Source organism: Rutidosis leptorrhynchoides, chromosome 4 (assembly GCF_046630445.1).
Source record: "Rutidosis leptorrhynchoides isolate AG116_Rl617_1_P2 chromosome 4, CSIRO_AGI_Rlap_v1, whole genome shotgun sequence".
NCBI classification, from domain to species: domain Eukaryota; kingdom Viridiplantae; phylum Streptophyta; class Magnoliopsida; order Asterales; family Asteraceae; genus Rutidosis; species Rutidosis leptorrhynchoides.
In genome coordinates, this window is record NC_092336.1 from 456,787,859 (window position 1) to 456,859,947 (window position 72,089).

The 72,089-nt window shown below is 35.2% G+C and overlaps 3 protein-coding genes across 3 annotated transcripts in view; 1 reads left to right on the forward strand and 2 right to left on the reverse strand.

The window, feature by feature from the left end:
- The window catches only part of LOC139904661 (uncharacterized), a 3,092-nt gene extending 1,374 nt beyond the window's left edge, over positions 1-1,718 (reverse strand). Inside the window, exons 1-2 of the mRNA XM_071886594.1 lie at positions 1,484-1,718; positions 1-1,099 (exon numbers count right to left, since the gene is read on the reverse strand). The exon at positions 1-1,099 is cut by the window's left edge and continues 1,374 nt beyond it. Of these exons, the coding sequence (XP_071742695.1) occupies positions 1-1,071 (1,071 nt within the window). The 5' untranslated portion in view covers positions 1,072-1,099; positions 1,484-1,718. The remainder of the gene's footprint in view (positions 1,100-1,483) is intronic.
- A 20,531-nt stretch (positions 1,719-22,249) lies between these two features.
- On the reverse strand, positions 22,250-22,753 carry LOC139842209 (uncharacterized). Its single transcript, XM_071832378.1, has one exon. It carries the CDS (start codon positions 22,751-22,753, stop codon positions 22,250-22,252), a length of 504 nt encoding a protein of 167 aa, XP_071688479.1.
- Positions 22,754-51,053: 28,300 nt separating this feature from the next.
- Positions 51,054-54,268, forward strand: LOC139842210 (uncharacterized). The gene is made up of 5 exons (XM_071832379.1): positions 51,054-52,614; positions 53,134-53,218; positions 53,396-53,589; positions 53,884-54,151; positions 54,247-54,268. Exons 1-5 carry the CDS (start codon positions 51,054-51,056, stop codon positions 54,266-54,268), a joined length of 2,130 nt encoding a protein of 709 aa, XP_071688480.1.
- Positions 54,269-72,089: the final 17,821 nt, after the last annotated feature.

Genomic DNA, 72,089 nt, shown 5'->3' on the forward strand with positions numbered 1-72,089 from the left:
TAAACATGTCTTAAGGGTTACTGATGTAGTATCGCTAACATGTACAAGATCCAAAAATCGTTCTCTAATCACACCATCATTATCAACAAACCTTAGAACTATAGCCATTTGCTCCTTTTTGGACTCATCTCGTGATTCATCAACCATGACACAAAAGTACGAATCACCCACTTCACTGCGAATATGTTTTCGAACCTTATTTGCAATGATTCCTAAGAGTTCTTTTTGGATCGACGCTGCTATATACTGTGAGTTATATGGGGCGTTCTCCAACACAACATTGGCAAGTTCATCATTATATGACGCTAAAAGTTTTAACAATTCAAGAAAATTACCTCTATTCTTTGAGTTTCTAGTTTCATCGTGTCCTCGAAAAGCACATGCCTGAAAAGTCAACCAACGAACTATGTCAACTGTAGCTTTTAACCGTAAACGATTCTGTAAAACTTTCTCTTTGCTTCGTTTCTCTATGATACTGTCAATGTGTGCTGCTTGGTTTAGTAGATTCTCACTATAAACAATAGCATCTTTATGGTGTGAACTACGAATATGCTTAAGGAACGCACATCTTTTTCCATCATTCACCTTTTTCCAACTATTAAATCCTTTGACTGTAAACGCATCTCCTCCATTATGCACATTCTGTTTGTCTTCGAATAAGTAACATAGAAAGCAATACACGACATCTTTTGTAGGTGAATACTCTAACCAATTAGAAAAAATTTTAAACCATGAATATTGAAACCTACGAGCTTGTTTCTTTGAACCTTTGCTAGGGTATTCTTGCAATTGAATTTGATATGGGCCCATTTTTAAATAATCTCTTCTAATTTTTTCCCTCTCATTTTTTGAATACTCCCACATACGTTTTCTCTTTCCAGGATCTCTTTCTAAAGAATTAAGATCCGTTGTCTCAACATCCGGCTCGTGTGTTTCAGTAACTTGGACCTCTGGTTCGTTTCGATTTTGTTCGATATCACTTGTTGAAGCTTTAGCACGTTTACTATCTTCATTTGTGTTGTTTGTTGTGTCAGGTTTCCTCTTGTAAAACGAAAGAATTTTTTGTTGCATTACAAAAAACCAATAACACTTGACACTCCTGTTTACAGCAAAACCAAAAAGTGTAAATAAAAGTAAGAACTTTTATAATATAATTTAACTACATACAATAAAAAAAACTCTCTTCACCTAAAGTTTAAGTTCTATATATACCTACTGTGAATCATAGCCTAATTGTTTAATAAAAATATTGAAATTAATTATTGTATAAATCTAATTAGTAATTACCTAAAGAATATACATAAGTAGATGACTATTGAGTAACTAGTCATTGATAATCTATACGAGTAAATAATCTAATATACTGTAATACAACTAAGAATCATCAATCAGACAATCAAGATTAAGATTAAAAGTAAAATAGTTAACAAATCTTATTATAACAAACAATAAAAGAAGAGTTTTGAAAAAAAAAAGAACTTACAGAAGGAAATTGATCGGAAATCAATGACGATGAAGAGCGGCTTGTGAGATAAGCAAGTTGGGTTTTTTTATTTGAGGGATTGTTTTTTTTTTTCCCCTTAAATATTTGGAACTTGGACTTGGAAGGGCTACTTTTAATTTTCTGGAAGGGCAAACTTGTAAAATTAATATTATTTAAACCCATATAATATTAAATTTATAGCAATTAGTCAAAAGTTTGGGGGGACATGCACCCTCCCTAGCCTCCCCAATAGTTCGCCTATGTACAAAAGGCTTCTTAACATCCCCGCAGTTAGGTCACTTTTATGAATTTCATCAAATAGAGCGGATGGCAAGCCCTTCGTGAAGATATATACATGCGGTATCGAAATGGAACATAAAGAACAAGAATCTGGCAAGTAGCAACAAGGTCTTGAAAAAGTGGATATTAATCTCAATATGTTCCCTCCGGTTGTGTTGAACTGGGTTGGACGAAAGATAAACAACACTCACGTTATCATAAAAGACAAGAGTGGCTGAGAACAATGGAAAGTGTAGCTCACATATAATGTGAAGGTTGCGTAAACTGGATGGGGTGTGTTGGCGCTTCGAGGACCAAGATAGCTAGTTGTTACCAAGAAAACACAGTAAGTAGAAGTAGATCGGCGAGTGATCAAGCATGGAATAGATCCAACGTGTTCAGTGCATACTTGTCAACAATAGACGGGGATTTAAGGGTCTTTCGAGCTTAACTCTCCGATTCGGAGTACCGTAAATAACCCCTTGCGAGATGATGATCTCGACAGGGGTGGTTGAGCGTCGACCCACCATCGTCGGGATGAATGGTATATGATGGCTCGGAGAAGGGTGTTAAGATTTATGTTCATGAAACGTTACCTGTAACCGTAAGGGTGATCTGATGCAGGCTGTGTATCCGGTATCGCTGGTATAAGAGGGCGCTATGTAATTAGTGCTCTCTATGACTCTCTTCTTTTACTAATTATAGTATAGGTAGAATATGAGTGGATTCCTCTTGATTGTCTGCCTCAATTTTCTACTAAAGTCTCTTACTTATAGTCACATCTTGCTCTACCTTATTGGAGCCACGTGTCTATTTAGAACGTGTCTTTGTCCTTAATCACTTGTATGGGCGTGTCTGTTAAAGCAAAATGGGACAGGGAACGGAACTTGGTACTATCTGTCGCTTGTCTCCACATGAGGTTGGCGGTGGGGACCATGGTACAATTGTACATCTACTTTTCCGTTCATCCTGTCGCGCGCACCTCCTGCTACGAGCGCCAACCGGTTTGCGTTATCTCCTTAAATGTGCTCCTAATTCGTTTGTGGACGCATGTGGCACACGCGCGATGCACATGAGGTGCACGTGTGATGCGTTATGCGTGTGAAATGTTGTCTTTCCCTCGACTTCTTGCGCCATTTATATCTGATGATAGCCCTTATAAGCGTCCAGGAAGCACTTGTATTTAAATCCAGCAAGCGATTCTACCTTACAGTCTATCTCTGGTAAAGGATAGCTATCCTTGGGACATGCTTTGTTAATATCCTTGAAGTCAATACACAAGCGCCATCACCCGTTGGCTTTTGTCACCAAAATCGGGTTTGCCACCCAGGTCTCGTAGTTGACTTTGCGCAGGATGTTAGCTTTAACTAACTTGTTAACTTCCCCGCGCAACCACTCACTCCTTTCCGGGGCCATTGGTCGCTTCTTCTACTTGACGGGGGTCAGGCTGATGCTTGTGTTGAGGTGATGTTGCGCTATTTCACGCGGCACCCCAGTCATGTCGGCGTCTCACCAACAAAATACGTCCGAGTTGGATATGAGAATGTTTCGTACTTTTTCCTTTGTTTCTTGCATTAGGCTTCCCTCTATCTTTATCTTTTGATCCGGATAAGAAGGGTTAACCACCACAAGCCATTCTTTTTCTCCTTTCTCTTCGGGCGCTACTTCTTTTTTGGTTGTGATCGATGCGCATAGGGCGCCCAGCGGCGTGGACTCCAGACTAGCGATTCCACGCTCTGTTAAAAACTTTACTAGCCCATGAATAGTGGATGGTATAGCACCAAACTTCTGAAGAGAGGTTCTTCCCATTATTGTGTTGTACCTAGAGTGTGACTGTACAACGCAAAACTCTATACTTTCAGTTCGTGTTTTGAGTGTAGCTTCGTTATCTCTTAATTCCAACCTTAGATCTAAGGTTCTGATGGGCCCCGTTGATTCCCAGGAAGATCCATATAGCGTTGTGGTTTGAGGCTTGATGGTCTGCCTAATGGCGTCCGGTAATTGCCGAAAGCAGTGCTCGTACATGAGGTCAACGATGGTGCCGTTACCCATACGGAGGCGCTTTATAATGTAACCGGTCTTGGGTAGGTATCCTTCCACCATGATGGGCGCATTGGAAGTGTTCAATACGCGGACAGCGGGGAAAGAGATCTGTGAGGTTTCCCAATTTTCCTTGACACCTACCTTGCGTTTTACTCCGTGATTTTGTTATGAGCTTGTCATTTTGTCACACCCGTTTCTTCTTAACAATGACCTGTAAGGAAGAGACAAGTGAATAACGGACATAAAGAAGAAAGATCAATCAAAATTCTTTAATTTAATTGTCCCACGGATAGCGCCATTTGATCAAGCATGGAATAGATCCAACGGGTTTGGTCCATACTTGTCAACAATAGAGGGGTATTTAAGGGCCTTTCGAGGTTACCTCTTCAGTCCGGAGTATCGTAAATATCCCCTTGCGAGATGATAATCTCGATAGGGGTGGTTTAGCATCGACCCACCATCGTCGGGATGACCGGTATACGATGTTTCAGAGAAGGGTGTCAGGATTTATGTTCATGGAATGTTACCTGTACTAGAAAGGGTGATGTGGTGCATGATGTGTATCCGGTAGCACATGTATAAGAGTGCACTAAATAATTAGTGTAAGGGTGCAAACCAAAGTCCCACATCGGTCATGGGACAAAACAAATGTATGTATATAGTCTAACGGGAATTCATTCTATCACCAATTGGTTTTAGAATAAGGATGAACTCTTTGCAGGACATTGTGTTTGGGCTATCGATCCTTACAACTGGTATCAGAGGTAGGCTATAGCCCAGATGTGTGGACGGCGCATTGGGTGCACCCCGATCGCACGCAGCGATGTAGCGCACCCTCGGTGTTACCTAACGATGAGTGGACCCAGCTATTGTTCGAGGGGACCCTGGCACGATGAGTTGTGGAAGCCTTGTATCGAAATCTCCCTGCCCTCCCACCAGGTTGAGAGTTCGAGTTGGCGGCGGTAAAGGTTGGATCCGGACTATCGTTGTAAGGGTGCAAACCAAAGTCCCACATCGGTCATGGTACAAAATAAATGTATGTATATAAGTCTAAGGGGAAATCATTTATCACCAATTGGTTTTAGAATAAGGATAGACTCTTGGGCTTGTATTGCAGGACATTGTATTTGAGCTATCGATCCTTACAATTAGCTCTCTATATGACTCTTCCTTTACTAATTATAGTATAGGTAGAATATGAGTGGATTCCTCTTAATTGTCTGACTAGATTTTCTACTCAAGTCGACAGTACTTGGTACTATATGTTGCTTGTCTGCACATGAGGTTGGCAGTGGGGACCATGGTACAATTGTACGTCTGCTTTTCCTTTCATCATGTCCCGCGCACCTCCTGCTACGAGCGCCAACCGGTTTGCGCTATCTCCTTAAATGTGCTCCTAATTCGCGTGTGGACGCGTGAGTCACACGCGCGATGCATGTGAGGTGCACGTATGATGCGCTTTCATATCATTAGCGATTGGTGAGACATCTTATCCAATCAGCATCCGAGTAAACTACAAGAGAAGTAGTAGATGAAGTAAACAGCTGAAGGCAGCCCTAGATCTAAAGTCCCGCAAATGTAGCGTAATATCCATTTGAGTGTCGAAAGATGGGGATCACGCAGATTATTCATAAACAATTTGCTGAACAACATATGAGAAGTTGGAACGTGTGAATGTGAGGTACTAAAGAGCATTTCTACAACTAGTTGGGCGACCTGGATTTGCGTCGGTTCTTCACCCTTAATTAACATTAATTACATAGATAATTATTGAAAAAGTAACTATTTATCATCATTTTTGTTTTATTTTTCGTTTTGTCGAGGAAGGACCAATAATAATAATAGTGAGTAGTTGTTAGATAGTAAAAATTATGTGGGCGATTTATAATGAATGAGAAGTTTTATAGTTAAATTATAAAATGTGAAAAGTTTGTGGTAAGTTTGTGAAAGCTATAAAGTTAACTATTATAATGGTTGTCGTTCAATTATAAAAAATAAGAAAGTTTGGTGTAAGTTTGTGAACCTTAGGAAGTTCACTATTCATTTGTCCTATGTTATTTAGATACTCCCTCCGTCAAATATTAATAGTACACAGACAAAAAACATACAGTTTAAGGAACTGTCATAAAAGTACTGTACTTTCTGTCTACTTTCCAGTTTTACGATTACCTTTTCTTTCTCATTTAATCATATCCACATACATCAAGGGTATAATAGAACTTAAGCTTCTATTCTTTTTTATTTATGAAAGTGGACTATTAATTTGGGACATCTCAAAATGAAATACTGGACTATTAATATGGGACGGATGGAGTATATAGATGAATTCCCTCAATTTTCTAGTGTCTTTCTTGATGCTCATTTTAACAACCCCACTTTCATTAGATGACCGGTTGCTCCTTATTTTGGCCAGTCTTGTTAAAAGTTTTTTACTAGGAAGAATTTTTATCAAGCAACTTTTAGATCACTATGTATGTAATGGTGCAACAAACATGGAATAATATAATTTGTAATTAATATGCTTAAATATATGGAAATTTAGACAGTTCAATTAGTGCATATTATATTATATTGAGCCGAATTATTTATTTATTATTTTTTTTTTGAAAGGCAAGTTGTTGGCATCGAATACTCTCATTTACCACGTATGCACACGCTTTCGGGCAGGAAACCCGAACCGCATTACAGGGATCCGAACCTTATACCATCCCTTACATGTTTTGCACATTGTTATATTTCACAGAATTATTAAAAGAAGTTATAGACAAGGAACATAGGCATACACTTTTAAGTATCTCAAGGGTAGGTGTAATATTTAAAAGATAAGAAGTACTAGTATAATTTTGTTTAAAGCAGAAGGAACATCAATATAATTTACACAAATTACTACGATGAATGCTATATATATATATATATATATATATATATTGGTAGGATCAAGAGGGAAGTAACCATTCGGGGGGAAGCGGGGGGAAGCAAAAACTTTTTTTTTTTTTTTCATTTTTTGAAAAAACTTTGTTCATGAACATTATAGATGAGATGAAAATATGAACATTTAGTAGAGACACTTTGTGATAAATGTTTTTATTTTGGCGGGAAAACGCTCGAAGAAGTAATATATAACAATTGTCGTATTTTTCGAGCGTATTTTGAGGTTTTAGCTATTGGGGTTTAGATATTAGGGTTTATAGGGTTTAGATATTAGGGTTTAAAAATTTAGGGTTTAGGGTTTAGATTTAAGGTTTAGATTTAGGATTTAGATTGAGTTTTTAACACGAGCGGTTTAGAGTTTAAGGTTTAGGGTTTAGGGTTTGGTGTTTTGGGTTTATGGAATAAACCCAAAACACCATACCCTAAACCCTAAACCCTAAACTCTAAATCGGGCTAAATTTTACTTCACAAAACATGAAAAAAAAACGTTCATATTCTTCACGAACAATATTATCTTGAATGTTATTTTTGTCGATCGTTTTTCCGCCTAAATAATAACATTCATCACGAAGTGTCTCTTCTAAATGTTCATATTTTCGTGTAATCTTGATGCCGGAAAAAAAAAATTTCAAAAAAAACGAAAAAAAAAAAAAAATTTGCTTCCCCTCGATTGGTTACTTCCCCATTGATCCTGCCATATATATATATATATATATATATATATATATATATATATATATATATATATATATATATATATATATATATATATGTATGTATATATTATATGTATAAAAGTGGGAAAAAAGATCAAAGGATCTTACGAAATTATCAAATGACACCTGAAAATCCAATGCCTCCTCAAGTTCATGGATAATATTATTCATATCTGGACGATCGATGTACTCGTTCATTCTTGATACAAGAATATGCTGCTTTTGAGAAGCGGCTGAGTGATTTATGGGACAGATGATTCCATAGATCAGGATGGATTATATCTTTCAGTCTTTCATTTTCATAATAATCATAATGAAATCTGACCAACGATGCTAAAAACCTCTTTCTCATCTTCATTTGGAATAAATGCTTTCCTCCCGCATAACACCTCCCACAAAACGATGCCGAATGAGTAGACGTCTGACTTCAGCGTCACACCTCCATTTTTAGTAATTTCTGGGTCCATATACCCTCTTGTGCCGATAGCATTTGAAAGGAGAACCTGCTCCTTTCGGTCTACGACATATTTGACAGAGTATTCAAAACCCGATAACCTAGGGACAAAGTTTCCATCCAATAATATGGTCGAGCTATTTACGTTACAATGTATGACAGAGTACTACGTTCGCCATCATCGTGCATGTAGCTTAATGCACGTGCAACACCAACACATATTCTAAATCTTTGGATCCATGTAAGTCTCTCTTTGTTTATATGCATCAAGAGACTTCCCTTTGCACATCGCTGGTTTATAATGATCTTCTCATTTTGTTCGTCACAAAACCCAATAATAGAGACAATATTCTCATGATTGAGAATCGAAAGCATAGAGATCTCCCTCCAGAACTCAGTGACTCCTTGTTGGTCTTTATGCTTTAATCTCCGAGCAGCAATTTTCACCAACTTGCCAGACCGCAAGAGCTGTCCCCTGTACACTTTCCCGAAATCGCCTTCCCCGATGATATTGCTATTATCAAAGTTGTTGGTGGCCTTACGTATGTCTTCAAGTGGAATTTGTAAGTGAGCCAACTCCCTGATTGTAGTTGCCATACTTCTGTTAATCAAATGAAAGAGTTCTGAGTAGTTACCAATGGACTAAAAATGGAAGTGACAGTGAGGAAAATCGAATATATATATATATATATATATATATATATATATATATATATATATATATATATATATAATATACCACACACATATGTGGAGCTACTTATAGGTCCCCTTGTAACAGGACTTTTTCAATAATCTTAACCGTTAATAGATATTTAGCTGTAAATTCGAATATAATACAGAGTATAATATAATGCCTATCTCAAACCATGTGTTATACATAACTAGATCAATATTACAGAGTCTGAATCTTAATGTAATAAAAAAAATGTATCTTAATCTTTTTATACTGTCAAGCTAATCTTCGGTTCATAGAAAATTAAAAATAAAACTGGTATGGTATGAATGCAATGAGCTGAAATGTAGGACTAAGAATTATAAAATGTTAATTAACATCAAATAATGAATGCAATGAGCTGGAATGATTAGGATGCTTTAACTACAATGTAACAACTACATTTTTTTATTAATAAAGTCTACTATGAAATAATAATAATTAATTTATTTAATTCCTCGAAGTAACCAAGATACTAAAAAACTGAACATGATTAAGATACATGGTATCAATTAGAACATGATTAAGATACATGGTATCGATCATTATTTGATAATTTGATTCTAATCTAATTGATACCAATAAAAAATCATAAATTCTGTTACCATATTGAGGTCCCAGACTCCCAGCCACCATCTTCTTTTTAACAAAATTAACAAACACCAGATGATTTTTCGTGAACCGATACAACTGAATTCGCTCTTAGGCGATGATTCGGCATCAAAATGAACAACATAATGGTTATTCGGATCATACAAACTATCATGTTTTGAACCAGAAATTAAGTATGCACAAAATAATTCACATTTAGAATGAAATTAGGTCATTTGAGTGTGAAAAGAACTGGTGATTGTGAGATTTGGGGGCAATCTAATGACGGATCGTGATTTTAATTGAAGGTATTGACTATTGTGATTTGTGTGTGAGAAATTGAAGTGAAAGTTTGTGAGATTTTTTTTCCTTTTTTTTTAATTTTTTTTTATTTTTGTAATTTGGGGGATTAGTATTTTTCATTAAAAAAAAAAAAAAAAAAAAATTATGCCGTTAGATCCTCAAATGTTTCATGGTTGGTCCCATAGCCTAACAACCGTTACATTTTTCCGTTAAATTTTATCATGTGCCTTACGGGTATTTTCATCATGTTTTGTAATTCTCAAGTAGCCCGAAATTTGTAGAGTCGAATAAATTGTTGGGTGGACAATGATTTTTTAGACTTCAAGTCATGGGAGGAATGGTTCGATTCATGGTCTCGGTGGCGTCCTTCTTTGGATTCGAAAGAAAGAGTTCATGTTATTGTTGTTGCGGCTCTTTGATTTGTTTGGAGACTTTGAAACATTGTCTTGTTTGATGATTTTCCGATGAAGAAACTTGATATAAGTGTACTTATGGCAGTAAATCAAAAACCATGTCAGTTGACTCTTTAATGGTGTATTGATCAAGTTGAATACAAAAAATCCTACTATTCGGCTTGAGGGAAAATGTTAGAAATAAACAAAATATGAAAACAATGGCCATTTACCATAAATAGAAGTATTCAAAAAGTGTAAATTGTTAGCAAAGGGCTTAAGAATATAACTCTTAGGGCATGTTTACATTTCACTTAGTCTGTTTCTATACAGCTCTTAATTCAATAAGTAAAACTAGTATTTCTTCGTCACTTAATCTGCCACATAATCTGAAAATTGATCTGTTTTCTCGATACATGAAATCAGACACCCCTTCAGAATAAAAGGCAAATGGAAATAGAGCTTAATTTGGAAAAAAGAGTAAACATGCCCTTAGAGTCGCCTCTATAGGGTCATACCAAATTTAGAGTAATCAATTCAAAATGTAATCAATTAAAACTATATATCGTTCCTTGATAACACAATTCAGTATTCTTAGTATCAAGTAAATAAAATCAATACAAATCAGTTTATTCAAAACAATACATCATTCCTTGATAAATCAACCGCTCCAAATTCAAACAAATGCATTTTTAGGTCATGACATATTTGACATGATAATAACTTCCTCCATCCACAGTATACTTTTCTGAAGCTTGAATACCAATAGTAAACTAATTGTATCCGATGAAAATATTTGACTTTAACGAGGCCTACTCTTGATATGAAATGGTAGAAACTCAATCACTTTTTGAAATCTGCATATACAAATTGTCATTAATTAATACTTAGCCATGTTCTAGAGAGGATATTTTAATTATCAACTAGATGGCAAAGCCGGTGCGTTGCACGGCTTGACCCGCTGCACGTTTCAATATTTTGGTACCCATTTTTTATACAGATGCATGTCCGGGTTTGCTAAGATAATCGATTAGGTCGAGGATGTTGTTAACAATGTAAAACATATAATCAAATGGTTAAAACCAACTTCATGTATCTACAACTCCATTGTAGTAATAATAAAAAAGATTGATAAATATAACTAAATGAAAAGGCAATAAAAAATACTAATTCATATAAACATAGGTCGATGGCTAACCCAATATAAGGCAATCTAAAACAACCACAAAAATTTATGAACTAAAAATTGAGTCTTGTTTTAATATTTGCGTATTCGTATATTCATATCAAGTTTTGCAGTGCACGGGTCTTGTCCCATATAACGGAAGCTTTGATTGGGAACCATGATCTAGATTGCGTTGATGTTTTTAAGCAATTAAAAAAATATTATCTAAGTTTAAGAATATAATATTGTAAAAACTTATAATAGAGTAATTTTTTTTTAACAACAAACTTATAATAGAGTCTAATCATGAGAGTTGTCAGAAAATGTATAAAATAATAAAATATGATTAATTGGTTCTTGAAATGAATAATGAATTGATACAAATTTGACCACAATATATTTATTTGAGTATCCTTTGTGACATATGAGGTTTCGATGTCAAACTTATCTATTTTTGCATTTTTCAAATGTCTTAAGAAATTTAAGTGTATCATAGTTATAATTTAGATATTTAGTTAAGCATGTAAAAAACATCATATTAAAGTATTGTATTTGGTTAAGAGATCCAAACATTATAAATGTAACAAAATTAAGTTACCAAACATTTTAAAGTAGTAAGAGTTCATTTGAGAAAGTAAAAATCAGTATGAGTATGAACTTGATAGAATAGTGAATGAATGTGATAAATATGAAATGTCACATACACGGACCTGTTAAATATTCCAGGTAATTGAAGCGCTTCAATAGTATATATAGCTTATTCCAAGCAAAAACTGAGATATATCTCATTCCAAGCAAAAAGTGTGCTAAGATATGATGCTCTCTAAGTCTCTATCAAGTATAGGTTCCCCATGTACATATGATACTAATTGAAGTCTTAAGTGTTAACAATTACATACAACTAACAGTACAATTTCAATAGATGAATTTGAAAATATAAAAAGTACCATTCTATTGTACTATGAATATCATATATCATAAACTTATAAACGATAACCTAAAAAGATACATTAACCCAAAATACAAAGTAAATGCACGTAGTTATAATTTCATGACATTAGTCATTTTGTTGTGCTAGGAACTTGAAAATATATATAGTTGGATTTTGAGGTGGTGATAGAAATTCTATGTTATAAATAAGTTTTATTGTAGTAATTCATTTTCTTAAACCACTAACTTTTCACATTTCTTTCATAATTGTTGTAATTATTACTTCGCACATTCTAATTACTTGTAACTCTTTATATTTCTCTCTGATTGAATATGTCATTCATATTCTTAACCACTTAACCATTAACTTTTCACATTTCTTTCATGATTATCACTTATAATTACTACCATAGTTATTATCTAAAAAATTTATGTTTCTTGAATTTATTATTAGGAAGTTAACTTTTATCATTTAGGTTAAGTGAGTAAATGGGTATAAAATAAAAGTAAATTAATTGGTAATATGCATATTTATGACTCATGGAGTCACTTTTTATAGATATATATAGAAGATTGATGTAACTTTAGTAATTTCGACATTTGATAATATAAGAACAAAGCTACTCATGAGCAATTATAAAAACAAAGTAATGATAGAAGTGGTACAAAGATACACATATCAAACTCCTACTGTACTAAGGGCTGGGATTAATAAAAGTTGTAAAAGCATATGTCTCCAAAAGCATTATGAAATAATTTAAATACTTTACCAAAGATAAGTTTTTATTTATATCATGTGAACTGTGTCTTATTATGTTATATACTTGGAGGCAAGTTCACTTATAAGATAATAATTAATTTTATTTGGTAAATATAAATATGCATGCAACTAACGGAATTCTGCCTTTCTAAAAGCCTATGATAACTTACTTGGAATTCCAATGTATTCTTAAGTTGCTTCAGAACTTCTTTAGCTGTTGGTCGATTTTCTCTATCGTCATTTAAGCACCGGTAGGCAATTTTTTGAAAAGCACTCAGCGCCTTTGGCAAAATCTGCTCCTTTATAGCCTCAAAAACCACCTCGTTGTGTCTTCCTTCTTCGAATCTCTGTTTAATGAAACTAGGCAGAAACTGACCTTCATGTTTGACGAACCAAAATGTTGATTTTCCACATAAGATCTCAAATAAAACAACACCGAATGAATAAATATCGGATTCCATGGTTAAGAAGCCAAAAGTGGGTCCACATAGCCCTCTGTGCCGCACGCATTAGCGATGATATATTATGTTTTCTGATTTATTGCACTAATCACTGAAAGGCCAAAATCAGCTAATTTTGCATTCCACTCATCATTCAATAGAATGTTCTCAGTTTTGATGTCTCTATGTATCACCGACGCATGTGTTGCAACTCCTCCGTGAAGGAACACCAATGCGCTTGCAACATCAATGCATATGTTAAGCCGTCTAATCCAAGTAAGACTACTAGAATTATTCAAGTAACTATTAAGGCTTCCTCTCGACGCATACTCATAAACGATGACTTTTTCATCTTTTTCATAACAATAGCCAACAAGACGGATGACATTCTCATGCTTATAATTGAAAAGAATTTGGAGTTCATTCCGAAATTGTTGTTCCCCTTGACCACATGTTTTATCCAATCGCTTTGCAACAATGGTATCGAATACATCACGTTTAGGAAGTTTTCCTGTATAAACGTTCCCAAACCCTCCTTTTCCAATCTAGTTGTCAACATTGAAGTTTCCTGTTGCCTTTGTTATGTCTTCAAGTGAAATTGTGGGGTCGTCATCATTGTTTTCCTGTAAGCCATGATGTAGCAAATAAAATAAATAACTTTATAAGATCATAAATTGAGAAGTGTATATTTACTCGTAATCATTACTCATAAAGTACATATATGTTTTTGCATAAACCTTAAGCAAAAAAACTGTATGAACTTTATATGCCTGACACATATGCCTTATGCATTAAATAAGCACCTTGTATTTTATAAGTATATGAGAAGACTAATTAAAGGATACAATATTCCCATCTGATAAAATGATATGTTAAGAGAAAATAAAAGGTCATGTTTTTGAAGGTTCAACTTACCTGAAATAGTAAGGCTTTCTCAAGCTCCTTGACAACCACTTTCATCGTTGGACGTTGGCCCGGAGTTTCTGCCAAACATTCATATGCAATTTTTATAAATGTTTCCAAAGAATCCTTATTGGCTCCTCTACTTAGAGTAAACTTGTAATCTCCATTTCCATCCTTAATGATAGGATCTATCATTTCCATTAGTGTTTTCTCCTGGTAACGTCGTTGTACCACATATGCTAGCCCCCTGTCACTCTCTTCAATGTAAATTGGGTCATCGGCTAACCTCCCACAAAGAATTTCAAACAAACGTACTCCAAAACTATATACATATGCATTATAGAGGGTGTCCTTAAAGATCAGTAATATCCTCATCTTGATTCTGAGACAGGAGCATCGAGTGCCCAAAATGAATAATCTTCGCACCCCAGTTCTTGTACAACCCAATGCATTTACTCTTAATGGAACCGTTTATTATCATCTTTTGATCTTCCATCTCATGGTGAAGATATTTCAATCCATTTGCAACATCAAGGCATATTTTCAATCGCTTAACCCAAGTAAGATTAATCGGGTTGTCTTTGATGTTCTGAATATGTTCGTCGAGAAATCCATTATGATCATGCTCAACGACAATGCAATTGAAAGAACAATCAGAAAATCTGTTAGAAATAGGAGGTTATGTGTATATTATTTGTGGAAGAGAGGATTGATAATTTAGAAGTTTGATTGATCTTGAAAACTCTTCTTTTATTGCTTATTGAATTGCTTTGATGCTTGATTACAAATGAGAGGTGAAACCATCTATTTATACTACACCATGGACTAGTCTAGAATACTTCATCATCTAATATCTAGATATTTTCTAAGTATTCTCATGATAATTCTAGACTTAGATATTTTACAAGATTATTCTACACACTTTCACTACTACATATTACAAGAAGTTTCTACATAATGGGCTATAATCTTGATCCAAAATATTTGTATACTTGCAAGCCCAAATCCAAAACAAATAGCCCAAAATCAAGTTTATTTTCCAACAGCCCCCCCTTAAACTTGATTTTGTTACTCCGAGCATATTCCGTAATCTCTGAAACGTCTCGTGTTTTAGAGGCTTTGTGAAAATATCTGCAACTTGGTCAAGTGACTTCGCGTACTTTATCTGCACCTCTTTATTTGTAACACACTCCCTGATGTAATGGTATTTCGTATCAATGTGCTTGCTTCTATCATGGAAGACTGGATTCTTCGCTAGAGCAATCGCAGACTTGTTATCCACATATATCTCCGTAGCTTCCTTTTGGAAAAACTTAAGCTCATTTAGTAACTTCCTGAGCCATATTGCATGACAGGTGCACGATGTTGCTGCTACAAACTCGGCTTCACACGTTGACAGAGTCACAATGGGTTGCTTCTTCGAGCTCCATGTGAACGTCGTATCTCCTATATAGAACACGAAACCACTCGTACTCTTACGATCATCTTTGTCTCCAGCCCAATCACTATCACTGTATCCAACTAGCTTGAAGTGCTCAGAAGGCAAATAAAACAGGCCATAGTCAATCGTACCTTTGATGTAGCGAAGTATCCTCTTGGCCGCCTTCAAGTGATTTATTGTAGGTGCTTCCATATATCGACTTACTAGTCCAACTCCGTAGAGAATATCTGGTCTCGTGCAGGTTAGGTACCTCAGACTTCCAACCAAACTCTTGTATTGTGTTGGGTCCACCAAGTGTCCTTCATCATCTTTTGACAATTTGAGATTGCAATCCACCGGTGTGTTCATTGACTTGCAGTCATTCATCTTAAACTTCTTGAGCACCTCATTCGCATAACCTTCTTGGGATATGAATATTCCTTCTTTCTTTTGTTTTACCTCGATCCCAAGATAGTAAGCCATAAGTCCAATGTCGGTCATCTCGAACTCCCGAACCATTGCTTTCTTGAACTCCTCAAACATTTTGGGATTACTACCGGTGAATATCAAGTCATCCACATATAGGCACACAATCATAACATCTCCTTCCTTGCTTACTTTGGTATAGAGAGCATGCTCATGGGGGCATTTCGTAAAGTCATTCTGCTGGAAATACTTGTCTATTCTGCTATTCCATGCCCGAGGCGCTTGCTTCAACCCGTATAATGTCTTTTTCAATTTTAGCACCTTATTCTCTTGGCCTTTCACGATGTATCCCAAAGGTTGTTCTATATAGACTTCTTCTTCTAAATGGCCATTAAGGAACGCGGATTTGACATCCATTTGATAAATCTTCCAATTATGTTGAGCCGCAAGTGAGATTATCAATCTTATAGTTTCTAGACGAGCGACGGGAGCAAATACCTCGTCATAGTCTATGCCGGCTCGTTGACTATATCCCTTCGCCACTAACCTTGCCTTGTATCTTTCAACTTCACCTTTGGAATTCTTCTTGGCCTTGTACACCCACTTTACACCAATAGCCTTATGTCCCTTTGGTAGTGTGGCAAGATCCCACGTATTATTCTTCTCGATTGCTTGAATCTCTTCGTCCATAGCACATTTCCACTTTTGGCTTTTTGCTGCGTCTTCATAACTTATTGGCTCACAATCGGCAAGAAGGCAGAACAATGATAGATCCTCCATAGGCTGGGTTACCTCATACAACTCCTTAATGCTCTTTGTGTGATGTTGTAGCCTACTTGATTCTCCTCCTGATGTTGGTGTCACTTCATTAGGTGTAGTGGTTGGAGTACGTGGAGAGTGCGGAGATGGTGTAATAGAAGGTTCTTGAACTTCTAGATATTCTTCGTTCCTTGTAGTACTCTCGAATGGATAAGGGAGAAAGTCGTAGTTCTCCTCTTCGGGAACATTCCAATCCCATGTTGCTTCTTCATCGAACACCACATCTCGACTTGAGATTACTTTACCAGTCTTGGGATTGTATAACTTGTAACCCTTCGAACTTGAGTCATAGCTCACGAATATGAGTTTCTCGCTTTTATCATCGAGCTTCGTCCTCTTCTGATCTGGCACTTGAGCATATGCCACACTTCCGAACACTCGAAGGTGTGAGATGCCGGGCTTCCTTCCACTCCAAGCTTCAATGGGCGTTTTGTTCTTGACGCTTCTAGTGGGCGAGCGATTTGCTAGATAGATCGCACAGTCCACTGCCTCAGCCCAAAACTCCTTAGGCATCCTTTTACTCTTTAACATACTCCGGGCCATATCAAGAATGGTCCTATTTTTTCTTTCCGCAACACCATTTTGTTGAGGTGAATAAGGAAGAGTTAGAGGACGTCGTAACCCATTGTTGTCGCAAAATTCCTTGAATTCCTTGGATGTGAACTCTCCTCCACGATCAGATCTCAACGCCTTTATGGTGAGACCACTTTGATTCTCCACAAATGCTTTAAACTTCTTGAACATTCCAAAAGCTTCCGACTTCTCTTTTAGAAAATAGACCCATGTCTTTCGACTAAAATCATCAATGAATAGAAGAAAATATCTATTTTTACCAAAAGACGGTGGGCTGATGGGTCCACACACATCCGTGTGAATAAGTTGTAGAGGTTTCTTCGCTCTACTAGAAGCTTCTGTTGGAAAACTATTTCGGAAGTGCTTTCCTAGAAGGCATCCCTCACATATTTGATCCGGATGATTAATTGGAGGTAAACCCTTCACCATTCCTTTACTTGATAATAATTTTAAGCCTCCAAAATTTAAGTGCCCGTATCTCATGTGCCAAAGCCAAGAATTATCTTTGAAACATGCTTTTAAACATCTTGGAATGTCATGTTGAATATTTAGCATGAACATCCTATTCGTTGACATTGGCACCTTAGCAATCAAACCTCCTTTTTGGTCTCTTAAAGAAAGGGTACGATTTATCATGTGAATATCATAGCCTTTCTCCAAGAGTTGTCCAATACTCAGTATATTCGTCTTCATATTGGGCACATAATACACGTTAGAGATAAATTGATGCCTTCCATTTTTCAAGCGGATGAGAATCTTACCTTTGCCTTTAATCGGGACTTTAGAGGAATCTCCGAAGGTGATATTTCCACTAATTACCTCGTCTAATTCCACAAACATGTTTTTGTCACCGCACATATGGTTGCTTGCACCCGTATCGAGATACCACAAATTTGATTCTCCGTTATCTTCACCTTTGCATGCTAGTAACAAAGTGTTTTCCACGGCTTCAGTATCTTCTTGTGCAAAACTTGCTCTTTCTTGCACGTAATTGTTTGACTTCTCGCATTCCGAAGCATAGTGGCCAAATTTATGACAATTATAGCATTTGGTTTGAGAATTGTCATACCTTGGCTTTCTACTTGTGTAGCCTCTCCCGCGACCTTTTGTCGGGTGAAAATCTTGACTTCTTTCTTCATTTTTGTAAGAACTATAACCTCCACGTTTGATATATCCTTGCCCTCGTCCTCGGCCACGTACTTGACCACGACCTCGTTGACTCGTTTGATGAGTCTTTTCACTGTTCTCTTCCATGAAAGAGAGTTTTGCTTGTAAAGCTTGCTCCAAAGGCTCCTTATTTTTCTTATTGAACCTCTCTTCATGGGCTTGTAGTGAACCCATGAGTTCATCGATAGTCATGGATTCTAGATCTTTAGATTCTTCAATGGCTACGACTATATAGTCGAATTTTGAATCTAATGATCTAAGAATTTTCTCAATGACCCTCACATCATTTAAAGTTTCGCCATTCCTCTTTAATTGATTGACAACCGCCAAGACTCTTGTAAAATAATCAAAAATTGATTCTGAGTCTTTCTTATTTAAGGATTCGAACTCACCTCGTAGTGTTTGTAGTCGAACCTTTTTCACCTTATCAACTCCCTTATAAGAATTCTCCAAGATCTCTCATGCTTTCTTGGCGGTGGTTGCACTTGCAATTTTCTCAAAAGCTCCATCATCTACACTTTGTTGGATGATGGAAAGAGCCTTTTGATCGTTCGTCTTCATTAATTTTTTCTCCTTGCCGAGAGGACCTTTTTCTGCAGGTTCCTCATAACCTTCCTCCACAATCTCCCATAAGTCTTGTCCACCTAGGAAGGTCTTCATTTGGATGCTCCATCGATCATAATTATCCTTTGTGAGGCGAGGAAACGTGATGACATTGTTGGCCATCATCTTGTTGAACCAAGCTCTTGATACCAATTTGTTAGAAATAGGAGGTTATGTGTATATTATTTGTGGAAGAGAGGATTGATAATTTAGAAGCTTGATTGATCTTGAAAACTCTTCTTTTATTGCTTATTGAATTGCTTTGATGCTTGATTACAAACGAGAGGTGAATCCATCTATTTATACTACACCATGGACTAGTCTAGAATACTTCATCATCTAATATCTAGATATTTCCTAAGTATTCTCATGATAATTCTAGACTTAGATATTTTACAAGATTATTCTACACACTTTCACTACTACATATTACAAGAAGTTTCTACATAATGGGCTATAATCTTGATCCAAAATATTTGTATACTTGCAAGCCCAAATCTAAAACAAATAGCCAAAAATCAAGTTTATTTTCCAACAAAATCCAAGTAGAGTGACTATGTTCTGATGCTTATAGTGAATAAGCATTTCAACTTCTGTGAACACTTCTTTTTGTAATATTAATGGTTTTATACATATAGTTTTCCATTTCTTGTATTCTTTACCTTTTCCATCTACGCTCTCCACAGAAGAAATACCATCTTCATTAAAACGTTGGAGTTCAACTTCATTAAAACGTTGGAGTTCAACTTCATGTATCCCATAGGGTTCCATGTAACGTGAATTCCATCTTATTTTCGCATATTTTATTTCATCGCCGGGAATCTTCAAATGCTTTAATTTGTTTCGCGGTGTCATTGGTATTACCCTCTTCTTCTGTCCAATTATAAGCGTCAATTATAAGTGTCAAATTTTGAAGATACACAAAGGCTTAGAAAACTCCTTTAACTTAACTCTAGACTAGAAAATATCATCTATCTCCACTAATATGTCTTTTGATTGGTTAATTTAGACATAAATTGAACATTTGATTTAGGATGATCAAAAATAACGTTGTGGGCATTTGTTAAGGGATGAGGTAGTAGGACAAAGTTTGAGTTTATTTATTTATGTTAATTGATAATTCAAGTTGAGTATGCAAGCTTGCTTGTCTTTATACGAAATTATAATGAAACGTTTTTGTGAGCGTAAAATATGACCCAAGTGACTAGAATTTTGTTAAAAAGCTCACACGTTTACGAAAGGAGTTATATGCTTAATTTATTATTTGAGTGTGAGCATTAATCAATCTTATCCATTGTAAATCCATTCTATCTTAGTTTAGTTTAGTGTAGTTATTTGGTGGCCTAAATGCAATTTTGGTGAGTTTTAGTATTTGTTTATTCTTCATTGTTTATGTTGTTGAGAGAGTTGTGATATTGTGACATTGTAATTTTGGTGAACGGACGTATTTACTCCGTTGGTTGAAGCTTACTTTGTGTGTTCTTAATTTCCATTATTTGTATATGGTATCAAAGCTCCATTATAAATAATGTATATTTCTATATGGTGATCTTGTTTAGAAAATGTATATGACTCTTCATGAGAGATCTTTTTTTTTTTTAAATAGTAATTTTATTAAACTCTCTTGCAAAATTGAGATTTCACAAAATTCGTTACGAAAATGGTAAAACTGAAGTTCCAAACTTCGGATTTGGCAAAACCGAAGTTTGGAACTTCGGTTTTGGTTGAGGCGTCAGTAGAAAACGAAAAACGAAGTTTGGAACTTCGGTTTAGGGTTTATGTATTTTTAAACCTTTAATTATCTTAAATAACTTAGATTTGATAGTTTTTTACTACTATTACCTTAAAATCAATAACAACATTACAAACAATATAATATTAATAGTAGTAAGATGCAAAATACAAATTTTTTGAACAACACTTTTATTAATATCAAAATCACGGTTACATTTTTTGAAAATAAAAAAAAAAACATAATTAAAAACAAAAACAACACATACAACACATAGAAATTTAACACATAATTAAATTAGATGCAATGGAAGAGGTTGGTTTTTCACAATTGCTTCGTTTTTGATTAAATTTCATTCATCTTCCTCGCAAAGATGCTCGAATTTTCCTTTACCTTCATTCCAAAACATCACGCCCGAGTGTTCTACCGTAGTGTTTTCTTTCAGTCACTCAACCACCTTTGAAATTGTCCATTGACCATTTTGAAAGTACTTATATTTGTACCCATAGTAAAACTTGAATTGTGGTGAAAACTGGCCATTCCAATACACATTAATCTGAAGGAGAGTTGGTGACATGTTTACAAATTTAAAATTTAGGTTTGGAGAAGAGAGTGATACATCTGTTCCTTCTAATAGATGTCGGTTTAAATAGAGTAGTTTAAAATTGAAAATCGGCATTTCAAAATTCGGTTTCAGTAAAAGCTGCCGAACAGTAAAAGGTAATAGTAAAAGGTAATAGGTAACAGTCTAGTACCTGAGAAACTGAAGTTTCAAACATCGGTTTTGCATGCTTTTTCTTAAAGGTCTGAAACCGGACTTTAAAACTTCAGATTATTTGTAGAGTTAAGATTATAAAAGTGAATTTTGATTGTTTCATAAACACATAACAAAAATGGATCCGAAATACGTATCAATTGATTTGTATCATGATTGTGATTTTGAATGGAATGATGGTAAAACAGAACTCTCTAAAGGGCCTAAAATGACGTTTGATAACGTAGATGTTCGGGGCTTTAATATGAAGAAGTTGAATGAGTTTCTTCGAGAAAAGCTAGCAAAGAATCCACGTTCAATGGACATATACTACTACAAAACAGGAGTTGCTGAACCCGAAGCAATGTGCTATGATGAAGAATGGTATACATTAGTAGGAAAAGCGTGTATACTTTCAGAAAAGATAGAGTTGTATGTTTTATTTGGTGTTTTTGAAGACGCACTTGAGTTCGATACGATGTATGATAGTCATGGTGAATACTATTATGCACCTAGACCTATTATAAATTAAAGTTACTTGTAATAGATTAGTACCTGAATATGATTAGTAATGTGCAATTTCATTATTTCAACAACACTTTTTTATTCATAAAAATACTTAGCGATTACAACAAATTACTACTGAAAACCTATGGCATTCTAGTAGTTGGATAGGTATTCCTGTTGTGACCTTCAGCCCTGCATATACCACAATTTGGTTTTTGGTTTTCACGCTCATCCATCTGGTTCTTAATATGTTTTGATTGCTTCCTCCCCCTGTGCTTAATCAATCTTGATGGATCGGCCATAATGTTCCATTGTATATGTGCCCAGTAGCTCGCGTCTCTTAGTGGATTAAAATGATGGCTATATTGCTCTCTCCATGTAGGAGTTGTGTACTTTTTACTGATGCATCTATTTATATCCTCGTTTAGATGGCTACACACGGAAATGGCATGAGAGCAAGGTAATCTTTGGTGTTGCCAAATTCCACATGAACACCTTTTCTCTTTAAACTCCACTGTGTAATCGGTGCCACCTTCACCACTTCTTTGATAAGTTGATTGAACCTTGAAAACACCTTGTTGTTCGTGATAACATGTTGTTTTGTATCGTTGAGCTCTTTTTGCCCGTTCGTTAAAGATGTTAAACATGTTCTTGGACAGTGGTGAATTGTAGTGACCCGAACTTTTCCATGTTTATATATATTAATTGAGATTGATATTTACATGATTAAATGTTTCCAACATGTTAAGCAATCAAACTTATTAAGACTTGATTAATTGAAATATGTTTCATATAGACAATTGACCACCCAAGTTGACCGGTGATTCACGAACGTTAAAACTTGTAAAAACTATACGATGACATATATATGGTTATATATATAGTTAACATGTTTTTATTATAAGTATGTATCTCATTAGGTATTTTAACAATGAGTTATATACATAAAAATGAGACTATTAATTTAAGAAACTCGAAAACGATATATATAACGATTATCGTTATAACAACGTCTTACTAGGTACATATGAGTCATATTAAGATATTGATACACTTGGTTAATTATGTTAAATTATAAGTAAATATATTATTAAGTGTATTAACAATGAAATACATATGTAAAAATAAGACTACTAACTTAATGATTTCGAAACGAGACATATATGTAACGATTATCGTTGTAACGACATTTAACTGTATATACATCATACTAAGATATATTATATATCATAATATCATGATAATATAATAATTTAACATCTCATTTGTTATAATAAACAATGGGTTAACAACATTCAACAAGATCGTTAACCTAAAGGTTTCAAAACAACATTTACATGTAACGACTAACGATGACTTAACGACTCAGTTAAAATGTATATACATGTAGTGTTTTAATATGTATTCATACACTTTTGAAAGACTTCAAGACACTTATCAAAATACTTCTACTTAACAAAAATGCTTACAATTACATCCTCGTTCAGTTTCATCAACAATTCTACTCGTATGCACCCGTATTCGTACTCGTACAATACACAGCTTTTAGATGTATGTACTATTGGTATATACACTCCAATGATCAGCTCTTAGCAGCCCATGTGAGTCACCTAACACATGTGGGAACCATCATTTGGCAACTAGCATGAAATATCTCATAAAATTACAAAAATATGAGTAATCATTCATGACTTATTTAAATGAAAACAAAATTACATATCCTTTATATCTAATCCATACACCAACGACCAAAAACACCTACAAACACTTTCATTCTTCAATTTTCTTCATCTAATTGATCTCTCTCAAGTTCTATCTTCAAGTTCTAAGTGTTCTTCATATATTTTACAAATTCTAGTTACATAAAATCAAGAATACTTTCAAGTTTGCTAGCTCACTTCCAATCTTGTAAGGTGATCATCCAACCTCAAGAAATCTTTGTTTCTTACAGTAGGTTATCATTCTAATACAAAGTAATAATCATATTCAAACTTTGGTTCAATTTCTATAACTATAACAATCTTATTTCAAGTGATGATCTTACTTGAACTTGTTTTCGTGTCATGATTCTGCTTCAAGAACTTCGAGCCATCCAAGGATCCGTTGAAGCTAGATCCATCTTTCTCTTTTCCAGTAGGTTTATCCAAGGAACTTAAGGTAGTAATGATGTTCATAACATCATTCGATTCATATATATAAAACTATCTTATTCGAAGGTTTAAACTCGTAATCACTAGAACATAGTTTAGTTAATTCTAAACTTATTCGCAAACAAAAGTTAATCCTTCTAACTTGACTTTTAAAATCAACTAAACACATGTTCTATATCTATATGATATGCTAACTTAATGATTTAAAACCTGGAAACACGAAAAACACCGTAAAACCGGATTTACGCCGTCGTAGTAACACCGCGGGCTGTTTTGGGTTAGTTAATTAAAAATTATGATAAACTTTGATTTAAAAGTTGTTATTCTGAGAAAAAGATTTTTATTATGAACATGAAACTGTATCCAAAAATTATGGTTAAACTCAAAGTGGAAGTATGTTTTCTAAAATGGTCATCTAGACATCGTTCTTTCTACTGAAATGACTACATTTACAAAAATGACTTGTAACTTATTTTTCCGACTATAAACCTATACTTTTTCTGTTTAGATTCATAAAATAGAGTTCAATATGAAACCATAGCAATTTGATTCACTCAAAACGGATTTAAAATGAAGAAGTTATGGGTAAAACAAGATTGGATAATTTTTCTCATTTTAGCTACGTGAAAATTGGTAACAAATCTATTCCAACCATAACTTAATCAACTTGTATTGTATATTATGTAATCTTGAGATACCATAGACACGTATACAATGTTTCAACCTATCATGTCGACACATCTATATATATTTCGGAACAACCATAGACACTCTATATGTGAATGTTGGAGTTAGCTATACAGGGTTGAGGTTGATTCCAAAATATATATATAGTTTGAGTTGTGATCAATACTGAGATACGTATACACTGGGTCGTGGATTGATTCAAGATAATATTTATCGATTTATTTCTGTACATCTAATTGTGGACAACTAGTTGTAGGTTACTAACGAGGACAGCTGACTTAATAAACTTAAAACATCAAAATATATTAAAAGTGTTGTAAATATATTTTGAACATACTTTGATATATATGTATATATTGTTATAGGTTCGTGAATCAACCAGTGGCCAAGTCTTACTTCCCGACGAAGTAAAAATCTGTGAAAGTGAGTTATAGTCCCACTTTTAAAATCTAATATTTTTGGGATGAGAATACATGCAGGTTTTATAAATGATTTACAAAATAGACATAAGTACGTGAAACTACATTCTATGGTTGAATTATCGAAATCGAATATGCCCCTTTTTATTAAGTCTGGTAATCTAAGAATTAGGGAACAGACACCCTAATTGACGCGAATCCTAAAGATAGATCTATCGGGCCCAACAAGCCCCATCCAAAGTACCGGATGCTTTAGTACTTCAAAATTTATATCATATCCGAAGGGTGTCCCGGAATGATGGGGATATTCTTATATATGCATCTTGTTAATGTCGGTTACCAGGTGTTCACCATATGAATGATTTTTATCTCTATGTATGGGATGTGTATTGAAATATGAAATCTTGTGGTCTATTATTATGATTTGATATATATAGGTTAAACCTATAACTCACCAACATTTTTGTTGACATTTTAAGCATGTTTATTCTCAGGTGATTATTAAGAGCTTCCGCTGTCGCATACTTAAATAAGGACGAGATTTGGAGTCCATGCTTGTATGATATTGTGTAAAAACTGCATTCAAGAAACTTATTTTGTTGTAACATATTTGTATTGTAAACCATTATGTAATGGTCGTGTGTAAACAGGATATTTTAGATTATCATTATTGATAATCTACGTAAAGCTTTTTAAACCTTTATTGATGAAATAAAGGTTATGGTTTGTTTTAAAATGAATGCAGTCTTTGAAAAACATCTCATATAGAGGTCAAAACCTCGCAACGAAATCAATTAATATGGAACGTTTTTAATCAATAAGAACGGAACATTTCAGTTGGTATCCGAGCGTTGGTCTTAGAGAACCAGAATTTTGCATTAGTGTGTCTTATCGAGTTTGTTAGGATGCATTAGTGAGTCTGGACTTCGACCGTGTTTACTTGAAAAATGATTGCTTAACAAATTTTGTTGGAAACTATATATTTTTAACATGTGAATATTATGTGATATATTAATCTCTTAACGCGTTTGATATTATGTGATAGATGTCTACCTCTAGAACAAGTCCCATTGACTCACCTAATAATAATGAAGAGTCAAATGTAAATTGGAATGATTCGTGGACTGATTCACAAGTTCCCGAAGAGGAACCGGAAGAAGAGTCGGAACCGGAAGAAGAATCGGAACCGGATGAAGAAATAGAACCGGTGGGGGAAATAATAAAACGGTTAAGTAAAAGAAAATCCTAAACCAACCGACCAAGGTTAATTATGGTCAATGGTGTTTCCGCCAAGGAAGCAAAATATTGGGAGGATTACCAATTCTCCGATGAATCGGATTCCGACGAGAATTCCGATGATGTTATAGAAATTACCCCAACTGAATTTAAAAAGGCAAAAGAAAATAATAAGGGAAAGGGCATAAAAATAGAGAAATCTAATTCCAACCCCGATGAACTTTATATGTATCGTCAACCCCCAAAGTCCTTAAGTTGTAACAATGACCCGGGAACCTCTAAACCACCAGGTTTTTCTAAACCAATGTGGACAACGACGGCTTGTATTAGGGGAACATCATATATCCCTAGAAACTTAGCAAAACGATCCAAAACCGAAGAAGAAGAAACAAGCGAGTCGGAATAAGATAGTTGTATTCGTGTGGTGTAATATATGTAATATAGTGTGCTTATGCTTTATGATATATGTAAAAATTGCTTGTATTAATAAGTATTTTTTTTATGAATCTAACTCTTGTCTATTTTACAGTATAAAAACACAAAATGGATAGACAACCCAATATTTTAAGAGACCTACCCGGAGACATGATTGATGAAATCTTGTCTAGAGTCGGTCAGAATTCTTCGGCACAACTATTTAAGGCGAGATCAGTTTGTAAGACATTAGAAGAACGTTCCAAGAATGCCTTGGTTTATAAAAGGCTTTCGTTCGAAAGATGGGGGATATCACATTGGGAAATCCATAAGTTACGATGTGTTTACTTTGACGCATATATTGCGGGGAACCCAAATGCTATTTTACGCAACGGGTTAAGAAATTATTTTGACTCAGTATATCCGAATATAGGACTTCGTGATTTAGAAAAAGCGGCTAATATGCAACATAAAGAAGCATGTTATGCTTACGGATTAGTAATGTTCGCTTCTCACCAAAGTGAGAACAAGAACATCGGGCTACAACTATTAAACAAAACGTTCCCACAAGTGACGGAGTCGGTAATTGGGGTAAGAAATGAGGTTTTTAGATTGTTACGGGACTGTTGGACATTACGTAACCCTCGTCCCTTTGACGACGTTACAACACGCTGTCTTATCAACGGCCATAACGGTTATGTTCCATAAGACCAAGGATGGGAAATAATCCTAGTAAAACCAGAATGCATGACTTGTTTCTGGACGTATGAATTACGTGTCTTTATTGCCTTTGCTGAACGACTTGTGTACTAGCTAGAATTATCTTCACAACCATCTTGTATCAAATTTATTGTGTGCTATATTTCATGCTATATGTAAAATAAGCGGTATTGTAAGTTTGTAAAATATTGTGTAAAAGTTTGAACGCGAAATATTATTATAATCAGTTTTTCATATAGAATTGTAGTAGTTGAATTGTATATTAGCTACTAAGTATGAACTTAACGGGTAGGTACTACCCGAATTTAAACTTATAAAACGCTAATATGAAGAAAAAGCTTTTATAAATGAGTTCATATTATGCTACGAAATACTATTAACTACTCTTAATATTCTGTATGATTAACTTGTTCCATTTGACTATTTTGAAGGAAATGGCACCGACTACTCGACACACCGTGAATATGAATGAAGAGGAATTCCGTACTTTTCTAGCTTCAAACATAGCCGCAGTACAGGCTGCGCTACATACCAACAATAACCTTGGATCTGGCAGTACAGGAAATCGTGTAGGATGCACCTACAAAGAATTCACTGCCTGCAAACCTTTGGAATTTGATGAAACCGAAGGACCGATCGGATTGAAACGGTGGACCGAGAAGGTCGAATCGGTGTTTGCCATAAGTAAGTGTACTGAAGAGGACAAAGTGAAGTACGCTACGCATACCTTCACAGGTTCTGCGTTAACATGGTGGAATACCTATCTAGAGCAAGTGGGACAAGACGATGCGTACGCACTACCGTGGTCAGCATTCAAGCACTTGATGAACGAGAAGTACCGTCCCAGAACCGAGGTCAATAAGCTCAAGACAGAACTTAGAGGGTTACGAACCCAAGGATTTGATATTACCACGTACGAAAGACGATTCACAGAATTGTGCCTATTGTGTCCGGGAGCGTTCGAAGATGAGGAAGAGAAGATCGACGCGTTTGTGAAAGGATTACCGGAAAGAATCCAAGAAGATATAAGTTCACAAGAGCCCGCCTCCATACAACAGGCATGTAGAATGGCTCACAAACTAGTGAACCAGATTGAAGAAAGAATTAAAGAACAGACTGCTGAAGAGGCCAATGTGAAGCAAGTCAAAAGAAAGTGGGAGGAAAATGGTGATAAGAATCACCAATACAACAACAACAGCAATTACAACAATAATCGTAACAATTATCCCAATAATCGCAACATCAATCGCAACTACAACAAACGGCCCAACAACAACAACAACAACAACAACAACAACAACAACTACAACAATCATCCCAACAACAATAATAACCACAACAACAACAACAATCAGAAGCAGCTATGCCAAAGGTGTGAAAAGAATCACTCGGGGTTCTGCACCAAATTTTGCAACAAGTGTAAAAGAAATGGTCATAGCGCGGCGAAGTGTGAGGTCTACGGACCAGGGGTTAATAGAACGAAAGAAACAAATGGTGTCGGAACGAGTAATGGCGGAGCAAGTAGTGTCAGAGCAAATATGCCAATGTAGTTTGTTATAAATGTGGAAAACCGGGCCACATTATTAGAAATTGCCCGAACCAGGAGAACACGAATGGACAAGGCCGTGGAAGAGTTTTCAATATTAATGCGGCAGAGGCACAGGAAGACCCGGAGCTTGTTACGGGTACGTTTCTTATTGACAATAAATCTGCTTACGTTTTATTTGATTCGGGTGCGGATAGAAGCTATATGAGTAGAGATTTTTGTGCTAAATTAAGTTGTCCATTGACGCCTTTGGATAGTAAATTTTTACTCGAATTAGCAAATGGTAAATTAATTTCAGCAGATAATATATGTCGGAATCGAGAAATTAAACTGGTTAGCGAAACATTTAAGATTGATTTGATACCAGTAGAGTTAGGGAGTTTTGATGTGATAATCGGTATGGACTGGTTGAAAGAAGTGAAAGCGGAGATCGTTTGTTACAAAAATGCAATTCGCATTATACGAGAAAAAGGAAAACCCTTAATGGTGTACGGAGAAAAGGGCAACACGAAGCTACATCTTATTAGTAATTTGAAGGCACAAAAACTAATAAGAAAAGGTTGCTATGCTGTTCTAGCACACGTCGAGAAAGTACAAACTGAAGAAAAGAGCATCAATGATGTTCCCGTCGCAAAAGAATTTCCTGATGTATTTCCGAAAGAATTACCGGGATTACCCCCACATCGATCCGTTGAATTTCAAATAGATCTTGTACCAGGAGCTGCACCAATAGCTCGTGCTCCTTACAGACTCGCACCCAGCGAGATGAAAGAACTACAAAGCCAATTACAAGAACTTTTAGAGCGTGGTTTCATTCGACCAAGCACATCACCGTGGGGAGCTCCTGTTTTGTTTGTCAAGAAGAAAGATGGTACATTCAGGTTGTGTATCGACTACCGAGAGTTGAACAAACTTACCATCAAGAACCGCTACCCACTACCGAGAATCAATGACTTATTTGATCAGCTACAAGGCTCGTCTGTTTATTCAAAGATTGACTTACGTTCCGGGTATCATCAAATGCGGGTGAAAGAAGATGATATTCCAAAGACTGCTTTCAGAACACGTTACGGTCATTACGAGTTTATGGTCATGCCGTTTGGTTTAACTAATGCACCAGCTGTGTTCATGGACCTTATGAACCGAGTGTGTGGACCATACCTTGACAAGTTTGTCATTGTTTTCATTGATGACATACTTATTTACTCAAAGAATGACCAAGAACACGGTGAACATTTGAGAAAGGTGTTAGAAGTATTGAGGAAGGAAGAATTGTATGCTAAGTTTTCAAAGTGTGCATTTTGGTTGGAAGAAGTTCAATTCCTCGGTCACATAGTGAACAAAGAAGGTATTAAGGTGGATCCGGCAAAGATAGAAACTGTTGAAAAGTGGGAAACCCCGAAAACTCCAAAACACATACGCCAGTTTTTAGGACTAGCTGGTTACTACAGAAGGTTCATCCAAGACTTTTCCAGAATAGCAAAACCCTTGACTGCATTAACGCATAAAGGGAAGAAATTTGAATGGAATGATGAACAAGAGAAAGCGTTTCTGTTATTGAAGAAAAAGCTAACTACGGCACCTATATTGTCATTGCGTGAAGGGAATGATGATTTTGTGATTTATTGTGACGCATCAAAGCAAGGTCTCGGTTGTGTATTAATGCAACGAACGAAGGTGATTGCTTATGCGTCTAGACAATTGAAGATTCACGAACAAAATTATACGACGCATGATTTGGAATTAGGCGCGGTTGTTTTTGCATTAAAGACTTGGAGGCACTACTTATATGGGGTCAAAAGTATTATATATACCGACCACAAAAGTCTTCAACACATATTTAATCAGAAACAACTGAATATGAGGCAGCGTAGGTGGATTGAATTATTGAATGATCACGACTTTGAGATTCGTTACCACCCGGGGAAGGCAAATGTGGTAGCCGATGCCTTGAGCAGGAAGGACAGAGAACCCATTCGAGTAAAATCTATGAATATAATGATTCATAATAACCTTACTACTCAAATAAAGGAGGCGCAACAAGGAGTTTTAAAAGAGGGAAATTTAAAGGATGAAATACCCAAAGGATCGGAGAAGCATCTTAATATTCGGGAAGACGGAACCCGGTATAGGGCTGAAAGGATTTGGGTACCAAAATTTGGAGATATGAGAGAAATGGTACTTAGAGAAGCTCATAAAACCAGATACTCAATACATCCTGGAACGGGGAAGATGTACAAGGATCTCAAGAAACATTTTTGGTGGCCGGGTATGAAAGCCGATGTTGCTAAATACGTAGGAGAATGTTTGACGTGTTCTAAGGTCAAAGCTGAGCATCAGAAACCATCAGGTCTACTTCAACAACCCGAAATCCCGGAATGGAAATGGGAAAACATTACCATGGATTTCATCACTAAATTGCCAAGGACTGCAAGTGGTTTTGATACTATTTGGGTAATAGTTGATCGTCTCACCAAATCAGCACACTTCCTGCCAATAAGAGAAGATGACAAGATGGAGAAGTTAGCACGACTGTATTTGAAGGAAGTCATCTCCAGACATGGAATACCAATCTCTATTATCTCTGATAGGGATGGCATATTTATTTCAAGATTCTGGCAGACATTACAGCAAACATTAGGAACTCGTCTAGACATGAGTACTGCCTATCATCCACAAACTGATGGGCAGAGCGAAAGGACGATACAAACGCTTGAAGACATGCTACGAGCATGTGTTATTGATTTAGGAAACAGTTGGGATCGACATCTACCATTAGCAGAATTTTCCTACAACAACAGCTACCATTCAAGCATTGAGATGGCGCCGTTTGAAGCACTTTATGGTAGAAAGTGCAGGTCTCCGATTTGTTGGAGTGAAGTGGGGGATAGACAGATTACGGGTCCGGAGATTATACAAGAAACTACCGAGAAGATCATCCAAATTCAACAACGGTTGAAAACCGCCCAAAGTCGACAAAAGAGCTACGCTGACATTAAAAGAAAAGATATAGAATTTGAAATTGGAGAGATGGTCATGCTTAAAGTTGCACCTTGGAAAGGCGTTGTTCGATTTGGTAAACGAGGGAAATTAAATCCAAGGTATATTGGACCATTCAAGATTATTGATAGTGTCGGACCAGTAGCTTACCGACTAGAGTTACCTCAACAACTCGCGGCTGTACATAACACTTTCCACGTCTCGAATTTGAAGAAATGTTTTGCTAAAGAAGATCTCACTATTCCGTTAGATGAAATCCAAATCAACGAAAAAATTCAATTCATCGAAGAACCCGTCGAAATAATGGATCGTGAGGTTAAAAGACTTAAGCAAAACAAGATACCAATTGTTAAGGTTCGATGGAACGCTCGTAGAGGACCCGAGTTCACCTGGGAGCGTGAAGATCAGATGAAGAAGAAATACCCGCATCTATTTCCAGAAGATTCATCAACACCTTCAACAGCTTAAAATTTCGGGACGAAATTTATTTAACGGGTAGGTACTGTAGTGACCCGAACTTTTCCATGTTTATATATATTAATTGAGATTGATATTTACATGATTAAATGTTTCCAACATGTTAAGCAATCAAACTTATTAAGACTTGATTAATTGAAATATGTTTCATATAGACAATTGACCACCCAAGTTGACCGGTGATTCACGAACGTTAAAACTTGTAAAAACTATACGATGACATATATATGGTTATATATATAGTTAACATGTTTTTATTATAAGTATGTATCTCATTAGGTATTTTAACAATGAGTTATATACATAAAAATGAGACTATTAATTTAAGAAACTCGAAAACGATATATATAACGATTATCGTTATAACAACGTCTTACTAGGTACATATGAGTCATATTAAGATATTGATACACTTGGTTAATTATGTTATATTATAAGTAAATATATTATTAAGTGTATTAACAATGAAATACATATGTAAAAATAAGACTACTAACTTAATGATTTCGAAACGAGACATATATGTAACGATTATCGTTGTAACGACATTTAACTGTATATACATCATACTAAGATATATTATATATCATAATATCATGATAATATAATAATTTAACATCTCATTTGTTATAATAAACAATGGGTTAACAACATTCAACAAGATCGTTAACCTAAAGGTTTCAAAACAACATTTACATGTAACGACTAACGATGACTTAACGACTCAGTTAAAATGTATATACATGTAGTGTTTTAATATGTATTCATACACTTTTGGAAGACTTCAAGACACTTATCAAAATACTTCTACTTAACAAAAATGATTACAATTACATCCTCGTTCAGTTTCATCAACAATTCTACTCGTATGCACCCGTATTCGTACTCGTACAATACACAGCTTTTAGATGTATGTACTATTGGTATATACACTCCAATGATCAGCTCTTAGCAGCCCATGTGAGTCACCTAACACATGTGGGAACCATCATTTGGCAACTAGCATGAAATATCTCATAAAATTACAAAAATATGAGTAATCATTCATGACTTATTTAAATGAAAACAAAATTACATATCCTTTATATCTAATCCATACACCAACGACCAAAAACACCTACAAACACTTTAATTCTTCAATTTTCTTCATCTAATAGATCTCTCTCAAGTTCTATCTTCAAGTTCTAAGTGTTCTTCATATATTTTACAAATTCTAGTTACATAAAATCAAGAATACTTTCAAGTTTGCTAGCTCACTTCCAATCTTGTAAGGTGATCATCCAACCTCAAGAAATCTTTGTTTCTTACAGTAGGTTATCATTCTAATACAAGGTAATAATCATATTCAAACTTTGGTTCAATTTCTATAACTATAACAATCTTATTTCAAGTGATGATCTTACTTGAACTTGTTTTCGTGTCATGATTCTGCTTCAAGAACTTCGAGCCATCCAAGGATCCGTTGAAGCTAGATCCATCTTTTTCTTTTCCAGTAGGTTTATCCAAGGAACTTAAGGTAGTAATGATGTTCATAACATCATTCGATTCATATATATAAAACTATCTTATTCGAAGGTTTAAACTTGTAATCACTAGAACATAGTTTAGTTAATTCTAAACTTGTTCGCAAACAAAAGTTAATCCTTCTAACTTGACTTTTAAAATCAACTAAACACATGTTCTATATCTATATGATATGCTAACTTAATGATTTAAAACCTGGAAACACGAAAAACACCGTAAAACCGGATTTACGCCGTCGTAGTAACACCGCGGGCTGTTTTGGGTTAGTTAATTAAAAATTATGATAAACTTTGATTTAAAAGTTGTTATTCTGAGAAAATGATTTTTATTATGAACATGAAACTGTATCCAAAAATTATGGTTAAACTCAAAGTGGAAGTATGTTTTCTAAAATGGTCATCTAGACGTCGTTCTTTCGACTGAAATGACTACCTTTACAAAAATGACTTGTAACTTATTTTTCCGACTATAAACCTATACTTTTTCTGTTTAGATTCATAAAATAGAGTTCAATATGAAACCATAGCAATTTGATTCACTCAAAACGAATTTAAAATGAAGAAGTTATGGGTAAAACAAGATTGGATAATTTTTCTCATTTTAGCTACGTGAAAATTGGTAACAAATCTATTCCAACCATAACTTAATCAACTTGTATTGTATATTATGTAATCTTGAGATACCATAGACACGTATACAATGTTTCAACCTATCATGTCGACACATCTATATATATTTCGGAACAACCATAGACACTCTATATGTGAATGTTGGAGTTAGCTATACAGGGTTGAGGTTGATTCCAAAATATATATATAGTTTGAGTTGTGATCAATACTGAGATACGTATACACTGGGTCGTGGATTGATTCAAGATAATATTTATCGATTTATTTCTGTACATCTAATTGTGGACAACTAGTTGTAGGTTACTAACGAGGACAGCTGACTTAATAAACTTAAAACATCAAAATATATTAAAAGTGTTGTAAATATATTTTGAACATACTTTGATATATATGTATATATTGTTATAGGTTCGTGAATCAACCAGTGGCCAAGTCTTACTTCCCGACGAAGTAAAAATCTGTGAAAGTGAGTTATAGTCCCACTTTTAAAATCTAATATTTTTGGGATGAGAATACATGCAGGTTTTATAAATGATTTACAAAATAGACACAAGTACGTGAAACTACATTCTATGGTTGAATTATCGAAATCGAATATGCCCCTTTTTATTAAGTCTGGTAATCTAAGAATTAGGGAACAGACACCCTAATTGACACGAATCCTAAAGATAGATCTATCGGGCCCAACAAGCCCCATCCAAAGTACCGGATGCTTTAGTACTTCGAAATTTATATCATATCCGAAGGGTGTCCCGGAATGATGGGGATATTCTTATATATGCATCTTGTTAATGTCGGTTACCAGGTGTTCACCATATGAATGATTTTTATCTCTATGTATGGGATGTGTATTGAAATATGAAATCTTGTGGTCTATTATTATGATTTGATATATATAGGTTAAACCTATAACTCACCAACATTTTTGTTGACGTTTTAAGCATGTTTATTCTCAGGTGATTATTAAGAGCTTCCGCTGTCGCATACTTAAATAAGGACGAGATTTGGAGTCCATGCTTGTATGATATTGTGTAAAAACTGCATTCAAGAAACTTATTTTGTTGTAACATATTTGTATTGTAAACCATTATGTAATGGTCGTGTGTAAACAGGATATTTTAGATTATCATTATTGATAATCTACGTAAAGCTTTTTAAACCTTTATTGATGAAATAAAGGTTAAGGTTTGTTTTAAAATGAATGCAGTCTTTGAAAAACGTCTCATATAGAGGTCAAAACCTCGCAACGAAATCAATTAATATGGAACGTTTTTAATCAATAAGAACGGGACATTTCATGAATTACATTGCCTTGCATCTCGACTTTGATCGTAGAAGTGTTGTCCAGTGTAATCAAATGTATATTCGATACACGCTTTGATCGGCATCATACGGGCATGACGGAACACATTGTTGAGGGACTCAGCAATATTTGTCGTTGTGTTACCCCAACGACTCCTCAGTTTGTCCCTATACACAGTCCACTTGCCTAAATCAGCATCATGCAAATATTGCCAAGCCTCAATACTAGCTTGTTTAATGGCTTTGAGGGAATTCTTGTACAATATTTGATTCGTTGTTGAACCGACTGTCCAACACAAGTGTTTGAGCGATTTTACTTTAGTATATTTGCTCAACAAGTTGCTACGAATGTGGCGCAAACAGTACCTATGTTCCCAACCATAAGTTTGAGCACCCATTGCATGCAAGATACCTAGATGTCGATCAGAGATGACACACAACTTTTCGTTTCCAATAACATTTTCTTGGAGCATTTGCAAAAACCAAATCCAACTTTCGTTACTTTCTTCATCAACTAGTGCAAACGCAATGGGTATAATTTGATTGTTTGCATTTTTTGCCAACCGCTGTTAACAACTTACCCCTATAACTACCTTTCAAATGAGTGCCATCAATGCAAATGATCGGAATACACAATTTAAATGCTTTAATGGCTGGACCGAATGCCCAAAACACAAATTTAAATGTGTCGAAACCTTCTTCAATTTCAGGTCCATTTTCAAACACAACAATTGTTTCTGGATTGGTAGAAACTAATTCATTCAAATAATTTGGTAGTTGAATAAAATTACTTTCCCAAGTTCTAAACAATCGTTCGATTGCAATACGCCTAACATTCCATGCTTTACCGTAACGAACATCCACATGCCATGTATTTTTTATTTGGGCTTGGATGTTGGCAACTGGATAAGCAACGTTTAAACATATTTAATGCTCAATTTCACTAGCAATTAAGCTAGAGGTTAAACAACGATTGTTGTTTTTCGATACGTGTCCATAACACGTGTGTTCATATTTCCATTTTGTAATTTTCCATATCTTCGATCGATTGTGAGATGAACCACTTACACTCCAGCAACAATGGTATCTTTCTTGTGGACCCTTGTAACTTGAGCTAGTTGTTCTACTAAGTGCTTGCCAATAACCCGGCTTGCTTTGTGTAATAACTATTTCTCTATTATGGTGTATATTCCATTTCCGAACAGCATATATAAGTTCGGCTTTGTTCTGGAACACCATTCCTTTTGAAATAATACCGATCTCATTATCATAAAAAACCCACGAAGCATTTTGGTCATCATCGAATGGAAAACTATTACTAGCCTCACCTTGATTAACAAACCCAAAACGTGAAATTGGGGCAGTCTCCACATGTGGTTCCACTTCCTCGTCTCTACCTTCATCAGCAGAAACATTCTCTTCAACGCTGTAATCAGAAACTGTACCATCGGTTGCAGTAGACATACCATCATCTGAGTCTACTATACTTTGTTCTTCATCTCTTCGTTCTTGTTCATCTTCAACAACTGTTGAATGGTTGTGAGATATTGATGGACCACCTTCCAAAGTTTGAATAGGATCCATAAAACCAGAACTTTGGGTGGTTGGAAAAACTTCCTCAAACTGAATTTCAATTTGAGCCTCGTAATTTGGATCATTCTGAGAATAAAAATATATTGTTTCCAAAGTATTATCATCAGTAAGTTCACTTTTCCATTCATTTCCATTGAAAAGAACTCACAAGAACATTTTTAAGATGTGTGATCTTTGACTCACACCTACATAATTATACGCCATTTGGTTTAACTGCATACAGTTAACCTTGGTGTTCAACACAAAACTCCTTCTAATCGTTGTGTTATCACCAGTAAGCCAGCCATTTTGGAATGAAATTTGGCCTCCCCAAAGAAAATGAACTATGAATGGACGAATTATAGACATTTTTGTAATTGTTGATGTATGAAACTGATTAAGATTTGTTTGAATTGTGTTGTTGGTGTTTGAAATTGACTTTAAAATGTTTGAATTGTGTTCTTGGTGATGTTTGTGTTTTAGTTCATGATAATGGTGATATAAATAAATGAAAAAAGATGATAAATCAGATTTTGACATGATAGGGTAGCAGGTTTCAGTCCATAATTGAGACTAGGGTTGCAGGTTTCAGTCCATTATTGTGACTGTTGAAGCAGACTGCAAAACCGAAGTTTGAAATTTCGGTTTTACTGCAAAACCGAAGTTCCAAACTTCGGTTTAGGTTTTCCACTGATACGCAGGCCAAAACCGAAGTTCCAAACTTCGGATTTGGCAAAACCGAAGTTTGGAACTTCGGTTTTACCATTTTCGTAATGAATTTTGTGAAATTTCCATTTTTGCAAGAGGCTTTAATAAAATTACTATTTTAAAAAAAAAATCCTTCATGAGATATATTTTTCTGATGAAAAGACTAAGGTTTGCAAGTTAAACAAGCTCCTAGACACTGAAATTAGAAATGGGCCTCAATTCTTATTGATTATGGCTTAGTTCAAAGTGTAAATGACTATTCTCTTTATACTTTGACTAAAGATGACTTATTATTGGCATTACTTGTTTATATTGATGATATAATAATTAGAGTTGAATGAGTTCATTAAGGTTAGAGAATTATTATAGTCCAAATTTAAAATAAAAGATCTTGGTGATTTGAAATATTTTTTGGGAATTGAGATAGTTAAAATCCAGAATGGTTTGTGTATGAACCAAAGAAAAATACTATATTGAGCTTTCAAATAAGTTTGGTATGCTTGGCTCAAACCCGATGCATACTCCTTTAGAACCAAACACCGTTTTAAAATATCAAAAGTTAATTGGTAAATTGATATATCTCATCATGAACCCTGGAAAATCTTATTATGTCCAATGCTTAAGTCTGCACTCTCCGTTACAATCTCATATAAAGGCTCATTTTAGAGTTATAACGTACTTAGAAGGTAGTCATGAAGCTGGTATTCAGATTTGCAAGTCTGAAGGTATGTTTTCATCGTATGCTTACTCAGATGATGCCATGTTGGGGTAACTAGGTAAGTGTCTTGGAATGGGGTAACTGAGTAAGTGTCTTGGAAATAGAATGTATGTTTTCGGTTACTTGTCTGTGTATTTGTGTGGTTCTTCAATAAGTTGGAAAAGTAAGAAACAAACTATTGTTTCTAGTTGTTTCTAGATATTTGGCTGCTACTAAATATGAGATTATGTAGGTTGTGATATTACTGTAAGGATATTAGGACCCAAAACAACGCAAGTGATTCAACAAGATCACTCACCGATAGTAATTCTACAAGATTACTAACCCACTTAATGAACGAAAGATTATAAATGCAAGAAATGTAAATCGACACAAGAGATAATGTGGTTATATGCAATCATTGTGATTGCTTTAGTCCACCGACCAACTAGAGAATGTATTTACTGAATATTTGTGGTGTGTTTACAATGAGTTACAAGAGGGTCTATTTATAGAATGGTTTTAAGGAGTAAGCTAAAAAAAATTCCTTGAAGCTTCATGTGAGTTTCCTGACAGCTTCATGGAAGCTACATGTGAGTTTTCTGACAGCTTCGTAGAAGCTACATGTGAATTTTCTCACAACTTCGTGGAAGCTACATATGAGTTTCCTAACAACTTCGTGGAAGCTACATGTGAGTTTCCTAACAACTTCATGAAAGCTTCGTGTAAGTTTCCTGGAATCTTCCCTCTAATTGTTTAAAGTTCTCCATATCTCCAATAATCTCCCACTTGGAGACTTTGAACAAACCCAACCTTCGTCAACCCAAAATATCAACGATCTAACCAAGGACGTTAAACCACCATTATACCGCCAAACTCCATTTGGGACACGCACACTCAACACATACTTCGGATGAGCAGACTTTCGATACAAGGTCTTCAACACTACTTGTTAGAATTGAAACATTAACTCTCTAATTCTCTAGTTGGGTCTTCTCTCATCAATTCATTAGAAGACCAATTGAGGTAATGCAAAACCTTAATTTCTCTGTTGTAACAACCTTAGTAAACATATCAGCAGGATTCTTCGTACCAAGGATTTTCTCCAATAATAAAGTACCATTATTTATATGTTGTCGAATAAAATGATACCTTATCTTGATGTGTTTCGTACGACTATGAAACACCGGATTCTTCCCAAGATGAACCACACTTTAATTATCACAATTCAAGACGCAATAGTCTTGTCTTTTACCCAACTCACCTAAGAAGTTTTTCAACCAAACAAGCTCTTTAGAAGCTTCTGCAATAGCCATATATTCGGCTTCGGTGGTTGATAAAGCAACACTCTTTTGTAACAGAGACATCCAACTAACCGCCGTCTTTCCTATTGTGAAAACATAACTCGTAGTGTTTTTCCCCGAATCATCACATCCACCCAAATCAGCATCCGCATAACCCCTAAGTATGAGATTGTTTTTGGAGAAACACAATCCCATATTAGAAGTACCTTTCAAATAACGAAGCAACCATTTGACCGCGTCCCAATGCTTTTTCCCCGAATTAGACATATAACGACTTATAACTCCTACTGCTTGAGCAATATTGGGTCTTGTACAAACCATGGCATACATAATACTACCCACGGCCGATGCATATGGAACCTTTTCCATATCCGTTTTGTCTTTTACCGTCTTTGGTGATTGATTTTTCGATAACTTAATCGTGCTACCCAAAGGCATAGAACGAGCCTTTGAATTCTCCATATTAAACCTCTCTACTACTTTCTCAATATATTTGGATTGAGACAAGTATAGAGTACCTTTCACATGATCACGCACAATACTCATGTCAAGTATTTGCCTAGCACCACCAAGATCTTTCATCTCGAATTCACGGGAAAGTAATCCCTTCAACTTGTTAATTTCGGACATGTTGGAACCTGCAAGTAACATGTCATCAACATACAACAATAAGATTATATAAGAAGACTTTAGTTTCTTCAAGTAGCAACAGTGATCCGCTTCACATCTTAAGAAACCAATCTTCTTCATAAAATCATCAAACTTCAAGTACCATTGCCGAGGTGCTTGCTTCAATCCATACAAACTTTTCTTTAGCTTACAAACTCACTTCTCTTTACCCTTTACCTCAAAGCCCTCGGGTTGCCTCATGTAGATCTCTTCAACAAGATCACCATGCAAGAATGCGGTCTTCACATCTAGTTGCTCTAGATGTAAGTCTTCGAATGCAACCATAGAAAGTACCAAACGGATAGTAGTCATTTTAACTACTGGTGAAAATATCTCTTTGTAGTCAACCCCTTCCTTTTGTTGAAAGCCTTTGACTACCAAACGAGCCTTGTATATTTTCTTGCCATCCAACTCATTCTTGATTCGATACACCCATTTACTTTGCAACGCCCTTTTATCATGAGGTAACTTCACTAGTGACCAAGTTTTATTCTTCTCAAGTGACCCCATCTCTTCTTTCATGGCAAGCTCCCATTGTATGGATTCTTTTGTCTTTCTTGCCTTAAAGTAACTTTCGGGTTCACCATTCTCGGTATAGAGCAAGTAGTTTGCTGATGGAGAATAACTAGGATTAGGTTTGGGCACTCTAGTTGAGCGTCTTAGTGTAGGAGTAACCGAAATGGTTGGACCGGTTTCATTTGTGTCCTCCTCATCACTAGAACTCGCACTATGTTCGAAATCATCACCGCTTTCCGAACCATCCCCATCATTAGCATTTTCCGATGCCTCACCGTTTGTTGGTAATTCATTGTTTCTCGTACTCCCACTAGAACCTGTAAGATCATCAATAGAAACATCGTCAAAAGTAACATGACCCAGTTTAGGACTCCCCGTTTCCGGTTTGCCATAGACCGAATCTTCATCAAAAGTAACATCGCGAGAACGAATTACTTTTCTAGCCTCGTTATCCCAACAACGATAACCCATTTCATCCGACCCGTAGCCTATGAAAATACACTTCTTTGACTTAGCTTCAAGCTTGTCTCTATCCGCATCTTTGGTCTTCACATATGCATTACACCCAAAGATCCTAAGGTGATTATAACTCACCTTCTTACCATGCCATTCTTCCTCGGGAATTCGGAAACCCAACGGTGTTGAGGGTCCCCTATTTATCAAATAAGCCGCCGTGTTAACCGCATCCGCCCAAAACATTTTAGGCAAACCGGCATGTAGTCTCATACTCTTAGCCCTTTCATTTAACGTACGATTCATACGTTCGATGACCCCATTGTGTTGCGGTGTCTCCGGTACTATTTTTAACATTCTAATACCGAGCTTTGCACAATGGTCTTTAAACTCAAGACTACCATATTCCCCTCCATTATCCGACTTCAAGCACTTAACCTTCACGTTAGTCTCATTTTGTACCATAGCTTTCCACTTCACAAATGTATTAAATACATCGGATTTAGCTTTAAGAAAATAAACCCATACCTTTCGAGTGGAGTCGTCAATGAAGGTGACATAATAGCGAGAACCTTCATGTGATTCTACATTCGTTGGACCAAATACATCCGTATGAACAAGCTCCAATTTCTCCAACTTAGGAGCATTCCCCGATTTCCCAAAAGTCACCTTCTTTTGCTTCCCATATACACATGGTTCGCAAAACTCAAGTTTTACCCTTTTCAAATCCGGAATTCTCCCACTCGAAACAAGCATCTTCATACCCTTCTCACTCATATGCCCGAGTCTTCGATGCCTTAGAGTTGATTCAGACTCAACATTAACCGTAGCAACTACCGTGTCTTCATCAAGCACTTCAACCATATAAAGAGTTCCCCTTTTATGTCCACGGGCCATAATACAACTACCCTTAACCACCTTCCATTGGTGGTTTTCAAAAGTAACCGCGTTACCTTCATCATCTAATTGACCAACTGAAATAAGTTTCCTTTTTAATTTAGGAATGTACCTTACGTTTTTCAAGGTCCAATTAGAGTCAAGAGTAGTCTTCAATACAACATCTCCAATGCCCTCTATATTGAGTTGTTTGTCATCCGCCAATTTCACCTTGCCTTAATATGAACGAAAATTCTTCATCATGCTTTTGACATGAGTAGCATGAAACGAAGCTCCCGAATTCAAAATCCAAGACTCCATAGAATTTTCAACACTACATAAAAGTGCATCATCACTTTCTTCCTCGGTCAAGTTCACACCTTTCGCCGGACCATTTTTACAATTCCTTTGAAAGTGCCATTTTTGATTGCAACCCCAACAAACAGCTTCACTTCTATCTTTCGATGGATACCTCTTCTTATACTTCTTTCTACCCTTCCTCTCACCGCGATCAAATTTCCTACCACGGTTGTCGGTACTTAACAAGGAACCGGATGTCGATTCCCCCGAGTTTCTCCTACGAGTATCTTCACCAAGAATCAAATCCCTTATTCCTTCAAACGCTAGCTTAGTAGTTCCCGTAGAGCTACTAACTGCAGTAACCGTACCCGACCAACTTTTCGGTAATGATGAAAGCAAGATTAGTGCCTTTAACTCATCATCAAACACAATATCTACCGATGCTAACCTCGATATGATGTTGTTGAACTCGTTGATATGATGCGTTGCACTCGTACCTTCCTTCATCTTCGTATTGAACAATTGTCGCATGAGAAAAACCTTATTAGAAGCAGTAGGTTTCTCATACATGTTAGAGAGTGCTTTCAAGCATGCAAACGTCATCTTCTCATTCACAACGTTGTATGCAACGTTCTTAGCAAGTGAAAGACGAATCGCACCCAAAGCTTGACGATCCAAAAGCGTCCAATCGGCATCGCTCATGCTTTCGGGCTTGGTCTCTAACAGAGGTTGATGTAGCTTCTTTTGATACAAGTAATCTTCAATTTGCATCTTCCAAAAGTCAAAGTCTCTCCCATCGAATCGATCGATTCTAAACTTTCCGTCTTCCGCCATCGTTCCCAAAGTCGAAACCTTGAGCTCTGATACCAGTTGTAAGGATATTAGGACCCAAAACAACACAAGTGATTTAACAAGATCACTCACCGATAATAATTCTACAAGATTACTAACCCACTTAATGAACGAAAGATTATAAATGCAAGAAATGTAAATCGACACAAGAGATAACGTAGTTATATTCAATAGTTGTGATTGCTTTAGTCCACGAACCAACTAGAGAATGTATTTACTGAATATTTGTGGTGTGTTTACAATGAGTTACAAGAGGGTCTATTTATAGAATGGTTTTAAGGAGTAAGCTAAAAACAATTTCTTGAAGCTTCATGTGAGTTTCCTGACAGCTTCGTGGAAGCTACATATGAGTTTCCTGACAGCTTCGTGGAAGCTACATGTGAGTTTCCTGACAGCTTCGTGGAAGCTACATGTGAGTTTCCTAACAACTTCGTGGAAGCTTCGTGTGAATTTCCTGAAATCTTCCCTCTAATTGTTTAAAGTTCTCCATATCTCCAACAATTACTTAGTGATTTGAAAGTTAACAATTTACTTGTAGTAAAATTGTATTGTGATAACAAATTAGCTCACCTTTTAGCTACTAATCTTGTTTTTCATGAAAGATCAAAACATTTTTTAATTGATGTTCATATTGTTAGAGAAAAATGCTTATGTAGGGTTATTAAAACTGAGTTTCTAGATACTACAAAACAAGTTGCACATGTATTTTTACTAAACCTTTAAACAAGTCTCAACATAAGCTGCTCTGCAACAAATTGGGCATTTTCAACGTGTAAATGGATAAGATTGAGCATTTTCAATGTGTAAATGGATAAGATTGAGGGAGGGTGTTAATGTGTATGAGCATTAATTAATATTTATCCATTCTAAATCCATTCTAACTTAATTTAGTTGGGTATAGGTTATTTGGTGGCCAAAATGCAATTTAATCTAAGCTTGGTAGAGATTTCTGCTTTAAGAGTTCGAGGGTGCCGATTGATAATGTTGAACTCTTCATAAAGATTTCATTTTATTTTTTATTCAATTGTTTCATTATCTTTTTCTGTAATCTTCTTCATTCTCTCTATTGGTGTGATTTACGGTTTCATATTCTTGTTGATTTCTGTATCATCTTGATACAGATTTGTTCTATAGTATTTGTTTGTTCTTCATTGTTTCTGTTGTTGAGAGAGTTACGATATTGTGACATTGTAATTTTGGTGAACGATCGTATTTACTCCGCTGGTTGAAGCTTAGTTTGTGTGTTCTTGATTTCCGTTGTCTGTACATAACATTAATTAATAGACATAGAAATAAATGTCCTAACACTACACGTAAATGGTCCTTGCGGATCGGATCATCTAAATCTCTAAAATATTTAAACAAACATGTCCTTGAGATCGTCGGATATTTGGTTCTCTTCCTTCATGAAATAATTAAAAAACAAATGGAAGTAAACAAACACGAATAAAAAATAGTAACAAATATGTGATTTTTAACTAGACTACTAATTTATGCGATTAAATTATGAATATTATTATTATTATTATTATTTTTTTATTTTTTTTTTAAAAAATTTATGAATATTATACAGTGCATATTAGTTTACTAAACTTAATAATTTACTCATGTTATAAAAAAATCATAAAAGCATATCAGGTTTCTTAACTTATGATTTCAGTTCATTTGGACAATATTAGTCGAACAAATTAATCTAACAAAGTAAAGTAAAGGGGAAGGGGGGGGGGGGGGGGGAGGGATTAATTTATTAACTATAATGCTGTTTATGGTGTAATATATCGACTTACTTGTAAGAGTAACGCCTGCTGGAGCTCATTAACATCATGATCACACAAAGTAAAGGAAGATTTGTCTTCATCAAATAACACAGTTAAGAAATTCACTTCCCACATATACTACACTATAACTATAATGCTGTTTATGGTGTAATATATCGACTTACTTGTAAGAGTAACGCCTGCTGGAGCTCATTGACAACGCTATTCATTGTTGGCTTTTGGTCATTAGGTTTCACGATACATTCAGATGCAATTTCGATAAATTTCTTCAAAGAAGCTAAGTTGGTTCTACTATCGTTCCTGAATATTGTCGAATCTAGCATCGAATATATCTGTCCTTCGTTGATGTATGTTGGTAAATAAGTTTCTATACTCTCGTGAAACGCCCTGTTAAAAAAAGCTAAATTCTTCCTTTCACTAAATAGAACCTCTAACAAAACTACTCCCAAATCATGTACGTCTATTTCTCTTTCAACCTTACCCGTCCTCAAACAATTATTGTTAACCACAATTTTGGCCTCCCAATTCTCGTCCAATGCAATACTTCGGCTTTCAATCTCCCAGTGTTGTGTCATCATTCGGTCTTCCAATACACAGTGAATATATTTAAATGCATTTGCTACATCAAGACAGATTTTCAATCGTTTTTCCCAAGTAAGAACAGACTTTTCGGTTAAAAGGTGGTGCCAATAATCATTAAGTTGCCCATTATTAGACACGTGCTCAGTGACAAGAATCATCTTAAAACCTTCATCACAAAATCCAACTAGACTGACTATGTTACGATGCTTGTAAGTAGTAAGCATTTCAAGTTCCCTATAGAAATCTTCTACTACATCATTCCCGTCTGAACCCAACAAGTCTTTTATAGCAACAGAGGATGAATTTACTTTATCCAAATGGTCGAGTGTAGTTTGGTATAAGGCGTAATGAATTCAATTCCACTCTCAATCTTAAATTCTTCAGAAAAGTTATTTGTGGCCAACACTAAATCACTCAGTGGAATCATCAAGTGACTCAGTTGAGTAGTCAATTGTTTCAGTTTATTTCTCTGCAACACACGAGGGGAAAGGTTGTTACTATCAGGAATTGCACGCGGAAAGCCGAAAACAACGTAATAACCATATTAATCAATTCGTTGATCACTCTAATAATATCTACATTTTTGCTAGAAAACAAAATATGCCTAAACACGCCAACAAAGAGAAAACTAACAATCGCATGCAATAAAAAAACAAAGAGTCAACGGTCGGAGAACAAGCACCGCCACCGCAACTACAAGGAGATACAACCAATTAACCAAAGCAGCGGTGACCGGAAGAACGCCGACTACCACTGCAACAAAAACTAACAATAAACCCAACCACCACAAGCCGCCACAAAAGAAAATGAGTCCACAAAACATTCATCCCACCCAGGGGCAAAAAATTAAACCAATGAACTGTCATAGTAGTAAATGATGTGTTGGAAAGAAAAATAAATTGTGAAAACACCATTTTACACTTACATGTTTTGCACATTGTCATATTTCACATAGTTTTTGACAGATGTTAGAGACAAGAAACATGGGCACGTTTTTTAAGTATGTCAGGGTTGGTGTAATTCTGAAAGATAAGAGCTATCAATATATATAAACCCCAAATTTTTTTTGATCATTTTATATGAGTAAACTTGAAACTTAGGTCGTCTAAAACAAACGAACCCGTTTAGAAAACCCAAAACTATTGAAAGTAACGAAATGGGTAACGAGGTTACCTAAACCTACGATCATGGATCATCGTCATCAATAAAAATTTAACGAAGGACCAACGCGAATAAAATGTGCAGGGACTAAGATGTACATTAATTAAAATGATAAAAATTAAAATATATATATAAACTGAAAATAATAATAATAATAATAATAATAATAATAATAATATAATAATAATAATAATAATAAAATAAATTAAATAGTTAAATTAAATAATTAAATGTACTTATCTAATTAAAACTCTAGAATCATCTTAAAGACTCCTAACCTTATCATGAGACTTAAATTCTATCCTAAACACTTAGAGTCCTAATGTTCTTCAAATTTCTTAAGCCTTATCCTAACTCCATACTAATCCTAACTCACCTCTAATTGCTACCCTATAAATACCCTCCTAATTTAACCCATTCAACTCATAAACTCTCCCTTCTCTCTTGTTGAAATCGGCAACCACCACCACATTTACAATCACCAACATCGACAACCATCAGCCCTCTCCTAACACCACTCTAAACCGCCACCTTTTGGGCTGCTGTAGGACAGCCGTAAATCACCACCACCGCCACTTTATAGCTGCGTTTTGTAGCTGAGAAACACCACCAAAACAGCCCGTTTGCAGCTCCTGCTGCTGCTCTTGTTCGCTGTCCCAACCGCCACCCAAAACCACCACAAACCACCTTGATTTTTGCTGCTGTTCGTCTCTCTGTTTTTGCTCCCGTCTGACACAACCTACCACCATCACTCGTTTCACTCTCGTGCAACCCAAAGGTATAAAACCCAAACCCAAGTTTTGATTTACTCTTAATATCTTACTATACTATCTTTATTGTAATTATCATTATAGTTAAACCAAAAAAAAAAAAAAAAAAAAAAAATTTTTTTAGTGAACAACAAGCATATGCATATATGCATACGTAAATTTAAAAGAAACATATGTTCCATATATGCGTGCATGTACGTACCGTGTGTATAAATAAAATCACTTTTACTACTGAAACTTAATTGTGTTATAATCTAAATCTAAATTAACTTTTATAAACAAATAAAATTTAATAAGAAAATGTTGATGGGTTTCTTTAAATAAATAGAAGAGTAGATAGATACTCTGTTTTTGCGTGAAGTACAGATCAACTCAATAAGAAGATGATTGTAACATTTAAAAAGTTACTCATGTAGCCCCAATATTATCACTACATTTATAAAGGTTTATAAATAAAATATAAAAAGAAAGAGATGACATGTACGACGGTTGTGTGTGCAGGATGGCATGACACAAAGTTCAATTGAAATTTTCATTTATTTACGTATTTAATCCCTGTAGTTCAATTAATTATACAAATGCAGTTTTACTTATAAAGATGTATGAGATATAGTAACTTATAAACATATAAAGATATAAAGATATAAACATTATATTATAGTAACATAAACTTACTTATAATATATAAGTACATAATATATTATTATTATTATTATTACTCCTAAAACGTAAATAGTGTATACATATGAATAATAAATATACATGTGGTAACACTTGTATTATATATATTATAACATGAACACATCTACTTAATAAAATTTATTAATATTTTACAAGTATGAGCTTATATTATATATATAAACATATAGATATATATGGAAGATTGTGTTTATGCGTATATGTAGATATACATATATACATGAGTGCACGCATGTATAAATGTAGATACTTATATACGTACCACATAATTAGAAGTATATGTGTATGTGTGTAAGTATATACATGGAAAGAAATAATCAAGTGAAGTATTCCTATACTCACTAGAACATACGTGGGACTATAATTACAAACAAATAACGTATGACTTTTGCGAGACTCACCGCTACTTACGGTCATGGATGGTGTCTAGGTTGCCAGTTTGGGATAAGGTTGTGGATCTCGAATGTCACGGCTTAAAGTCGGATCAAGAGTCCTGGCCCCCGGTTACATCTGGCTGTCCATTGACTTACTTGATAGCAACGAGGATCGTTTGAGTTATGCAACATCTAAACTGTGGGAATGATTAACATTGTAAACTCTATAAAGGACACCGGTAATATATGTATATATATATATATATATATATATATATATATATATATATATATATATATATATATATATATATATATATATATATATATGAACATATATATCAAACACATAACTATAATGATGATGATGATGACCATGATGATCCAACTAACTTAAACCCTAATGATGATAGGTTGACAACTTTGGACTACCGCTGCTATTTACTATCATACTGTTTACTGCGCTCATAAGGTGAGTCATAGCCCCAACTTTTTAATTGTTTTATAAATTGTTTTCGGGGTGAAAATACATGTATTTTTCTGTTTTACAAGTAGACAAAAGTGCTAAACTTACATTCTATGCTGAGTTATAACCGAAAATCCCTTAGCTTTGGTAACTAGTAACTACCAGTTAAAGAACTGGTGGGCGCGAATAGGTGTATATGGATCCATAGGGCTTGACATCCCCGTCCGTCCAGGTTAGAAACTAACCTAAACTTAGCGGGCGTATACTATTTGAGGTGGTACATTTTGGTTAGGTGTACGTAATAACAGGGGTACTAAACAAACGTTAAGGCTTAGTTACTGGGTGCTCAAACTTATAGAATCTTTTTAAATTTTTAAAGGTGCTTGCGAGCATGCAAACGAAATCTTGTGGTCTATACTCTAAACTTTATACTACTTAAACCTATGATTCACTCAACCTTTGTGTTGACGTTTTTACATGTTTATTCTCAGGTATTTAGGGAATGTTTCTGCTCTAGCTAGTAAGGCCGTAGAGGTCATGCATTGGAAATGAAGATTTGTTTAAACTTTGATAGTGGCATTATGTCTTTTCATTTTTAAATACATTTGGTTTGATTAGTACTTTGTTGGTTTTCTTTAAGTATTGTAAACGTTTGGTTTTTATGAATAAAATGCCACTATTGTTTTTAAAACGTTGCATATAGCTTGCATCGATCAGACTTTGACCTCTGGTAATACAGCACGTCATTGCCTCATTTTGACGGGGTATTACATTTGGTATCAGAGCTCTGGTTATAAGGAATTAGGATGCATTAGTGTGTCTGCCTATAGGATACGTTAATAAGCCTAATCTATAACTAGACGATTATAAGTTGCCTTACTTACCTGTTCTCTAGATTTACTCGTTTTCTTTTAGATAACATGTCAAAAGTTAACCCCATCATTCTCTCCGACTCCGAGGACGAAAGCCCTAGCCATTCACCAAGCTGCTATGACCCCCTCCGATTGGAGAAATCACCCCGATTATTTGACAATATGCTAACTCTGTATTTATTGTTTGAAGAATAATGTCTGGAAGACGAACTTACAGTCCTGAAGAACTCCGAGCCCTTATCAATGAAGGTGTCTCCGCTGCATTGGCTAATATGCCTGGAGGCTCAAACACAAGACAAAACTGCACTTACAAGGAGTTTATGGCTTGTAAGCCACTACCATTCAAAGGCACTGAAGGACCAGTGGGTCTAACCCATTGGATTGAGAAGATGGAGTCAGTGTTTAGTATTAGTAACTGTGCTCAAGCTAACTGGGTAAAGTTTGCTACTTCCACACTGGAAGGTAAGGCCTTGACCTGGTGGAATTCTATTGCTCGACCTATGGGTCTCGAGGCTGCTCATGCCATCCCTTGGGAAGACATCAAAACCCGTATGACTGCTGAGTATTGTCCCGATAATGAAGTTAAGAAGATGGAGGCAGAGTTATGGGATCTAAAGGTTATTGGGACTGATCTTGCTACTTATACCAACCGCTATTTGGAATTGATTCTGATGTGTCCGGGAATGGTCCCAACTGAAGGGAAGAAAATCGACCGTTATGTTAAGGGTCTTTCTGAAAATATTCAAGCTAGTGTTCATGCTTCTAAACCCCAAACTTTGCAAGAGACCATTAATATGGCAAATGATCTCATGGATCAATTTACTCAACGGAATGCTGCTGAAGTGAAATCTGGGGATAATAAGAGGAAGTGGACTGGAAATTCTAACTCACAGTCCTCCAAAAAGCAGGAAGTTTCTGGAAAGGGGTATCAAGGAAAGGCTCCTTACTGTTCAAGGTGTGAGAGACACCATGAGGGAAGATGCACTGTGACTTGTGGAAAGTGCAAGAAAATAGGGCACCTGACCAAGAAATGCTGGTCAAAGAATACTGGTACCGCAAATCCTCCTGCTACTAATAACGGTGCCGTGAAGACATGTTATGAGTGCGGTCAAAAGGGGCATTTTAGAAATGAATGTCCAAACAAGAAAGGACCAGAGAAAGGAAGAGGAAGAGCATTTAATATCAATGCTAACGAGGCTCGTGAGGACCCCAACTTGGTTACTGGTACGTTTCTTTTAAACAATCACATTGTTTTAGTATTGTTTGATTATGGTGCAAATAGAAGTTTCGTATCCATAGAATCTAGTTGCATGCTTGATAAAACCCATGTACCCATAGACACTAAGTACTGTATTGAACTGGTGAACAGTAAACTTATGAAGGCTAATAAAATCTACAAAGACTGTACCTTAGTTTTAGAAGGGAAACCATTTTTGGTGGACCTGATGCCTATTGAAATAGGAAGTTTTGACGTAGTAATAGGAATGGACTGGTTGTCTAAGAATAGAGCCGAGGTCGTGTGTTTCGAAAAGGCGATTCGTATACCCCTTGATAATGGAGAGAATTTGATGGTTTATGGAGATAAAACTGGCGTAAAACTTAACCTGATTTTGTGCATGAAGGCACAAAAGTATCTGAGGAAAGGTTATCAAGCTATCCTTGCACATGTGAAAGAGATCGAGACCGAAGAAAAGCGAATTGAAGATGTACCAATTGTTAGAGAATTCCCAAACGTCTTTCCCGAAGAACTACCTGGTCTTCCACCTCATAGATCGGTAGAATTCCAAATAGATCTCGTACCCGGAGCTGCACCAGTTGCACGATCACCATATAGATTGGCACCATCAGAACTAAAAGAGTTGTCCAACCAATTGCAAGAATTGTTGGATAGAGGTTTCATTCGACCAAGCTCATCTCCGTGGGGAGCCCCCATTCTCTTTGTCAAGAAGAAGGATGGATCCCTGCGAATGTGTATCGACTATCGCGAGCTGAATAAGTTAACTATCAAGAACAGGTATCCACTACCGAGAATCGATGATCTATTCGACCAACTACAAGGGTCATCTGTATACTCTAAGATCGATTTGAGATCTGGTTATCACCAATTGAGGGTGAAGGATGAAGATATCTCCAAGACAGCGTTTAGAACTCGCTATGGCCATTACGAATTCCTAGTGATGCCATTCGGGTTGACAAATGCTCCTGCAGTGTTCATGGATCTTATGAATCGTGTATGCAAGCCCTATCTGGATAAGTTTGTAATCGTGTTCATAGATGACATCTTGGTATACTCGAAGAGTAAAGAGGAACATGAGCAACATCTGAGATTACTATTGGAACTACTCGAGAAGGAACAATTGTACGCGAAGTTTTTGAAGTGCGAGTTTTGGCTATCAAAGGTACAATTCCTTGGTCACGTGGTTAGTAGTCAAGGGATACAAGTGGATCCAGCGAAGATTGAATCTATTAGAAACTGGGAAGCACCTAAGACGCCAACCCAAGTGCGACAATTCTTAGGTCTTGCTGGCTATTACAGGAGATTCATTGAAGGGTTCTCAAAAATTGCACGACCATTGACTGCCTTGACTCATAAGGGCAAGAAATATGAGTGGTCCGATGTGCATGAAGCTACTTTCCAACTTCTGAAACAGAAGTTAACATCTGCTCCTATCCTGTCCCTACCCGAAGGAAACGATGACTTTGTCGTATACTGTGACGCTTCTCGCCAAGGTTTTGGCTGTGTCTTGATGCAACGGCAAAAGGTCATTGCTTACGCCTCCCGTCAACTAAAAATCCACGAACAAAACTACACCACACATGATTTAGAACTTGGTGCTGTGGTTTTCGCACTCAAAATGTGGAGACACTATCTTTATGGAACCAAGTGTACCATCTTTACTGATCATAAGAGTTTGCAGCATATTCTGAACCAGAAACAACTCAACATGAGGCAACGACGCTGGGTTGAGTTATTAAATGATTACGATTGCGACATACGATATCACCCTGGTAAAGCAAATGTAGTGGCTGACGCCCTAAGCCGAAAAGAAAGGGTTAAACCTTTACGAGTTAGAGCCTTAAATCTGATTGTCAATACCAATTTGACTACACAAATTCGAGATTCCCAACTTGAAGCGCTTAAAGAAGAGAATAAGAAGGAAGAATCTCTCAGAGGTTTAGACAAGCAATTCGAAATAAAAGGAGATGGAACTCGTTATTTTGCCAGAAGAATTTGGGTCCCAAAAATTGGCGAAGTAAGAAAGAAGGTGCTAGATGAGGCACATAAGACAAGGTATTCGATTCACCCAGGCGCTGACAAGATGTATCATGATTTAAAAATGTTATATTGGTGGCCTGGAATGAAAGTTGATATTGCTACCTATGTAGGCATGTGCTTGACTTGCTCTAAGGTTAAAGCTGAACACCAGAAACCTTCTGGACTACTGCAACAGCCTGAGATTCCCGAGTGAAAGTGGGAACGGATTACCATGGATTTCATTACAAAGTTGCCAAAAACTGCGAATGGTTATGATACGATTTGGGTGATTGTTGACCGTCTCACCAAATCAGCTCACTTTTTACCGATGAAGGAAACCGACAAGATGGAAAAGCTTGCTCAGTTGTATTTGAAGGAAGTTGTTTCAAGGCATGGTGTGCCTGTTTCTATTATTTCGGATCGAGATAGCCGTTTTACTTCTAGATTCTGGAAATCGTTACAAGAAGCTTTGGGAACGCAGTTAGACATGAGTACTGCTTACCATCCTCAAACAGATGGACAAAGCGAGAGAACGATTCAAACGCTCGAAGATATGTTACGAGCATGTGTTATTGATTTTGGAAAAGGATGGGACCGATTCCTGCCATTAGCTGAGTTTTCTTATAATAACAGCTATCATTCAAGTATCTAAGCTGCACCGTTCGAGGCACTCTATGGGCGAAAATGTAGATCACCAATTTGTTGGAATGAAGTGGGTGACCGACAGTTGACTGGTCCCGAGATCATCCACGAGACGACTGAACACATTGTAAAGATTAAGCAAAGGCTAGAGACAGCCCGAAGTCGTCAAAAGAGTTATGCTGACGTCAGAAGAAAACCGTTAGAATTACAAGAAAAAGACATGGTCCTGCTAAAGGTGTCACCGTGGAAAGGTGTGATACGCTTTGGCAAACGAGGAAAGCTGAGCCCAAGATATGTGGGGCCTTTCAAGATCATCGAACGTATTTGGCCAGTGGCCTATCGACTAGAATTACCTCAACAACTCGCTGGAATACACGATACGTTTCATGTGTCGAATTTGAAAAAGTGCTTAGCGAAGGAGGACCTTATCATCCCACTTGAAGAAATCCAAGTTGACGACAAACTGAACTTTATTGAAAAACCCGCGAAAATCGTTGACCGAAACGTCAAAGGACTTCGTCAAAGTAGAATACCAATCGTCAAAGTTCGATGGAACGCACTTCGAGGACCCAAGACCACGTGGGAACGTGAAGATCACATGAGAGAGAAATATCCTCATTTATTTGCAAACGAAACGCCAGATGGCGGCAACGACCAAATTTCGGGACGAAATTTCTAATAACGGGTAGGTACTATAACACCCCAAATTTTTTGATCATTTTATATGAGTAAACTTGAAACTTAGGTTGTCTAAAACAAACGAACCCGGTTAGAAAACCCAAAACTATTGAAAGTAACGAAATGGGTAACGAGGTTACCTAAACCTACGATCATGGATCATCGTCATCAATAAAAATTTAACGAAGGACCAACTCGAATAAAATGTGCAGGGACTAAGATGTACATTAATTAAAATGATAAAAATTAAAATATATATATAAACCGAAAAAAAAAAAATAATAATAATAATAATAATAATAATAATAATAATAATTAATAATAATAATAAAATAAATTAAATAGTTAAATTAAATAATTAAATGTACTTATCTAATTAAAACTCTAGAATCATCTTAAAGACTCCTAACCTTATCATGAGACTTAAATTCTATCCTAAACACTTAGAGTCCTAATGTTCTTCAAATTTCTTAAGCCTTATCCTAACTCTATACTAATCCTAACTCACCTCTAATTGCTACCCTATAAATACCCTCCTAATTTAACCCATTCAACTCATAAACTCTCCCTTCTCTCTTGTTGAAATCGGCAACCACCACCACATTTACAATCACCAACATCGACAACCATCAGCCCTCTCCTAACACCACTCTAAACCGCCACCTTTTGGGCTGCTGTAGGACAGCCGTAAATCACCACCACCGCCACTTTATAGCTGCGTTTTGTAGCTGAGAAACACCACCAAAACAGCCCGTTTGCAGCTCCTGCTGCTGCTCTTGTTCGTTGTCCCAACCGCCACCCAAAACCACCACAAACCACCTTGATTTTTGCTGCTGTTCGTCTCTCTGTTTTTGCTCCCGTCTGACACAACCTACCACCATCACTCGTTTCACTCTCGTGCAACCCAAAGGTATAAAACCCAAACCCAAGTTTTGATTTACTCTTAATATCTTACTATACTATCTTTATTGTAATTATCATTATAGTTAAACCAACAAAAAAAAAAAAAAAAAATTTTTTTTTCGTGAACAACAAGCATATGCATATATGCATACGTAAATTTAAAAGAAACATATGTTCCATATATGCGTGCATGTACGTACAGTGTATATAAATAAAATCACTTTTACTACTGAAACTTAATTGTGTTATAATCTAAATCTAAATTAACTTTTATAAACAAATAAAATTTAATAAGAAAATGTTGATGGGTTTCTTTAAATAAATAGAAGAGTAGATAGATACTCTGTTTTTGCGTGAAGTACAGATAAACTCAATAAGAAGATGATTGTAACATTTAAAAAGTTACTCATGTAGCCCCAATATTATCACTACATTTATAAAGGTTTATAAATAAAATATAAAAAGAAAGAGATGACATGTACGACGGTTGTGTGTGCAGGATGGCATGACACAAAGTTCAATTGAAATTTTCATTCATTTACGTATTTAATCCCTGTAGTTCAATTAATTATACAAATGCAGTTTTACTTATAAAGATGTATGAGATATAGTAACTTATAAAGATATAAAGATATAAAGATATAAACATTATATTATAGTAACATAAACTTATATTATAAGTACATAATATATTATTATTATTATTATTACTCCTAAAACGTAAATAGTGTATACATATGAATAATAAATATACATGTGGTAACTTTAAGTAAAACTTTAACACGTATCTGTGATAAATCCTTCGGCATTATTATTACTGAAAATAACCTTGCAATTCCTTTTTAAACGTATCCAGTATTATCACCCATTCAACTAGTCAACGACGACCTTTCAGACTTATAACTTTGGCATATACATTTTTGTTACTGGGGAACCTTTTATGTTCCACCATATTAGCAGTAAATGTACCAGCGACTCCGTCACTCTGCTATTTGAATCTCTCCGGAAATCACTATATATACATTGAAACCCTATCATGTACTCATCCACATCTTGTAACAATAGTTGCCGTTCCAACTATCGGGAATTTGCAATCAGTATTTTGAAATCTTGCAGCACGTCTACGCCAACAGTTATATGTGTACATATAACGTCTACCTCCTCGAATTACATACTTCGAATGTGAAGTTTCCGAAAAACACCCCAAACTATGAAACTAGTTCTCTGAAATTGGAACAATGCTGATGAAGCAGCAAAAACTGTAAACGACCTTAACAGTCAAAAGTTTGATGATAAAGAATAGTATGGTGGTAAAGCTGAGAAAAAGAGAAGGTTTGAAACTGGAAAACGGATTGAGCAAAGTATGAAGGAGGACTGTGGACAAATCACAAAGACTAAACCTGCCTTCAAAGAATACAAATGATTCAGTATCTGCTGAAGTCATTAACGAATACCTTGCTCCTGACTCAAAATCCGTTACGAACAAATCTTCTTCATCATCCTTCGATATTAGAAATTCTAAGATATTATCATATCTTTCATTATAAATATTTTCGATATTTCTGAAGATATCTTCATAACTATTATCATCCGAAATTATTTATCTCTTCACGCTATCTGTGTTACATCATAAAAGAAACTATTTTAGTTTATAATTTCTGAAAATTTTGAAAAATGAATGTTTTGAAGTAGTGTTGAGAACTGAAGCATGAGTTAGAATAATATAATGACACTTGATCAACGTGATTATATTACAGTAAGTCATGCTGAGTTTCTAATGGAACGTGATAAAGGTTCACAGATCACACCCTCATCATGAACCATGTTACATAACTCTTTTATTCTATATAACCTCTAAACATATCAAGAAAATATTTTTCTTGATGATTCGGTCTTTTTCGGATATTCTGGTAATTTGACAAACCAGGATCGTGCCATTATGATTACCTTCTTAGAACATTAACTATGTTCATTCCGAAATGTATGGCTACGAATTCTGGACCATTATCCGCTTGACTTAAGGTCGAGAAGAGAAAACGAAAGCATGAAGCTCCGAAATATAATGGAGAATATAAGCCCGATAACAACCCCAAAATTTACAAACCGTGTATATCAATGCGTATAGCAATATAAAGACACGGGAGAATGATAAATACAACAATCCCTAGAGCATAATAGAAATAAACAGATTCTTCTGGTGGGAGCTGGAAAAGAAGGATGATTGTGGCAAACGTCAATATTAGGTCAAGAACCAGAACTGGATTGAGCATTTTCACAATCTTTTGAATGTATTAATTGGGGAAGAAAGTAGGGATGGTGAAAATAATGAGACGGAAGAGGTCAATTTATAGCGAAATATCAGACATAGCAATCGAGGCAGATTACACATTTAATCATAGAAAATCCTAATTTCCGCAAATTCCGAAGAATCAAATCTTATTTAGAATATGAAGATTTTCTATTCCCTAAATTCCGGAAATCAAACGTTACTATGTCAAGAGATAAGACGAATCTCTATTCTCCATTTCACTCTATTACGATAACTTCTCTTACTCTTCGAGTAATTGGATTTTTTTTATCCATATTATTCAACGGTAATAAAATTCTATTTATCAACACATATTCGTCATGAAAACATTTTTATTGTTAGCCATAACGACCTCACTCAAATTTCGGGACGAAATTTCTTTGACGGGTAGGTACTGTGATGACCCGGAAATTTCTGACCAAATTTAAACTTAATCTTTGTATGATTAACATTTCCGACACGATAAGCAAAGTCTATGAAGTTGAATCTCAAAATTTTAAACTATTCAAATACTCTTCGATTGTTCTCAACGATTCGCGAACCATTATATGTAAATAGATACATATATATACTATAACTTGAAAACGTAACAAAGTTTTAATTGCATGATACCGTACATTAAACTTATTGGTTTATATATCTATTTGAATATATATGATTTCAAGTTATTTAGTAAACGATAGTAACATTCGTTTATTGATTCGATTGATATTTAGATAAGTTAACTAAAGCGTTTAAGATGAACCAGTAAAACACTAATTTGCTACAGTGTTTTCAATTTGCCACATTACTCAAAATGCTACAGTGTTTTCGAAAATCACTATTTGCTACAGTGAAATTGACTTTGCTACAGTAAATTGCTACAGCAAAAAAATGACTTTGCTACAGTAACTTTGCTACAGTAAAACACTATTTTAAAATGTATTTTAACAAATAGTGAGACGATGATTTATAAAAGCAAATGACCACGATACTTAAATGTATAAGTTATATTTCATAGAATATAATTTAGTGAAGAATAAGCCTAATTATTGACAAAGGTATAGGCGGTAAAACGTAAAATGCTAGTTTTCTCAGTGTACGAAACCACGTTCGAAAAATCGGAACCGGGACATAAGTCGAGTGACGACATACGACTTATCGGAACAAAAATTACAAGTTAACTATGCACGTGAATTTAATATAATATATAATTAATTATATAAATTAAATATATTATATTATTATATATAATATAAAATTATGTCGACAAACAAGAAGTTAAAAATTTGTGAGCTGTCCCAGGGTGCCATGCGATCGCATGGCCTTGAAGCACAAATCCCATGCGATCGCATGGGGTGCTTTTTCAGAAAAAGTTCTATAAATTGATCGAGTTTCTGGCTATATTTTCACTCACACATATACAAATATAGATATACTCCGTAATATTATTATTATTATTATTATTATTATTATTATTATTATTATTATTATTATTATTATTATTATTATTATTATTAATAAGATTATTATTAATCTTATTATTTTTATTATTAGTGTTATTATTTTTGCGATACAAAAATAATAATGTACATAAAATATTACGACGGAGTGCTGTCCAAGTAATTTTCAAAACGAGTTTCCGAGCGAGCTAGAGCTAAGGAAAATATGGGTTATTACCAAGGAGGTTATGGGTAATGTTCGGGGGTATTTTTGTGAATCAAACCTCGTGTTTATCATCTCCGATGCGTCTACGTGCTTTCCTGCAATATTGTATATCAATATAAAACAGTGAGTTTCATAAGATCCCTTTTACTCTCTACATTTTTGGGCTGAGAATACATGCAAATGCTTTATTAACCGATATACAATATTTATATGCGTGAGTTTCATTGCTCCCGTTTTAATTGCTTTTGCAATCTATATTTTTGGGCTGAGAATACATGCACTTTATTTTAAACGCAATGGATACAAGTACATACTAAATTCTACACTGAGTTTGAACCGAAAATCCCTTAGCTTTGGTAACTGTTAACTGCCAGTTATAAGAACTGGTGGGCGCGAGTAGTAGTATATGGATCCATAGGGCTTGATATCCCCGTCCGAGCTAGAGCACTAGCCTTTTAACGGACGTATGCTATTTGAGAAGCGTACACGTTGGTTTGCGTGTATTATTAAGATGATTATACAAAGGGTACAAATTATATAAACGTTAAAGTTTAGTTACCAGGGTGCTCAATTTTGTAGAACCAATTGATAAACGTTTCGGATGAAACAACTAAAATCTTGTGGTCCACCTTTTATGTAAAACCTATTGATAAATGTTTTGGATAAAACAACTGAGATCTTGTGATCAACCTCTACATACAGATGATTTGAAATGTTAAAACATATTGATAAACGTTTTGAATAAAACAACTGAACTTTTGTAATCCACATTGATATACGGATTATGTGTAATATTAAAACTATGAACTCACCAACCTTTGTGTTGACACTTGAAGCATGTTTATTCTCAGGTTTCTAGAAGTCTTCCGCTGTTTGCTGATACGTGATACAAGTTATGTGCTTGGAGTCATACATGCTATATACAAGAAATTTTCATTCACCAAACCATTACCATGTACCTTATTTTGACTGTATTGTCAACAAATGTATTATTGTAAACCATTTAAATGGTGATTGTCTATACGTAGGAATCATCAGATGTTAAAAACCTGGAATTTATATATTCATTTATGAATTACCTTTTAAAACGAATGCAATGTTACAAAACGTATCACATAGAGGTCAAATACCTCGCAATGAAATCGATGAATGACGTGTTCGTCCATATGGATTTGGAGCGATCGTCACAGTTGGTATCAGAGCGTTGGTCTTAGCGAATCAGAATTTGCATTAGTGTGTCTAACCGGTTATTGTTAGGATACATTAGTGAGTCTGGACTTCGACCATGTCTGCATGATAAAAGTTGTTGCTTATAATTTTTTTGTTAGAACTTACCTGCTTATCATTCCTTGTGTGGAAAATTACCTGCTTATCATTTATAGTCTAGACACACCTTATTGCATGGATTGCATGACTAGTGTATAGACAAAATGAATATCTTAGCGTATCTGTTACTGTTACCTTTACTTGACAGTTTCCGAAAGTTTCTCCGTAATTTACGGATCCTTTGTACTATATAAAGGTATTCTATGTAATTAGAATATCATCCGATATCAGAAAATCATTTCACATCGAAAATTATTTATCTAACCGTGTAAGATGAATTCTGCAAGTAATTCGAGTTCTTCGGATTCCGATATGAATTTCCACCTGAGTTCCGAAAGCAGTGTAACCGGAATGAATCAACCAATCAGTCATCACCAATTCTGGATGAATTGGGGATGGGTTCGTAATCAACTTAATCAATGGAGACAAGAGGAAGGCGATCCTTTTCACCAACCGAATTCACCTCTTGGAGAGGAACCTGAGGCACTTACCGGCGAACCCATTCGAAACACTATCTTTACCCTCATTTCCAGGATATTTCGCAACGATTATATGATAACTAGAATTTTAAACTTTATTCATCCTCTCGTACCAACCGCCAATCATCCCGGAATAATAGAAGAAGTTAACGAGCTTCGCGCTCGAGTTGTGGCTTTGGAGAATATGATGCACAATTTGCAGGCATCACAGGCAGCACCGGTAGCACCACCAGAACCAGCAGCACAACCAACAACAGTACCAGTACCACCAACAACAACATCCGCACCGTAAACCTTAACCTCACAATCTGTCCCACGAGTATTAACCTCATACGCACCGTAGGCACCGAAGAATACTAATAACCATAAACGATGAAGTATTAATTCATAACTTCATTGGAGAAATATCCTGCGACGATTATGTAATCTTTAATATAGAAGAGATTATTCGTTTCTAGTTCCAACCGAAAACCAAATGAGTTTAATAACTCATTAAATCTATATTACATCTGAAGGAAATATACATACATATATTTTCATAAAGATTGTAATTGAAAATCCTTTTGTACAAACTGTTAATGATGAGAATATTTTAACGGGTAGGTAATACCCTAGAAATATATAAATTCCACATTAATATGTTACACTATACATTCTTCAATTCTGATTCAGCAATCATTAACTATACTGCTCAAACCTATAGATATACGTATCTGTTCATCGCAGAATAACCATTTTCATTCAATTTCATATTCTGATTTCGATAGATCAGAATCCAAGTCAAGATTAAACGAAAAACATCACTCTTAGATTCCTACATCTTTCAAAACCATGCTTCGAAAACCATGCTTTGAATTCAGAACAGTACTAGAACATCATATGATTACATTTTGCGTTCAAACCCATCGAAATTCTTGGAAACACTTCAACTAATGAACAAACGAGAAGACAAACCAACTACACGATATCTACGAGAAGAAAGATTTGTACTTATAATCATATATCTGGAAAGCTCTCGAAACCTAAGTAAAACTTTAACACGTATCTGTGATAAATCCTTCGGCATTATTATTACTGAAAATAACCTTGCAATTCCTTTTTAAAAGTATCCAGTATTATCACCCATTCAACTAGTCAACGACGACCTTTCAGACTTATAACTTTGGCATATACATTTTTGTTACTGGGGAACCTTTTATGTTCCACCATATTAGTAGTAAATGTACCAGCGACTCCGTCACTCTGCTATTTGAATCTCTCCGGAAATCACTATATATACATTGAAACCCTATCATGTACTCATCCACATCTTGTAACAATAGTTGCCGTTCCAACTATCGGGAATTTGCAATCAGTATTTTGAAATCTTGCAGCACGTCTACGCCAACAGTTATATGTGTACATATAACGTCTACCTCCTCGAATTACATACTTCGAATGTGAAGTTTCCGAAAAACACCCCAAACTATGAAACTAGTTCTCTGAAATTGGAACAATGCTGATGAAGCAGCAAAAACTGTAAACGACCTTAACAGTCAAAAGTTTGATGATAAAGAATAGTATGGTGGTAAAGCTGAGAAAAAGAGAAGGTTTGAAACTGGAAAACGGATTGAGCAAAGTATGAAGGAGGACTGTGGACAAATCACAAAGACTAAACCTGCCTTCAAAGAATACAAATGATTCAGTATCTGCTGAAGTCATTAACAAATACCTTGCTCCTGACTCAAAATCCGTTACGAACAAATCTTCTTCATCATCCTTCGATATTAGAAATTCTAAGATATTATCATATCTTTCATTATAAATATTTTCGATATTTCTGAAGATATCTTCATAACTATTATCATCCGAAATTATTTATCTCTTCACGCTATCTGTGTTACATCATAAAAGAAACTATTTTAGTTTATAATTTCTGAAAATTTTGAAAAATGAATGTTTTGAAGTAGTGTTGAGAACTGAAGCATGAGTTAGAATAATATAATGACACTTGATCAACGTGATTATATTACAGTAAGTCATGCTGAGTTTCTAATGGAACGTGATAAAGGTTCACAGATCACACCCTCATCATGAACCATGTTACATAACTCTTTTATTCTATATAACCTCTAAACATATCAAGAAAATATTTTTCTTGATGATTCGGTCTTTTTCGGATATTCTGGTAATTTGACAAACCAGGATCGTGCCATTATGATTACCTTCTTAGAACATTAACTATGTTCATTCCGAAATGTATGGCTACGAATTCTGGACCATTATCCGCTTGACTTAAGGTCGAGAAGAGAAAACGAAAGCATGAAGCTCCGAAATATAATGGAGAATATAAGCCCGATAACAACCCCGAAATTTACAAACCGTGTATATCAATGCGTATAGCAATATAAAGACACGGGAGAATGATAAATACAACAATCCCTAGAGCATAATAGAAATAAACAGATTCTTCTGGTGGGAGCTGGAAAAGAAGGATGATTGTGGCAAACGTCAATATTAGGTCAAGAACCAGAACTGGATTGAGCATTTTCACAATCTTTTGAATGTATTAATTGGGGAAGAAAGTAGGGATGGTGAAAATAATGAGACGGAAGAGGTCAATTTATAGCGAAATATCAGACATAGCAATCGAGGCAGATTACACATTTAATCATAGAAAATCCTAATTTCCGCAAATTCCGAAGAATCAAATCTTATTTAGAATATGAAGATTTTCTATTCCCTAAATTTCGGAAATCAAACGTTACTATGTCAAGAGATAAGACGAATCTCTATTCTCCATTTCACTCTATTACGATAACTTCTCTTACTCTTCGAGTAATTGAATTTTTTATCCATATTATTCAACGGTAATAAAATTCTATTTATCAACACATATTCGTCATGAAAACATTTTTATTGTTAGCCATGACGACCTCACCCAAATTTCGGGACGAAATTTCTTTAACGGGTAGGTACTGTGATGACCCGGAAATTTCTGACCAAATTTAAACTTAATCTTTGTATGATTAACATTTCCGACACGATAAGCAAAGTCTATGAAGTTGAATCTCAAAATTTTAAATTATTCAAATACTCTTCGATTGTTCTCAACGATTCCCGAACCATTATATGTAAATAGATACATATATATACTATAACTTGAAAACGTAACAAAGTTTTAATTGCATGATACCGTACATTAAACTTATTGGTTTATATATCTATTTGAATATATATGATTTCAAGTTATTTAGTAAACGATAGTAACATTCGTTTATTGATTCGATTGATATTTAGATAAGTTAACTAAAGCGTTTAAGATGAACCAGTAAAACACTAATTTGCTACAGTGTTTTCAATTTGCCACATTACTCAAAATGCTACAGTGTTTTCGAAAATCACTATTTGCTACAGTGAAATTGACTTTGCTACAGTGAATTGCTACAGCAAAAAAATGACTTTGCTACAGTAACTTTGCTACAGTAAAACACTATTTTAAAATGTATTTTAACAAATAGTGAGACGATGATTTATAAAAGCAAATGACCACGATACTTAAATGTATAAGTTATATTTCATAGAATATAATTTAGTGAAGAATAAGCCTAATTATTGACAAAGGTATAGGCGGTAAAACGTAAAATGCTAGTTTTCTCAGTGTACGAAACCACGTTCGAAAAACCGGAACCGGGACATAAGTCGAGTGACGACATACGACTTATCGGAACAAAAATTACAAGTTAACTATGCACGTGAATTTAATATAATATATAATTAATTATATAAATTAAATATATTATATTATTATATATAATATAAAATTATGTCGACAAACAAGAAGTTAAAAATTTGTGAGCTGTCCCAGGGTGCCATGCGATCGCATGGCCTTGAAGCACAAATCCCATGCGATCGCATGGGGTGCTTTTTCAGAAAAAGTTCTATAAATTGATCGAGTTTCTGGCTATATTTTCACTCACACATATACAAATATAGATATACTCCGTAATATTATTATTATTATTATTATTATTATTATTATTATTATTATTATTATTATTATTATTATTATTATTATTATTATTATTATTATTATTATTATTAATAAGATTATTATTAATCTTATTATTATTATTATTAGTGTTATTATTTTTGCGATCCAAAAATAATAATGTACATAAAATATTACGACGGAGTGCTGTCCAAGTAATTTTCAAAACGAGTTTCCGAGCGAGCTAGAGCTAAGGAAAATATGGGTTATTACCAAGGAGGTTATGGGTAATGTTCGGGGGTATTTTTGTGAATCAAACCTCGTGTTTATCATCTCCGATGCGTCTACGTGCTTTCCTGCAATATTGTATATCAATATAAAACAGTGAGTTTCATAAGATCCCTTTTACTCTCTACATTTTTGGGCTGAGAATACATGCAAATGCTTTATTAACCGATATACAATATTTATATGCGTGAGTTTCATTGCTCCCGTTTTAATTGCTTTTGCAATCTATATTTTTGGGCTGAGAATACATGCACTTTATTTTAAACGCAATGGATACAAGTACATACTAAATTCTACACTAAGTTTGAACCGAAAATCCCTTAGCTTTGGTAACTGTTAACTGCCAGTTATAAGAACTGGTGGGCGCGAGTAGTAGTATATGGATCCATAGGGCTTGATATCCCCGTCCGAGCTAGAGCACTAGACTTTTAACGGACGTATGCTATTTGAGAAGCGTACACGTTGGTTTGCGTGTATTATTAAGATGATTATACAAAGGGTACAAATTATATAAACGTTAAAGTTTAGTTACCAGGGTGCTCAATTTTGTAGAACCAATTGATAAACGTTTCGGATGAAACAACTAAAATCTTGTGGTCCACCTTTTATGTAAAACCTATTGATAAATGTTTTGGATAAAACAACTGAGATCTTGTGATCAACCTCTACATACAGATGATTTGAAATGTTAAAACATATTGATAAACGTTTTGAATAAAACAACTGAACTTTTGTAATCCACATTGATATACGGATTATGTGTAATATTAAAACTATGAACTCACCAACCTTTGTGTTGACACTTGAAGCATGTTTATTCTCAGGTTTCTAGAAGTCTTCCGCTGTTTGCTGATACGTGATACAAGTTATGTGCTTGGAGTCATACATGCTATATACAAGAAATTTTCATTCACCAAACCATTACCATGTACCTTATTTTGACTGTATTGTCAACAAATGTATTATTGTAAACCATTTAAATGGTGATTGTCTATACGTAGGAATCATCAGATGTTAAAAACCTGGAATTTATATATTCATTTATGAATTACCTTTTAAAACGAATGCAATGTTACAAAACGTATCACATAGAGGTCAAATACCTCGCAATGAAATCGATGAATGACGTGTTCGTCCATATGGATTTGGAGCGATCGTCACAATACATATATACGTACCACATAATTAGAAGTATATGTGTATGTGTGTAAGTATATACATGGAAAGAAATAATCAAGTGAAGTATTCCTATACTCACTAGAACATACGTGGGACTATAATTACAAACAAATAACGTATGACTTTTGCGAGACTCACCGCTACTTACAGTCATGGATGGTGTCTAGGTTGCCAGTTTGGGATAAGGTTGTGGATCTCGAATGTCACGGCTTAAAGTCGGATCAAGAGTCCTGGCCCCCGGTTACATCTGGCTGTCCATTGACTTACTTGATAGCAACGAGGATCGTTTGAGTTATGCAACATCTAAACTGTGGGAATGATTAACATTGTAAACTCTATAAAGGACACCGGTAATATATATATATATATATATATATATATATATATATATATATATATATATATATATATATATATATATATATATATATATATATATATATATATATATATATATATATGAACATATATATCAAACACATAACTATAATGATGATGATGATGACCATGATGATCCAACTAACTTAAACCCTAATGATGATAGGTTGACAACTTTGGACTACCGCTGCTATTTACTATCATACTGTTTACTGCGCTCATAAGGTGAGTCATAGCCCCAACTTTTTAATTGTTTTATAAATTGTTTTCGGGGTGAGAATACATGTATTTTTCTGTTTTACAAGTAGACACAAGTGCTAAACTTACATTCTATGCTGAGTTATAACCGAATATCCCTTAGCTTTGGTAACTAGTAACTACCAGTTAAAGAACTGGTGGGCGCGAATAGGTGTATATGGATCCATAGGGCTTGACATCCCCGTCCGTCCAGGTTAGAAACTAACCTAAACTTAGCGGGCGTATACTATTTGAGGTGGTACATTTTGGTTAGGTGTACGTAACAACAGGGGTACTAAACAAACGTTAAGGCTTAGTTACTGGGTGCTCAAACTTATAGAATCTTTTTAAATTTTTAAAGGTGCTTGCGAGCATGCAAACGAAATCTTGTGGTCTATACTCTACACTTTATACTACTTAAACCTATGATTCACTCAACCTTTGTGTTGACGTTTTTACATGTTTATTCTCAGGTAATTAGGGAATGCTTCCGCTCTAGCTAGTAAGGCAGTAGAGGTCATGCATTGGAAATGAAGATTTGTTTAAACTTTGATAGTGGCATTATGTCTTTTCATTTTTAAATACATTTGGTTTGATTAGTACTTTGTTGGTTTTCTTTAAGTATTGTAAACGTTTGGTTTTTATGAATAAAATGCCACTATTGTTTTTAAAACGTTGCATATAGCTTGCATCGATCAGACTTTGACCTCTGGTAATACAGTACATCATTGCCTCATTTTGACGGGGTATTACAATATAATATTGTTTAAAGTAGAAGGAACAGTAATATCATTTACTCTAACAAATTACTATGATGAATGCTACATAAAAAAAGGAAAGAGCTCGAAGGACCTTACCGAATTATCAAATGATATCTGAAATTCTAATGCTTCCTCAAGTTCATGGATAATACTGCTCATATATGGACGATGTACTCGCTCATTCTTTATGCAAGAATATGCAACTTTTGAGAAGCTCGTGAGTGATCTCCGAGACAGATGATTCCATAGATCAGGATGGATTATATCTTTCAGTTTTCTGTTTTCATAATGAGATCTGGCCAACGATGCTAAAAACTTCTTATCCTCATCTTCATTTGGAATAAAAGCTTTCCTCCCGCATAACACCTCCCATAAAACAATGCCAAATGAGTAGATGTCTGACTTTAGTGTCACACCTCCATTTTTAGTAATCTCTGGGTCCATATACCCTGTTGTGCCAATAGCGTTTGAAAGGAGAACCTGCTCCTTTTGATCTACGCCAGGTTTGAGAGAGTATTCAAAACCTGACAACCTAGGGACAAAGTTATTATCCAACAATATGGTTGAGCTATTGACGTTACGATGTATGACAAAGTAATTGCGTTCATTGTAATTATTATGCATATAGCTTAATGCGCGCGCAACACCAACACATATCCTAAATCTTTGGATCCATGTGAGTCTCTCTTTGCTTATATGCATAAAGAGACTTCCCTTTGCACAACTCTTGTTTATAATGATCTTCTCATTTTGTTCGTCACAAAATCCGATAACAGAGACAATATTTTCATGATTTAGAATCGAAAGCATAGAGATCTCCCTCCAGAACTCAATGACTCCTTGTTGGTCTTTACGCTTTAATCTCCGAGCAACAATTTTCACCAACTTGCCGAACCACAAGAGTCGTCCCCTGTACACTTTTCCAAATTCACCTTCCCCGATGATGTTGCTACTATCAAAGTTATCGGTGGCCTTACGTACGTCTTCGAGTGGGATTTGTAAGTGAGTCAACTCCCTGATTGTAGATGCCATATTTCTGTTAATAAATTGATAGAGATTTAAATACAAACTAATGGATTAGAAATGGGAGTAAAAGTGAAGGGAAACGAAGAAAATATATAAGAAACCACACACAAATATGCAGGCTACTTGTAGAACTCCTTGTGCAGGACTTTTTTTTTATATAATAAATCTTAGCTATTAAAATAAAATAAGTTGTACTTTCGAATATAATGGTTACGATGTTAGAGTTAATGAGAGCCTATGTGAGGCCATCTGTTATATACAGAGTAATTAGTGGATCAGTGTTACAACTTACAAAGTCTGAATCTTTATATTAAAAATATATGTATGCTAATCTTTTTATACTGTCAAGTTGATCTTAGTTATAAAATTAAAAATAAAACCGGTTATGGTATGAATGCAACGAGGTTGAATGTAGGACTAAGAATTATGACATGTGAATTATACCTCACATCTAAAAACGGCACAACTGAATAATAACCTCCAAAGTTTCACCAAACACCCCCACTTTTTTACTTAATTACATTTTAACCCCAAAAAAATACACACTCCATAGTTAACTTTATTGTTTTTTACAAACTTATCCCAAACTTTTAACATTTTATACTTTAACCATTAAACTTCCCATTCATTATAAATCGACTACATACTTTATATACTACCTATTAGACAAAAACGATTAATAGTCACCAGGGGTGCTTTCACTCTTTCACTTTTTTCCCCCTTTTCCACCTTTTTTTTAAAAAAAAACCCATAGTTTGTTCAAATATTAAAATCGACCCCCAAACAGAGGATAAAGTGTCAAATACTCATTTTCATAAAAAAAATTAAAAAAAACTACACCCAAATATTCAACGGGCCATATCTTCTCGCTCGCACCGAGTTAAATTTTTCTGACACCATCGTTAAACTCGAAACAATTTTAGGAGTACACTATCACTAACTATACGCAAATCATACGCTTTTTAAAAAACGCTAAATATTTGAGGTACTTTTCATACACGTCGATTTTGCGTTAAATTTTTAAAAGTCGACAATTCCATAGTGAAACGCGGAGATGTACATATATTATTAATTTAAAATAACATTTAAATCTTTCACGGATTATACCTTTTAGTTCGACTCGAGTTGCGCTTCAACGATATCATCGTTAGCCACGAAATAATTTTACAAACTAAACGCAATATAATACATTGAAAACCGAACCCCGGCGCGAAGCGAGGGTTCGAACACTAGTTAACATCTAATAATGAATGCAATGAGCTGGAATAAATAACAAGCATTACCAACAAGGCAACAACTTGACAATTACATTTTTTTATTAATTAATAATTGGTTTATTTAATTCATCGAAGTAAACAAGATATTAAAAAACTGAGTACTATTAAGATACCAATGAAAAATAATACTGTATGCCACATTACCAAATTGAGTTAACCAGTCCCAGCCACTATCTTCTATTAACAAAATCGCGGCAGCTTGAAGCATAGGATCAACCATGGTCGGTCCACATTCCCAAATTTAACAAACAACAGATGATTTTTCGTGAACCGATACAACTCAATTCGCTCTTAAGGCGACGATGATTCAGCATCAAAATGAACAACATAATAGTTATTCGGATCATACAAACTATCATGTTTTGAACCATAAATTAAGTATGCAAATCGCGGCAGTTAAAACCAGAATGGTACGGAGCTTAAATTCCTTATTATTATATGTACGGAATTATATTAAATTTATTATAGTTCAACTATAGAATGAAATTAGGTAATCGGAGTGTGAAAAAAAACTGGTAATTGTGAGATTTGGGGGCAATCTAATGACGATAGTGATTTTAATTGTAGGTACTGACTAATGTGATTTGTGTGTGAGATTTTGGTGATCTGCGTGTTTTTGTCAAGTTTGTTTTGTGTAATTTGGGGCTTACTACTTTCCAATTTTTTTTCCGACAAAATTACGTTTATCGTCCCTGAACTTGTATTCAGCCTTCTCAAGTCATCTTTAAACTTTTTTTTTGCTGGCGTCATCCCTGAACTTATAATTTGTAACTCCGGTCGTCCCTTCGCCTATATTCCGTCCAATTTTTCTGTTAATTCAGGTCATGTGCTAGACATGTGAGGATAATTTTGTCTTTTAAAGTTTAACCACCTCC

Bases quoted from the DNA above. Each gene is read 5' to 3' on its own strand.
- LOC139842209 (XM_071832378.1), bottom strand. From the start codon at position 22,753: ATGTTTAACATCTTTAACGAACGGGCAAAAAGAGCTCAACGATACAAA.
- LOC139842210 (XM_071832379.1), top strand. From the start codon at position 51,054: ATGTCTGGAAGACGAACTTACAGTCCTGAAGAACTCCGAGCCCTTATC. The intron at 53,219-53,395 runs GTACGCGAAGTT...TGGCTATTACAG, and splicing joins CTACTCGAGAAGGAACAATT to GAGATTCATTGAAGGGTTCT. The intron at 54,152-54,246 runs GTATTCGATTCA...CTACCTATGTAG, and splicing joins GATGAGGCACATAAGACAAG to GCATGTGCTTGACTTGCTCT.